Source organism: Parasteatoda tepidariorum, chromosome 2, assembly GCF_043381705.1.
Source record: "Parasteatoda tepidariorum isolate YZ-2023 chromosome 2, CAS_Ptep_4.0, whole genome shotgun sequence".
Classification (NCBI taxonomy): domain Eukaryota; kingdom Metazoa; phylum Arthropoda; class Arachnida; order Araneae; family Theridiidae; genus Parasteatoda; species Parasteatoda tepidariorum.
Window position 1 is genome coordinate 28,678,082 of NC_092205.1, and position 72,089 is coordinate 28,750,170.

The 72,089-nt window shown below is 28.8% G+C and overlaps 4 protein-coding genes and 1 long non-coding RNA gene across 7 annotated transcripts; 3 read left to right on the plus strand and 2 right to left on the minus strand.

Annotated features, from left to right (window-relative positions):
• Positions 1 to 13,627: 13,627 nt before the first annotated feature.
• LOC107449616 (innexin shaking-B-like) lies at positions 13,628 to 22,300 on the minus strand. Of its 2 annotated transcripts, none has more exons than XM_071178118.1 (3): positions 22,257 to 22,300; positions 20,163 to 20,432; positions 13,628 to 15,050 (listed from the first exon to the last, which is right to left on the minus strand). In XM_071178118.1, the coding sequence occupies exons 2-3, from the start codon at positions 20,415 to 20,417 to the stop codon at positions 14,229 to 14,231; spliced, it is 1,077 nt and encodes a 358-aa protein (XP_071034219.1). In that variant the 5' UTR covers positions 20,418 to 20,432; positions 22,257 to 22,300; the 3' UTR covers positions 13,628 to 14,228. The 2 variants fall into 2 exon arrangements, with proteins under 2 accessions (XP_071034219.1, XP_042899979.1); XM_043044045.2 differs by lacking the exon at positions 22,257 to 22,300 and adding an exon at positions 21,450 to 21,528.
• A 6,391-nt stretch (positions 22,301 to 28,691) lies between these two features.
• Positions 28,692 to 34,697, plus strand: LOC107449628 (uncharacterized). Its single transcript, XM_043044031.2, has 5 exons — positions 28,692 to 28,774; positions 30,358 to 30,474; positions 32,758 to 32,884; positions 34,426 to 34,483; positions 34,558 to 34,697. The coding sequence occupies exons 1-5, from the start codon at positions 28,709 to 28,711 to the stop codon at positions 34,634 to 34,636; spliced, it is 447 nt and encodes a 148-aa protein (XP_042899965.2). The 5' UTR covers positions 28,692 to 28,708; the 3' UTR covers positions 34,637 to 34,697.
• A 1,464-nt stretch (positions 34,698 to 36,161) lies between these two features.
• On the minus strand, positions 36,162 to 51,214 carry LOC107449627 (Phosphoseryl tRNA kinase). Of its 2 annotated transcripts, none has more exons than XM_016065213.3 (6): positions 51,033 to 51,214; positions 48,625 to 48,874; positions 47,201 to 47,402; positions 45,295 to 45,364; positions 40,449 to 40,542; positions 36,162 to 39,083 (listed from the first exon to the last, which is right to left on the minus strand). In XM_016065213.3, exons 1-6 carry the CDS (start codon positions 51,207 to 51,209, stop codon positions 38,782 to 38,784), a joined length of 1,095 nt encoding a protein of 364 aa, XP_015920699.2. In that variant the 5' UTR covers positions 51,210 to 51,214; the 3' UTR covers positions 36,162 to 38,781. The 2 variants fall into 2 exon arrangements, with proteins under 2 accessions (XP_015920699.2, XP_071033495.1); XM_071177394.1 differs by lacking the exon at positions 51,033 to 51,214 and adding an exon at positions 50,436 to 50,849.
• Positions 43,954 to 46,887, plus strand: LOC139424974 (uncharacterized). The gene is made up of 3 exons (XR_011636120.1): positions 43,954 to 44,617; positions 46,245 to 46,360; positions 46,785 to 46,887. It is a non-coding gene; the product is annotated as an uncharacterized lncRNA (long non-coding RNA).
• A 276-nt stretch (positions 51,215 to 51,490) lies between the features above and the next one.
• Positions 51,491 to 70,892, plus strand: LOC107449626 (Glycerol-3-phosphate acyltransferase 4). The gene is made up of 15 exons (XM_016065212.3): positions 51,491 to 51,771; positions 53,659 to 53,743; positions 55,406 to 55,545; positions 56,370 to 56,412; positions 56,525 to 56,579; positions 57,723 to 57,788; positions 57,863 to 57,937; positions 60,114 to 60,203; positions 60,285 to 60,378; positions 62,783 to 62,898; positions 64,390 to 64,445; positions 66,350 to 66,435; positions 67,368 to 67,496; positions 67,961 to 68,040; positions 70,549 to 70,892. Exons 1-15 carry the CDS (start codon positions 51,673 to 51,675, stop codon positions 70,634 to 70,636), a joined length of 1,302 nt encoding a protein of 433 aa, XP_015920698.1. The 5' UTR covers positions 51,491 to 51,672; the 3' UTR covers positions 70,637 to 70,892.
• Positions 70,893 to 72,089: the final 1,197 nt, after the last annotated feature.

Here is a 72,089-nt window from a genome sequence, read left to right on the forward strand (position 1 = left end):
AGTAATTCGTAAAAAGAGGAAACACCTCTTTAGCTTGTTTATTCTTTAAAATCAAAGAAAAATTGTTATTTCCATTGATATGTTAATTTTTTAATAAAGAATTGTACTTTGTCTTCCAACAAAATTATTTCGGAAGAATAAATAGTATTTAAATAACATAAAAAGTTGAGGGTCGTTTTTTGCACTTTAAAAAAACCTTTTTTTCCTGCAAGGACTGATGAGCTTACGAATTTTTTAAAAAAAATGCTGTTTTTTTTGCTTTAAATCCATATATTTAATGAGCTTTTAGCGATTTCATTTGCATTTCTAACAGAAAATTGATAATGTGGATTGAGATAAATTATGATAGTCATTTTATTACTACGTTTCTATATTCTTGCTTTTGAACCTGTGAGGCTGGAATCTTGTCATCAAAATGTTGACCACATTTTTAGAGTATTTAAATTATCGTAGTTTCGTGTGTCTGAGGAAGAATACAAGTAATGATCATTTCCTGACTACTCAGGAAAACTCCAACCACTTTCTGATTAGCTAGAGGGCTCACTTTCAAATTGGATATCTATGCCTCATGTCCATAATAATTTAAACGTTTTCACTGCTGGCAGCAGTTATTACTATTTTATCACCAAAAAGTTTTTATTATGAATCGTTATTCCGACACATTTCCGACGGAATGCTCACATTCCAGCTGGATCTTTGTGCCTGATGCCAATTCAAAATACTTTTGTTCCTTAAATGATATAAACGCTTATCAAAATTTCAATCTGTTTCTGATGATGATGAAGAAGAAAATGATAAAATGAAATAACTTTTCAATTAAGCTGAAAGAAATTATTTTTGTTATCTATAATAATAAAATGAAACGTTTGTGTAGTTGTGTTTGTGTGTAAATGTTGTTTGTTTATGTGACTTCTTTTAGATACTGCTAGTTAAATGGAAGAAAGTGTACTAACATCATGTACGAATATTTAATTACGACCTCAATGAGATATTAGACGGACGCATAGAACATATTCTAATACAAAGTTACAGTTGTCATAAATTAGTTAACAATGCCATAAATGTCTTAAATAACTCTAAAACCGTTTTTCCTAAGATCATAAGTTTGAACAACGGCTGTTAGGAGTAATTTTAGATCCTAAATATTGTTAAAAAATTGCTCTTACTTCATTCAGAAGTATACTGTTAAAATTTCCATTTTAAAATTATGGGAAAATAACTGGCAGCTGTCTGTCCATCCGATTAAACGTAAATTTTGCGGTAAAGAATATTTTTTTCCTTTATGGTTTTTTACCATTTACAACTAGCATTTTTCAAAAACGTAAAAAAAAAAAGATTAACTACACATAGGAGCTCGGCTTTTCGTAAGGTAATGGGCATTCGAGAATGCCGGACATCAAAAATTCTTCATGTTTTGAAGGGAATGGAGGATATATTGTGGTGTCAATGCATAGGACTCGAACTCCAATTCTGTCGATTACGAGATTGACAGGCAAGCCCGCTCGGCTATGATATGTACGCAGTTGCAAAGAACTAAGTAGCTTCATTAGGTGGTTCGAATTGGTGCGATAAAATTCTGGTTGTTTAACTGTATAAGGTGAAAGCAGTTAATAAACAGTTTTTCTCAAACTTAACAGTTTGATTACCATTTTACTTATGGTTATTTGACTGTATTGATTAAATATGGTAAAATAACCGTTCAATAAATTGTTATTTAACCATTTTTTCCAAGAAATTTCTAACTGTGTGGTTTGAAAAATAAAATGTTTCTAATTGGTTTAATATTAGGCATTCTTATAAATTAAGCTGCTTATAATTCTGCTTTACCAACTATTTAATTGATAACATCATTGATGTTTACTAATAAAGAAAAATTTATTCCCCATTCTTCAACATTTAATTATTTTTTTATTCGTTATGTAAGCTCAATCGATGCTGATGGCATGTGAGGGCTACGTTACTAAATTAATATTTCAAATTTATTTATTCAGATTTATTTGATAATAATTATAAGTTTTGTTCCTAACATTCAAAAAAAATGCTTGCAAAAAATAACAAAAACACACAATTTTATATAATTAAATTATACAAAAAAAACACGTTAATACAAGAGTATGAAGCAAAATAAAAACAAGAAGAATCTAGATTTGTACAGAAAAAGAGTATTCTCATACATGCAGGTATAAAAATTTAAATTTAAACATTCAGCATAAAGAAAAAAATTGAATTTTTATGATATTATATGGCAAAAAACTTAGAAGTGATGAGCTCATTTACTTCATAAAAGAATTTTATGAGTTAAGAAGTAGTAGTAAAATTTTCTATGTCATCGAATGTAGAAATAAATAATTTTAATAATTTCTTGTAGTTTAAAATAGAGGTAGGTTTTTGATTTTATTAGTAGAAGTATTTTATTGTACAATTTAGGTCCTAAATATGAGTGTTTTTCTGCAGAATTTGTTTATGAACAAAATGATTAGACACACCATTGGTTAATCTAAGACTGTAATACTCTTTTATCATAAATAACAGAAATTGTTTTTAAATAAATTAATATCTTATAAACAAATAGATGTCTGAATAAAAAATTTTTTGGACTATTATATTTAAACTGAGATTAAAAAATCTGAACTGCACTTTAAAAGAATTTGGTGCGTATCTAAACAATTTTGGTAATATTATCTGTAAAGCTACACTGTGAAAGATTTCCATGTATAGCTGTCACCATTTTTAGTAATCAGGTAAACTAAATGCATATTTAAGCACATAACTGTAACTAACGTGCAAAAAAATTCTATTAAATTTACAAAATAACAATTGCTTGAAAGAATTAGATCAAATATATTACAAAAAATGCTTTTTTAATAAAATGTTTTTGTAATGAAGATTTAAATTGATTCTATTGCTTAAGAAAATATCCGTTGTCTATAAAATAATGAATAATTAAATAAAAATACAGCAGTGAAAAAGTAAATAAAAAATTAGACTGAATGCACTGCAAAAATTACAATTACTTCAATTTTATACTGCATAAGAAAAATTATAATATACTGCAATTTTAGTTTATGTCAACTATTAAAAAGGTAGCAACTATGCATCAAAATTTTTTAAGACGTTCGTGTTTATTTTATTCATGGTTATGCTTTTGAAAAGTGTTTCGATAAAACTGAATAATTTAAAAACAGCTGATCAAAAAATAAAAAAATCAGTTCTGCGCAAAAACCAAATTGATAGAGAGAAAAATGCCTCTTGTTTTGGGAGTCCAAAAAGATCTCCAACGATGCTTAATTAATTTTGGTAATCAGTACTACCGGTATTATTAGTAAGCGTATGCTTTCGAAACGTGTTTCTATAAAAACAAATAACTTAAAATATACTATAATAAAAATAAAAAAAGTTATCAACTTAAAAGTACAATTAATGAAGAAAGGGTACTTATTCGTTTCGAGGGACCGTAAGAAATCGCATACTATAATCGATGCGAATGAAACTTAATTAGTTTAGGTAATATATTTATATTACTAGTATTCACAGGTAATAGATTTTGTTTTATTGGTTGGCATATATTGTCTGTAGATATTGTGGTAATAGACTTTTTATGGACATTTTAAAGTGATATATCGTAGAGAATTGCTTCAAAGTGATAAATTTTAACTTTCATGAGATGGCCTCTAACAATAACTTTATGTCAAATGACACTAAATACAAATAACTTATATTAATGAGATGAACATTGAAAAACGCGTTTTGCCCATCATAATAACGTTATATTAAGGGAAGTCCAAAGAAGTAATATAAATTTAAAAATATTGGAATTCTTTTAGCTTAATTAATTGTACTGATTTATGTCTTTCAGGTTCGGATACGATTTTGAAGAGTAGAGGGCGCAAAATAAAAAAACGGACAACCCTGAATAACTTTTGATCTAATGATCGGATCTTCACTTTTTAAGACTCAATCGTAATGGTTCAAAGGGGTGATCCCCAATATGCTAAGTAGTTAATGCCAGCGATACTCTAAATTACGAAATCAGACACAAAAACATACTTTGGCTGAATAAACATACCTTTAGTTTTTTTACCCCTGAAATATACGGGGATGAAATATGATCAGGAGAGCGATCCCAAGTTTGGAACCGTTCATATTAAATTTATTTTTTGCATATTTCCAGAACTTTTTAATCGAACTAAAGAATTTCTACCAACAATTCTTAAATTCGCTTACCCAAACATAATTTTATGCAAAAAAAATAACTTTTAGTAAATATTTATAGGTTTTTTATTTAATAATAGACAAAAAATACTTGAATCGTAAGTTATTAAATTTTAACGTCATTTTACAAAATGCAATTTTACGTGTCAAAATACGAAATCTATCGAATAGTTCCAGAGAATTTGAATTTTAAAAAAAGTTTATGTATGAAACCCATGTCTTTTAAAAAGAAATCATTTCTTGACTCTTTAAGAATGATCCTTATTTGAACATTTGGAAGAATGGAGTGGGAGAAACGAAAAAGATGAGAGAAGCAAAGATAGCCGTAGGGGGTGCTTTACCATAATTGCAGACGAAAACAAATAAACAGTTCAAGGTAAGAAGGGCGTTTGCATCTTAACTACTCCTCCACACTGAAAAGAGAGAGACCGGTTGCACTCAGGATGACCTCTCTCCTGACCGGATGAGACGACCCTCTCTTGCGCAACAATTTTTTTATTTTTTTTTATTGTATAGTAGCTGTTTTTAAGCTGTAAGTTTTGTTTGTGGCAGAGATGTGAAAGAAACAATGTATTGCTTAAATTAATTATTAAGGAATTATTGTTACAAAATGTGCATCAAAGCAAAAAATGCTATTGGATGCGGTTACTAATAACCAGTATATCTAATTTTTTTTACTGCTTCTAAACGCGCAATTACCAACTTCGTGAGAGTTCATAACAAAACAGAAACAACTAAGCTCATAAATTCGAAACAAAGACACCTTTGCAACAGTTTTTCTTTCCTTTGTTATCATTATTCATGTATTTATTTTCTTCTTTTTCATTAATTATATTTTTCTTCCTTTATTTTGCATCATTTTAAATGGTAGTCTTTTCTTGATGATATTTGGTTTGTTCAATGAAGAAATTTTAACTAAACACCGTTATGTAAATACGCTATGACTAAATAATTTGCCTTTCTAATGTTCTAGAAACAAAATATATAATTTTATAAGTAATTTTATGAAAACTGATAAAAATGCATTTACGAAACAACAAAGTCTAATCTCTAATCCATTCCTTATATTGTTTTTTACTTCTACTTTCATGTGTGCAAGATATCCCTGATTGCTCAAGTAATCTTCGTTGTTTTAATCATGATTTTATAATAAAATGAATGTATTTCAATAAGTGAAATAAAAATTCCCATGCATTGTTGGCCCACCTAATATGATGCCCCTGAAAGAGAGGCCAATAAATCTGAACTGTAAAATGCCTGAATTGACGAATGTTAACACAGGTGGGCATTGGAAAAAGAAGAAAAAATTCTTTGTACTAAATTATAAAATCTAAAAAAAAGCAGTTTAAATTTTTTTTCCATGATGAATATTTGTTTCTCTTAGATTTAAACAACTGCAAGCAAGTGCAAATTTGAAAATAATTGCTGCTTCGAAGTGATGAACGATTCATGTTTGGAAGATTTCACTATTAGCGCAGAAAAAGACACTGATGTATTTCATAATCATATTTTATTAATACGCTAAATAGATTTTTTTTTCACTTATTTTGACCTAAATTAAAGTAAAATAATGAAAAAGGGATGAAAAATATGTTTAATAAAAATTCTCCCTGAAAAGGTCAAAGTCAATTCATTAAGAAAAAGAAGCTGAGGTAAAACACTTTGGAATGGTTAACTTCTACTTAAAAAAAACATGTTTTTTAAAGTAGCTGTTATGATTCATCTTTACCTCCCACCGGATTCGCATCGAAATGGCCCTGATGTTGAATGACTAAGCGATTCGATTTTCTAAAAATTATTTAAAAAAAAAAAAAAAAAAAAAAAAAAAAAAAAAAAAAAAAAANTAAAAAAAAAAAAAAAAAAAAAAAACAGGAAGTGAGTTTATTATTAAAGGAATTAAAAAAAATTTTTTTAATATTCGTCAAGTGAAGGTTAATATAACACCATCTTTAAGAAAAAGATAAAAAGTTTTATGGGTGAATGATTTTTATCATTGCTTTCCATTATATTTCTTCCTCATTTTATTCCTATGATTGACTAACGACAAAATTTAACTTACAGTTAAACTTCTTAGTTTTATAATAATTTAAAGAAACAGATTTTTTTCTTAATACTTTGACTTGGATCTCGTTTTTATTTTTATCTCTTTCAAACAACAATCATGCATATAATCACAGAACTTAAACATTTAATAAAAACTCACTTTAATGGAAATTTTCGAAATAATTTGTAATATTTTTGAGACTAAATTCTATGAATAATATTGAGAAATTTCGACATAAAGAGATAGGTAATTCTTTCATTAAATATCAATTTTATTACTTTTTTGCGAAAAAATTAACATTTTTGTCCTATTTAAAGATTAAAATAATATCCGATTTCATAAGTTTCATCAGGGTCACCTACATTTTAAAATAAAAGAGTACAAATTTCATTTAAGTAAAATCTGATAATAAATGAAATAGCACAATTCGAATATTTTTTTATTAGCCGAAGACCAGGTTTTGATTTCTTTAGATAAACATAAAAAAAAACCAACTAATGTTTTAAAAAAATTTGTTTCGTGTCATTCAAGAGCATATAGAGGAGGGGGAGAAGGGGACAATGGCTCCAGGCACCCAATCAAAGGAGTTCAATCCAACAACGATTCATTACACTGAAGCTTAAAATGTGCTACTAGATTACTAATATCATTTTTATAAGGAAATTAAACTTTTAATTAGTAAATATTAGGCTAACATTAAATATTTTGTCCTGAAAAAAAATATGACTTCAGAACAAATCTAATCTTGAACGTCATTAATAATTTCCATAATTTTATTATAATAATTCCATAATTTTAAAAAGTTAAGAAATTTGAAGAATATTTTAATTGAAATAGCCAAGTTTTACAAAATAACTTACGCATGCATTTATGAAAACTATTAAAAATCGGGATTTAAATTACTTTAATGAATACATATTGTTCTACTATTTCTTCTTTTCAATTTAATTAAGTTTTTTTTTCCTTTCCAGAGATTACATTATACCACTCCTCTTTTAAGTGGCATCTAATCGAGGAGTTCGCGTCTACATACCTTTGCACGTCACAGCTGGAATATCTTACGAAATTCCTTAAAATATCTTTTGAAAATTATCCTGCCAATGAATCCTAATAAAATTTATTTTCAAATTTTTTTTTTGCATTTTAGTAAATTTTGATGCTTAAAGTTATCAAATGCATGTGGCAATGTCGAATAAAGTTCAAAATTAGCATAGAAAATTTACTATTTTTTATACGTCATTTTCCCCCTTTCCCCTTCTTTTTTCTGTCTTGTTATTGATGTCTGCAAAATTAATTATTTATCTCAATTGAAGAATAATGATTTTGTCATTTATGAAATATTTTTCAAATAAAATTATACGACAAAAGAATTACTTTTAGAAAAAAAAAACATAACATTTATTTAATTATCTCTGAAACAGTCTTTTAATAAGCCCTATTTTATTAAAACCTTATTAGTTATAAGTAAATTATTCCAAAAACGAACTATTTATAAGATCGCTGGCTATAAAAAAAATATTATTCTGCAAGCGCAACAGGCAGAAAAAAGGAAACGGAACATCCTAAATAACTTTTGTTTAATTATCGAATTGTCATCTACTAGGATCATGAATGGAAAGATCTTTGGGAAAACAAATTTTATAATTGCATGTGTTACCGGCAAAGTATGAAATCCGGCATTGTATAGAATGACTAGGCATTGTATAGAATGCCTAAAATTAGCCGGCAAAGTATGAAATGATTTATATTTCACACATTTCCTAGGCATTCTATAGATTGCCAAATGAGAAACCGGCAAAGTATAAAATACATCTCCGATTCGTTTCAAATATTACTTGGCAAGACTCATGACTTTTAACGCGTGGCTCGTGACATTTTGACTAATAACAAAAATTATTTTTTTTACTGTGCTACATGAAAATGGGGGAATTTATTGAAATTTTCATGTAAAATTTTAATGAAATGTAATTCAAAATGTCATTCAAGCCTGCCATGCTGCAACAAGTAGGTTAATTTTATATTTTTTATATGAAAATTTTGTTTCCCTTAATAAGAAAGGCTTAATTTTTGTTTTGCATAACTTTTTGATTTTCTTTCCACATTTTGAATAAATGTTGTTCAATGGCACTCTCAGTATTTTTTCAGAATAACATTCTTATTTTTGAGAAATGCATGTTACTGTGAATGACCGATATCGGTNTTTCTTCCTCATTTTGTTCCTATGATTGACTAACGACAAAATTTAGCTTACAGTTAAACTTCTTAGTTTTATAATAATTTAAAGAAACAGATTTTTTTCTTAATACTTTGACTTGGGTCTCGTTTTTATTTTTATCTCTTTCAAACAACAATCATGCATATAATCACAGAGAACCTAAACATTTTATAAACACTTACTTTAATAGAAATTTTGAAATAAATTTGTTATATTTTTAAGACAAAACTCTATGAATAATATTGAGAAATTTCCACTTAAAGAGATTGGTAATTCGTTCATTAAAAATCAATTTTTGTCCTATTTAAAGATTAAAATAATATCTGATCTCTTAAGTTTAATCGGGATCACCTACATTTTAAAATAAAAGAGTACAAATTTCATTTAAGTAAAATCTGATAATAAATGAAATAGCACAATTCGAATATTTTTTCTGTTAGCCGAAGACCAGGTTTTTATTTCCTTAGATAAACATTAAAAAAAAAACACTTAATATTTAAAAAAATTTTGTTTCGTGCCATTCAAGGGCATACAGAGGAGGGGGGAAGGGGACAATGGCTCCAGGTACCCAATCAAAGGGGTTCAATCCAACAACGATTCATCACACTGAAACTTAAAACGTGCTACTAGATTACTAATATCATTTCTAGAAGGTAATTAAACTTTTAATTTGTAAATATTAGGCAAATACGAAATGTTTTGTACAGAAACCAAAATTATGACTTCAAAACAAATCTATTCTTGAACGTTATTAAAATTTCCATAATTTTAAACAGTTAAGAAATTTCAAGAATATTTTAATGGAAATAACAAAGTTTTACAAAATAACCTATGCATACATTTATAAAAACTATTAAAAATCGGAATTAAAATTACTTTAATGAATACATATCGTTCTACGATTTCTTCGTCTTAATTTAATAAAGTTTTTTTTTCCCTTTCCAGAGATTACATTATACCACTCCTCTTTTAAGTGGCATCTAATCGAGGAGTTTGCGTCTACATACCTTTGCACGCCACAGCTGGAATATCTTACGAAATTCCTTAAAATATATTTTGAAAATTATCTTCCTAATGAATCCTCATAAAATTAATTTTTAAATTTTTTTTACATTTTAATAAATTTTGATGCTTAAAGTTATCAACAATGCATGTAGCAATGTCTAATGAAGTTCAAAATTAGCATAGAAAATTTACTGTTTTTTATACGTCACTTTCTCCCTTTCCCCTTCTTTTTTTTGTTGTCTTGTTATTGATGTCTGCAAAATTAATTATTTATCTCAATTAAAAAATAATGATTTTGTCATTTATGAATTTTTTTTCAAATAAAATTACACGACAAAAGAATCACTTTTAGGGAAAAAAACATAATATTTACTTAATAATCGCTGAAACAGTCTTTTAATATGCCCTATTTTATTCAAAAACGTTATTAGTTATAAAAAAAATAATTCTAAAATCGAACTATTTATAAGATAGCTGGCTATAAAAAAAATATTAATCTGTAAGTGCTGCAGGCAGAAAAAAGGAAACGGAGCATACTAAATAGCTTTTGTTTAATTATCGAATTGTCACCTACTAGTATCACAAATGAAAATATCTTTGGGAAAACAAATTTTATAATTGTATGCAAAAAAATTTCAATTCGCTAAAAAGTTCTCGGGAAATAGCGAAATAAGCAAAAAGTAAAATCAATATTAAGTTGTCTGAACTTCGGACCGCTCACTTGACAAAACTACTGAGATCGTATATCCCAAATTGTGGCTACCCTCCATATTATGTGGATCAGAAATTCGAATCCGTCGAAATAAAGATATGTTTATTCAGAGAAAGTACGTTTTTGTGTGTGATTTCGTAGCTTGAAATGCCGTCTGTACTGTCATTGAGAGAGAATACGAACAGAGAGACTCTTGATACAGTGTAACGTGCGGGATCTCTGTTTTATCCATATTACCAGACAATAGACGCGTACTCAAATAGTTCAGGTGAACTAATTGATATGAGTATGAGAACAGAATCCCAAAACTGTTGCTCTACAAAGCAATGCGCGTAATGTTTATGAGTTGAAGTTGATCACTCAGCCAGGAAACACTAAATTGCTCATAATATATAATATCTTTTCTTATAAATAATCGTCAACGTCTAACAAATTAAAAATGTATTAAATTTGAGTGAGGACAGTCACTTATTGTCACGTCAAAAACACTATTTTGGCAAGAAGACGCACTTCTTTGTGATCGATTTTTCTTCCTGTCTTTTTTTAACAATTTTTTTGCAAAGCTCTTTATAGTCCAGGAAAATAAAAGTCCTGATAATACAGAGTTAGTCATTTTTTAAGCATTAAATTCTTCGTAGGGACATTTTGTTCCATTTTTAAAGTGAGCATCAAGGGCTCTGGCTAAAGATAGGTTAACTTAATTAGCAAACAAAAATAACCTGTTAGTCATAAAAAAGAATGCATTATTTCATACGATCACACTTTGAAAAAAAGCCTAAGTTATCAAGTGTGTATTTGTTGCAGAAAAATGATAAAAAAGGAGATTTGATCTAATCCCAAGGTAGATCAATTCACGGAAGATGTTAAAAAAACTCTGTGAAGATATTTTCCCAAAGAAAGTGAGTGATTTAATCGAATTCCTGGAAAGATGAAATAAAGAAATCGGATGAATGTAGCTAAAAAATGAACAAAAAATGAAGTAAACATACTAATTTTTGAGTATGTTTTAATTTAAAATATAAGTTTAAGAGTTCAGTTTTTCTTGAATATCATTATACCCATCGATAAATGTTAATTTTTTAAATCTTCAATTCATGCATTTTAATATTGTTACAAAAAATTAAAGAAAACATTTGTGTATATTGATAATAATCGCGTTTTATAATTTTTAATAATCGAATTAATCAAGGAAAGTGAGTGCCATTACATTGATGTTTTTAAGCGCAAGTGCCAATGCTCGATACACATTTGCCCGGTAAACCATACTGATAATTTTTTAAAGTTAAATGCCTTATTCGGTTTACATTTTTTGGAAAACCCACACTGTATCCATCCACACTGAAGTATCTTTAAAAAACAAAAACGTATGAAAGATTAAAAAAAAAAAGAATCAAATCTTTCAAGCTCAAAGTATTCGCACAAGAGATGAACAACGCATATAAAGTGCCGGCATCTGCATCCAAAGTAAACAAACAACTGATATTGTCTAGTTATTTGTGCGATATTCTTGAAATCACCATTACTCGAAAGGATGTTTGAAATCTTAAGGCAAATAACATGAAAATTATTACATTCACCGAACTTCATTGATAATTATTAATAATAACAGATAAATGTGATAAATTCTGGCAAATTATACACTTTAACCGACATACTTCTTTATAATTAGTAATATCTGGCGATTGTTAGTTTTAACCGGTTAATTACATCTAAACGATATTATTTCATCTTTCAACTAAAATAGTAAAGCAATTTGATCAAGTCTCTTACTTTCTTTAGGGAAATCGCCTCAGTTGTTATTTTAATATTTTCCTTGAATTGATGATCTACCGTAGAAATTTGATCAAATCTTCGTGTTTATATTCTCTCTGCGACATATATCCTAGGATCATTAAAATAAAAAAGCAGTATGCTCAAAAAATGCTTGGGAATAAACAGTCCACTGTTTCCGAAAGTAGAACTATCAGTCCAGTTTCCCGAATTCCATGGTTTTGCACCACAGAGATATTTCTAAGAACAGAATTTACAACCTAAACTGTAACTTTTTTAACTTTAATTTTTTTAAATTCATGGTTTTGCAACACAGGGAGATTTCTTAGAACAGAATTTACAACCTAAATTGTAATTTTTTTAACTTTAATTTTGATTAATTCTATGGTTTTAAACCCCAGAAATATTCATAAGAACAGAATTTACAACCTAAACTGTAATTTTTTTTAACTTCCCTTGTCGACAGCTTCCTTCGTGGAATATGTTCCCTCTCTGTGGAATCCAGTAGCTCAATTTCCTGAAGCTCGCATTTTTCATAACCGTTCTCTCAGATACAAACTTTATCCCACAAAATAACTTATATACAGGAAGCATTTCATTCTTGCTGTTCTAGTTCACGACAACTTCACGAAAAATAAATGGACAGTTTTCTTACTCCTTTGATGCTTTATATCCCACATTTTTCCAAAATTTAGAGTAGGTTTGAAAAAATTACTCACTCGATGAAAGATAAGCAAAATTAAAAGTATAAAAATAAAATGGTATTGCATTTCTAATACAAATATTCGATTATATCTTTCTTGTAAATAATTACTACTTCCTATTAAAACCAAGAATGGCAGTTTTCATCGAATAGTTTTCATAAAAACAAAGTTTTTTAAAAATTTCATTCAACTATATACTTATGAATAAATGGCGATAAAATGGATACCTTGTTTTCGAAGTCTCAGCTTCATTATTTTTCTTTCTTTAACCATTTTTTAGCAAATAAAAGTTTTTTTAAAGGAAAAATATCCCAAAGAAAGAAGAGTGCTTGTAATGTTTTTATTCCTTCCTTTTTTTTAAAAAAAAAAGATGATTAAAAATACACAAAAGAAGAAGTCGTGATTTTACCAAGGAAAAAGATCTCTTCAAACTTATAACGCTAAAAAAAATTCTTTAAAAAAAAGGAAAAGAATTTTTTTGCTTTTATGTGGGATTTTTATGCTTAAAGCCATGCAACAATATTTTTTCAGTAAGAGCATAATAACAGACAGGAAATGTTTAATGAAGCATTAAAATGTTGTTACACAACAGAAAGTATTTTTTCAACTAAGCAATTTTCATATATATAATACTTAATAAAATGGTATTTCCATAAGTTGTGGAAAATCACTTCTTATTCTCAAGGTCTTCAATTTGAGGTTGGAGTCCGTATGTCTTGTTTAAATCCAAATTTTTGGAAGTAAAATAGTTTTTTAAAAAAGAATAATAATAGATGTTTTAAAAAGGTTTTATTTATCCAACAAAAACATCTTCTATATCTTTGCTATATTTGAATGAAATTATTGGGAAAGAGAAACTTTTAAGTATACTGGGTAGTATAATAAAGTTATAAAAAGGTTGACTTCTTTTTCTATAATTCCCATATAAATTGTTCTGAATGAACTCTTGCCATCTGTACTAGAAGTAGACGCCATCCTAGTAGAATAAACGATTTTAGAAAGAATTATGTTTCCAAATAAATTAAGAAATTAATTAAAAAATATAATTTTAGGCTTTATGAATGCGAGATAATTATATTTTTTATTTAAATTTTATTGAGCTGATTTCAAATTTGAATTAAAAAAATTCACTGATGAAACTAAACATCAAAGAACAATTCTTGCAACTTTCTCTTTCTTTCTGGAGGAAAGAAAAAGTGATCTTAATTTTACTTTCGCGACCCATAGTGGGTTGAATAAATTGATTTGAATGGTCGCACCAGAGCTACCACAATGGACAGATGATCTTCTTTATTAATGATCCTAAGACAATCTTGGTTCGTGCTTTCAACAATTTCGATTGCATTAGATATGGTGATCGAGTTCATCAGATCTCCATACCACACTCAGCAACATTCTAACCATCTCATTGGTAATAAGACGAAATGTAAAGGAAAAGTTTTGAAACGACATCATTAGGGTTGTTGAAATGCTCAAAACGTTTTCCTTTTTAAAACACAGTTATCTCGACTAAATTAACTTTAAATAAACTTTGTTTATTACGTATACATAAAACTTCAGAAAAAATTATGAATGTTTTCCCTGTATTTTAGCAGAAAAATCCACTATTACATCTTTCATTAAAATATCATTCATGTTTTGTCCCAGGAGAGTGATGAACAAAAAATCTCCCATATTACCTGTCTCCATGACAGCTTTCACATCGTTCTCGGGGATATTCCGGTATGTTGTTCGAAGCATCGTCACCCTCAGGGATGGAAAAGAGAACACAATAAGCCTGAACAGAATGGTGAAGAACGTCAGAACTCCCAGAGAAACGAACCAGAACCACAAAAAGAGGAAGATCTTTTCGTTGATGACGTTGACGGCTAGCAAGCAGATGACAGACGTGCTTCTGACCATTCCGGATTCTCCTAGATACCGGTAAGTGCAGCTAGTCACTCTCGGAAACATGCGAGAAAACGGATCAGTCTGCGAATCCCACCTCAAGTAGTTGACCGCCTCGATACCGTAATAATAAAACTGTCGGTCAAACAACTGGTCCAGCAGTTCCATCTGAAGTAAAATGTTGACGAAACAAGCGACTTCGCAGCCGAAGTATTTTACACTATAAGTGTTGTCGACACTCCAGCGTGAATGAAGATGCTCGACGATCAAGTCCTTTTTACTGTATTGTTGGTTGTTGTAGTAAACCTTGGTCTCTCCCCTGTCCTGTAGCAACCACGAGATCTTTCCCTTCTCAAACTCCAGCCATGCCCAGTGAGGAAGGTAGAACGCTATAGACTGGATGAACAGGATGAATCCCACCCATTGATAGTACCTGTGGTACTGGTATTGGGTTTCATCCTGAGTTGGAAATATGCCTGGATGTGGAGCTCCTTCTGCTGGCTGTAAAGAAAATTATGAAGAATTGAAAGAGATTTTAATTCAAATATTCTCCGAATAGAGAAGAATTCCATATCCTGATCTGTAATCGCCAATTCTTGGCAAATTTCGGGCAGTGGCCCACTGGAAACTGACAAAAAAATCTTCGCAGAAGAGGGTCAACTCAAAAGCTATAACTCGTACCCAGCTCCGATTAAACCTCTATTTTTTTCGTAAAAAAATTGCTAGATTAAAATCTATTTGGCGCATTCGCGATTGTAGTTGGCACGACAGATCACGATACGGAAATATCTTCTCAAAGTATTATTCAAACAAATTCACTTAGAATTTTGTTCAATTAAATTCATATTACTTTTAATTTGATATACAGGTAAAAAAATTAAACTACGAAATAATTTTAAAAAATGCAAAATACACTGATGGCTATTAAAATTTTTACACCAGTCGTTGTTAGTGGAAAATTAAGGAGTATATATCCTCAGAAACCAAACCAGCAACAAAAGTTAACCCACCAAACAGCAAAAACAACATTTGCCCGCTCCGATTATTAGTCACACTGTCATTTTAGGGGATCTCGATCAATACAGCTTCAGGACAATGACATAGTTCATTGACAATATTAATTGGGGAGTTGAGGTGAGTCAGTTATTTGGTAACCATTAATTATAAATTTTCAATTGTTCAAAAATCTAGAGTACATGCTGACGACGATTACTTTTGGACATTTTTTGTATAAAGGAAGATCAGTTCAGTTCGGAAAACATTAGTAGTGTATTATCCTGCTTAAAAATAACATTAGCGAGGTCGAAAATAAAACAGAGCCACGAGTAACGGTTGGTGTTCAAAGAGCCAGAAATGCAAACAAGACGGATATTGACTCGTGTATTCATTAACACTCAATATAATCACTGCGAGTGATGGACCAGTATGACGATGTCGAATGACAATTTGAAATGTGCGCCCTCCATGGTGCTATCAAACACCGGTGGGGCCAGCTTTATTTTTAGTACAGAACCGCTGTGCCGCCATTCATGGCGTATGACGCAGCGTCAAAAGTAACAGAAGACTTGGTTAACACGTAAGTGGTTCATACTGCTGCAAACGTTGTTGACCTGTTTGATCACAAACATATTGTCTTGTAAACGACTTCAATTCCATTCTCAAGGTTCGTGTTGTGGTTATGTGACTCCTTGAAGATATGCGGATAAAATGTCAGCTTTCTTGACTGTTAGTAGTAAGGGATCGATGAAATCTACCATAACGTTCCGTATGATCACCCTGATCCTATCTATTCCATATTGTGTGAACAGTTAGTTAAGGGGTCTTAGTCAGCGAGAGCAGCAATAATAATGTACTATAAACCGCCACCCTGTTAGGCTATAATCATTCCTTTTTCAAAGTCAGGCACGTTATTCTAGACATTTTGTAAAGGTACACATTTTTCTTACGCAAGGTATGACAACAGCTTTTTAAGACTCAAATAACATTTAAATGCAAATTGAGTATGATAAAATTGCTATCGAACCTTTACCGTGAATGCTCTAAAAATCTAATTGCTTACATATCACGCCATCACGTTCTATCTGCCACGCAAATTTCACTCGTGTGGCTTGCCATCTTCTTGGCTTAGATTTTTTAAAGATCAGTAGTGTATATGTTACTGTGAAAGCCTGGAGTCTGGTAAATCCGAAGTCTCACTAGTAAGACCTAAGATTTACCAAAATGGCTTGGTAAAAGTTCGAAGTATGGTTTAATATGATACCGTTTCGGACTTTTACCAAGCCTTTGTGGTAAAATCTAGGAGTTCTCATCGCCTTCTTTTAAAATACGAAACGAGGGTTTACATGTGATGGGATTTTTCATTTTTCATTATCAGATATATTGGGTATTGTTCTGTTAAAGCGAAAAACTCACAAAATCTCAACATCTCGGCGGGTGAATTTGGGATCGCAAAGACAATCCTTCCCCTCAACTGTCGTACCGTGAGCAGTGAATACTGGGAGATTTGGTATTTAGCCTTTAAAAAATCAATGCTGGATATACCGGGTAAACGTTTACCAAGCAGAGACACTTAATCTTATAAAAACATCAGCGTAGGGTATATCGGGTAAATGTACATCGGACAGTTGCATTTAACCTTTAAAGGATATCAGTGTAGGGTATGCAAGAGTAATAGCACTTTGCCTTAAAAAAATTAGATTAAAGTATACCGGGAAGGGGCATTTAACTTTATTGAAGGCCCCATGCACATGATTAATATTTGAGGTAGAAAAAAAACCAAAACGCTAAAGAAGAGTGGCATATCCCTATTAGAATTAAAATTAATACATATTAATGGAATTTAAATATCAAAACCTGATTGATTATCGGAAAAAACTTAAAGGTGCTTCTTATAAACACTTTTCGTTTCTTCTCTGTCAATTTCCGTCATGTCTTGCCTGACTCAAACTAGCATTTTGATGCTGTAAAAAATTTTGTCTGCTTATTTAGTTAAATACCGGTTAGTTTACGCATAGTGAAACGTTATGTTCTTTATGTTTTTAACAAAAGTATTTCTTAAATTAGCACCTTGAAAAGAATCATTCTGAGAGCTTTTGTTACCCTCCTAAGACTTCATTAAAGAATTTATTTTATTTTTTGGTAAATTTAAAAGGAAACGTTTTAAGGAGCATTTATTATACATAAAATGAAGAAAGAACAGAATTTCGAAAAATAACAGTAGAAAATATTGAAAGAGAGCTATATAATAAATCCTTATAAGTGGAAAATAAGTTTGTGATACTGTTATATTCTACTTCAAAATTGTTATCAAAATATTGCATTAACGTCCTTTAGAACGGAAGATGAGAAAAAATTGAAAGGGAAAGAAGATTGAAAAAAAAAGTTATCAAAGAAAATCAATATCCGAGCAAAAGCTATATTTAAATCAACCCATAAAGGAAAATATAAATTTCTGTAAATGGATGCAACAAGAAAAATAGAAAATATCTAAAACCTCAAAATAATTTTTAGGAAGATAAATCTAAGAAACTACTCTGACTTTATTATATAGTTTAAATATTTACTTAGTCACTTGTACAAAAACATAATATATGTATGTATAATTGAAACAAAAGTTAAACAAATTAAAATTGTTAATGAATTTTAAACAAAGTTTCTGAGGTCCTTTCGTTTTATTGAATTATGTATTAAATACTTATTTACGAAGGATGTGAACAAAATGGTGGTAACGGAGCCCAGAAAGTTTCAGAATACCGAGCATGCGCAAATTGACATCGGAGTAGTAAGGTGTTGATGCGTAGAGTTCCATCGATCTAGTTGAAAAGACGGGTTGACTTAGCGTATCTATTTTAAATTATGTTTACAAAAGCTGATAAGTGGTCGTGGAATAAAATCATCGCTGTCCATCGTACAAATGTATTCCCCATGTTATCAAGGATTATCTGAAACCTATGGCAAGAATACGTTGGCTTAGAGGACTGTCGCATGATGGGTCAAAGTATCAAAGAGAGCACTATCACATTGACATCATGATTGATCTGCTTTTCATACACCTGTCAAATACATTAAAGATTGGTCCGATTTCCTAACGTCCCATCAGTGATCTAAGCAGTTGGGCAACATAAAATAATTAATGACTAACGGCATCCTATGGCTCTGTGGCATACAACAAAAGTAGTTTTGTTTGTACTGTGCCCATAACAAAGAGATCATCATGAATAAATTTTGGCCTGATTACCAGATTTTCACATACTGGAACTTAATAGTTCTAGGGTTTAACTTTTTTTAGTTTAGGTAATATTTTAAGTCACGAAATCAAACACTAAAACTTGTTTTTCTATAAATAAGTAAGTTTTTTTTCTAATGGACTCGGAATCTTGATCCTCAAAAGAGGAGAAAGGAGGCCGCAATCTAGAAATGGTGTGGACAGGAGAACGATGGTAAGCTTTGATCCTTTAGTGTAAATTTCACTTAACACGCATTTTGCCCCATCTCCGAATTAATGAAGTGATTCACAAATTTTTTGCAGATGATTATAAAACTTGCTTATTCAAAGATAATTCCATGCAAAAAATAATTATTTATACTTATTTTTTTTAATATTTATTTTAATAATAAGCTTTAAAAGTTGAATTTTCAGGAAAAAAAAAACATTTTAATTTATTGTTGTTCGTTTTAAATTACAAAATCCAGAATTAAAAGGGACCAGATCTTGAGAAATAAAAATTTAAAAATACAACTTCTTTTTTGCAAAAGGGACTTCTTCGTCAATAAGGGGTTCTAAAATCAATTTCTGTTCTGATCAAATTATTAGGACTTTATTTTCCAGATGGTGGTTATCCCTTATATTTAAAAAATTAAAATTCCAAATTGGTCGGAAAAAGAATATGTTTATTCAGAGAAGTAAAAAAATGTTTGATCGGTATCACGAGGGTCTTAAGGCGAGTAACATGGATAGATTTATCAAAAACAAAAGTTTTTGACGCCATCAAGAGAATTAAAGCCCTGCGCGAACTGATCATAAAATTCAAAAAGCAGACTGTCTTTGGAAATATAACATCATGCCTGGTATCCTCGTAACATGATGAAAACCTGTGTAGTTCCATATTTCGGTAGATCGTAAACCGAATAGGATATTTTGGACAAACGGTTTCTTCCTACTCTCTGTTATCTGCATAAAACTGACAAAAGTCACTTCCAGAACTTCAACGTTCTATATGAAGACTCAACCTCTGTTAAGCAATGGGCGTAAAGCGTCTTTTCTGCTCTATTTAGAGTCCTAAACTAAACAGCGTAGTTAGCGACACCTTCGGAAGACTGTGCCTGGTACACGCTTTACCGACAAAATCCACTGGGTCATTTATTTAAATGACTTGCAAATAAATTTTGATTAATTAATCTAATTACCATACAATTGCAAATACTACAAAATACTTCGGTCATTGAAATGGATTTAACTTTTAGCCCATGAAAATCGATTTCTTTAAACCTAGTTCTAGATGCGATGCAGCCATAACTGGCTTTTGCGCCAGTAACTCTCAAATAACTAAACAAATCATTGAAATGGAGAGAAAACCGTTTCGCAGACAAAGGATGATTATATTAAATACTCACGCTCATATTCAAAGCTAAAGTCACAGTGTATGTGGTGGTTATGTAACAATATATTTCCACGATGGAGTAGTGGTCTTGAGTGTTTTTAGAACACCTGATGGGCTCTCCCGCATACTGCTTTGTACTCACTAGAAAACAGAACATCAGTAGGATATAAACTGTGGCACGATAATGAAGGCGAAACATCCAGTGATCCAGTTTGAATTGCTCTGTCTCAGAGAATATATTCTTCCAAGCACTAATGATGTGGAGCATATTCTTTTATATATCCTGAAAGGAATAATAATAATAGATTAGTTATTTCAACAAGTTTAAAGTTGTGCAAGTTTTAGTTGCAAAGTTGTGCAAGTTTTAGTTGCAAAGTTGCGCAAGCGGATAAATCCAATTTGCATTCATGTGTTTATGTAACAATGTTCTCTTATATAAATGCATTAAAATATTTAAATGTTTGTAATCTTACTTTAAATTAAAACTGTTCCAATACAAATTACGTAACCGATACAAATTATTTTTAAAATATTTATGACATGTAAACATTTATAATATTTTTAGTCAGCATTCTTACAAAAATAACAATAATTTTAGATATTCAATTTCGGTTAAACAAATTTTGATATTATGTTTAAATATTTTTGCAAAAAATACTTATACTTCAATAATTATAATATCATGCTTCTGTTCATATTTAAAAGTAAAAACTTTTGTATAGGTATTAAAAAATTTTATTCAATGAACTAATTATATATATATATATATTTTAAAGCGTTTTACTGTGCAATACAGACACAGATTTTACAAATGTTTTATATGTTTATAAGAAACAAGAAAAGAATACTTCCTAAATACCATCCCTAAAAGAGTATTTTTACCTCAAACACTATAAAGTTTTCTGTAAACTAAATCATAATATTTTATATAAATTAAATTTTATCATATTATTTTATATATTATGATAAAATATGACGTATCTTACATAATATATTTTACACAATATAGTGATTATCATATTAAATAATGAAATCTATTTTTTTCTCTATTTTTATTTCTTATTGCATTAAGTAATATGTTTTAAAAATAATAAATAAAACTTAAAAAGCTGCAAAAGTTGGAATTTAGAATAAATCAACGTTAGCATATTTGAATATGAAAATATACAAAGAATAAATTCTATAGACAATTTATGTGACATTGAAACTTGAAATATTTTGTAATGGCAATGTAAAGAATCATTGGCGCATTCACATTTCATTTAATTAACTACTGTAGCTCAAATTATAAACACATTACCTTTGTTATATTAGTACCATCAATAATTACACTTCATCGAAAACAACAAAACATACATCAACTCATTCATATGTAAAATGTTTTTCTACTTACGAATGTATGGAAACCTAAAAAATGACAAACGATTTTGAAGCGATTTGATGTTTGTATCGAAATTTTTAATATTACTATGCAAATGCGATTCGAGTAATTAGATAGCTTTAGTAATTAATTTTAAATTAGAGTATTCAATATAAGGACGATACATATCCACAATACTAAAACTGCAATATGAAAATAAAACAAAAATTAAATTTCTTAAAAGTTCTAATCAAAGTCCAAACGATTTTTTAAATATGCTTTTATTATTTTTAAGCGATTTAATTTCCAAAAAAAATCGTTTGAAATATGTACTTTTACGCCTACTTTTTTTAATGAATAAAAATAATTTTATAATATTTAATGCTTTGTATTTAATAAGACTTGAAACTAATTTAAAAATGAATAAAAGTAATGAGTCGTTAGATAGAATATTTAATACAATTATTCTATCAGAACAAGAATCCAAAGCTCATCAAGAATATTTAGCTACATGTAAGTTTATTTCTACAATTTATTCTTAAAAATTTTTTTTCTCTGTCTGAAAATATGTACTAGTCTTAATTATTTTCATAACATCCGAAAACTTAATGGTATTGGTAAAATGAACCTATACATTTAATAAAATAAATATCGAATTAGTATGTGTATGTATGCCTGAAAAAGAAGAAGGATAGCAAATATACTGAAGGCAGTAAAAGTAAACTAAAAGTAAAAGTATTCACAAACCTAAATGCATACAATGGGATGCCTGCAAGGAACATAGTGTGGGTATTTCGATCCTGATTATTTGTTGAAACGTAGCTTGTGTTTACGTTAGCAACTGTTCTTTCCATTCTATTTCGAGTAAGCCAAAACCATCAAGTATCGATTCTTTCAAGTAACTCATTTTATATTCCTTCACAAAGATTCCAATCCTTTCAATATATATATATATTTCATCTAACACAAAAATAGGCAAGAAGTCATGTAACACATAAACAAGCTAATTATGCATCGAAGTTGCCAGGTACACAAAACAAAAATATATCACGGTTACAATAAAATACATAAACAAATAGTAAATCTAAGTTAAATAAAAAAACGTAGACGAGAAAGAATTATATTTCAATAAATTCGACGCGTGATACGGCACTGTATTTAATTAGCTTCACGTTAATTAACATTCTATCTTATGAACTTAGCTCAATTTAAACAAGCTATTTCGCTTACAAACGATCAGCTGGCTGACGTTATAGGTCACATGTGTGGGTATCCGTGATCTTCTTCTTCTTGAAGTGAAAATACCCTATTAAAAACATATTATGAAGCCCATTTACGATTTCTCAATTATATTTTTAGTTTAAAGACATGCAAAAACTGGAATTTTTTCAATTGTTTAGCGGAAGACGATTCAATTTTGCCAAATATTTTGAATTTTTTCATGTAACATCAGTGCTTAAGTATATTTTTAGTTTAGAGACATTTAAAAACTGTAATTTTTTCATTTGTTTAACAGAGGACGATTCAGTTTTGCCAAATATTTTTAATTATTTAAGATAACATCAGTGATGCTTGCTAGTTTATAACTCTATTCAAAAACTTGTTTATGGCGCATTTTATAATACTAAATTTTCTTTTAATCCATTATGCCAGATTATTTGAATGATCAACGTAATAATGGTAGTAAAATCGTATTACGTCACCATATTAGTATTTCGAGTTATCTGAAATCACGTGTTTATTTTAGTTTTTAGTTATGCTCTTAGAACGTTAAACTATAAAATTAATAAATTAAAATAAACTGTAATTTAAAGAAAATAATACGTAAGTTATGTACTGAAAAACAAAATTAATGGAGAAATGGTACAAATTTGTTAAGGAAAAACTTTAAAAAAAATTTCAACATTATTACTGACCCCAATGATAAGTAATTTTAGTAGTAGTTACTAATTGAAATTTTGAAAAAAAAAACGAGTTATGTACTAATTAATTGCAAAGATGATGGGAATATGGAACTAATTTGTTCAAGAAAGTGCAAAAAAATCGATAAACTGTTATTGACGTCAATGATGCCTTATCAATTTTGGCAATAGGTACTAATTGAAATAAAAATATAATCTTTGTACTAAAAAGCAAAATTAATTGAGAGAATGAATTTATTCTTTATGGAGAACCGTTAAAAGTCGTCATACTAATATTTTAAACAAGGATGCTTAATGTTGGTATAATTATAGTACATGGTGCACGATTATCTGTGTAGAAAACGCGATTTTCCCTTCTATTAAATTAAATCCAGTTTCCACTCTGTGGAGTTTAAGTATTTATACTTTGATTTTTTTAATCTCAGTATATAATCTTCATCTGACTTGCTTTTGTTTTCTATCTTTATCTATCTTGCGGCAGTCAGGAGTATGGTTGTTCGCGGTATTTTAACGCATAAAGCAGAAACTGCTCTCACACTGATAACATAAGAATGTGGGGCCTCCCTGGTTGAGCGGTATCGCCCGTCAAACACAGTGTGAAGCGTGGGGGAGGCGGGTACGAATCCCGTCGTAAGCCTGGATGTATTCTTGGTGATTTCTTCGCGATGTCCTTCTCCAAATTGTTCTATCTGTATTGTACTTGACAAAGATTTATAAGCCTAAATTGAGCAAACAAGCCTGCAAATGTATGTAATGTCAATAAAGCATAATAAAACATAAAAATGCCACCCTGATGACGCTGCCATGTCTGTTAGTGCTGCACGTGATAGGGATTGCTTGTAAATGCTTTATATTGTTTCTTTGCTCCAACAAACGTTGCGAGTTACTGCGTTGCGCTTCTTGTCGCCAAGCTTTCGGCCGCTGCAGGGAAAGTTCGTGATGTGCCTGGTGTGTTTCAGAATGTTCGCCTATCTTTTCTTCGCCGTTGTACTGCGTGCATAGCCGCTGCCGGCCACTGTTTTGAACACTTATTGTAATCACATGCCATTAAATTTGCTTTTATAACTTAACTTCATCGTTCTTTGTGTGTTTTTGCCTCATATAAGAACATAAACTTTGACGCCCTCTAGCGGTTTTGNATATATATATATATATATATATATATATATATATATATATATATATATATATATATATATATATATATATATATATATATATATATATATATATATATATATATATATATATATATATATATATATATATATATATATATATATATATATATATATATATATATATATATATATATATATATATAACCGTATATATATATATATATATATATATATATATATATAAATTTCTTTGTTAATTTTTGAAAGTCATATTAAAAATAATTGTTTAATTTTTCCATAAAATATGCAACATTACATTTCCTCTTTTCAGTAGTTTTCCAATTTTAACTGATTTATTTTCGTGAAATATGCATTTAGTTTTTAAAATTCTTTTGGTTCTTACAGAGTAGAAAGCTTTCTTTATCAACGATATCCATTTCTTATTTTAAAAGCAAATTGAATGTTTATTTAGCATTCTTTAAGGAATAGTTTCGAATTTATTTTATAGTGCAAATAAAGGGTGGCGCTTTTTGTTTTCACGTTATCAATATAAATATAAAATAATGTTCGTTGTTTTCAAAATTCAAAGGTTCTTTGGGTTTTATTTTCGAATAAATTTTGAGAATAATGCTAAAAGACTTAGTATAGCATGATATAGTTGAAAGAATTTTCTGTAAATAATGAAAACGTTTAAAGATGAATTTAAATATTATTTTAAAGGGAAAATTTTTGAGCTAGAACGCTAAGCACTGGCGCGTCTATTAGAATGCTCTCTAATTATTTTATATCGAATCACTAGGTTAAATAAAAATTTCCAAAACCACTTCAATGCTATCAACTATCTAATAAACAGTATTTACCATCCATTCACGGCTAGGAGTATTACTTTAAACTTAAGCTTTGAAACCGTTTTCAACTGGCATGGTTAAAAAAAGACCGAGAACACAAAAGTTTACGGTTTTGTAACCTTTGCAATTAGCATAGTTTCAAAACCGTAAAAATGAAGTTTAACTGAATATCGGAGTTGGGTTATGTTAGGCTAAAGATTAGTCAGATTGAGTCCCTTAGCCCTCGAGTCTCTTAGAGTTTGGAACTAGTCCAATAAAGTATTTTCCATGGCTGATACTCACTGCGGAGCAGTGGCTAAGAGTCTATTCCCCTTGCCAAACTCTTAAAAAAATCTACCAAAGAACATCTATTGAATAAGGCAAATCCCTGCTCTGCACCTCATCGTGGTTCGAGGGTGAAACGTCTTTGGACGGCTAGCGCAGACGGAAGGGATGGTAGACCGAAGACTGCCAAGCTGATAAAAAGCCTCCCTTTGTTGCTCATATAGCTTAATTAGTTATAATATAGCTTAATTGGTTTATCTAGTGGGATCATCTGTCATGAAAGAAGGGAAACATTAGACATTTTTGTGTTAAGCATTTCTGTGGTGCTGCCATTCAAGTGTGGATGAGAGTTTCGTTTACCAATAGTCCAGGATAACAAATTGAGGAGTACATGACACTGGTAACTCCTCTTGCATTGGAGGTTTGAAGAAAACATTTTAAAGTGAAGGCTGAAATTTGAACCCCCATTCTGCCGGTCATGAGATTGACTATTTAGCTCTCTCAGCTGAAGCATGGACGCATCTGCAAGGAACTCAGTGGTTTCATACGGCTAAGTGGCTTAACCACCACTTATTGCAACAAGTTTAGAAGGCATCTATTGTTGTGTTAGGCATCTGATTGTGGAAAATAAAAATATGAATTCGTAATTCTTATCACATGGCTTAACTTCCAGTTATCGAGGAACGGCGCTCGATTCTTATTGGCTGGAAGCCTAGTTGACGCGGATAAAACTCTAGTTGTTTAACCTTATTAGGTAAAGAGGACAATATACGATTTTTCTCACAGTTAACAGTTTGAATGCCATCCTATTTATGGTTATTTGACTGTTTATGTTGAATATGATAAAATTATTGTTCTACTTAGTTGTTAAAATTAATATGATAAAATTAATTCTTATTTAATGATTTTTGTCGAAACATTTTTAACAGTGTATTTAAGAAACTAATACTAAATTATCAATACCATCTAATTTTAATAAACATGCAATAATGATATTCATAGATTCAAATAAAAATGACCATTCAGTGTACATCGTACTCATTTTAAATTAAAGTAAGTCATTCTACAACAAACAATTCGCAATCAAAATAGAGTGCAATTCTTAGCATTTATTTTACTTCAAAATATCGAAAAAAATTTAATCAATAGAAAATTATTGTGTTCTTCATTTTTACACTAGCTTTAGAACTTCTAATAAATCTTCTTTGATAATTGTTAAAATTGAAATATCGTAAACTCATTTAAATAAAGACAACGTTTCCACGAAAACATTTCAGATAAATCTGCATAAATTTTTATAGCAATCATTGTAATAGCCAGAAAATGTTAACGTGAAACGAAAAATTGATTTACAGAGACACTTAGTGGGAAGGAATATCTTCACTTTTGCCTTTAATATATATTTGACTTTAATTTTTGATTATTTTCACCAGTTAGGGAAACCACAACATCGTAATGCAGTAGATAAATTTAATTTTAAAGATTTTATGTAAGGAAAAATCTATTTTACAGCATCAAAAGTAAACAATTACTATAATTTTTTAATGCAAGCTTTTTTGTGCAAGATTATTTTATTGCAAGATTGCTATAAAATAATTACTTTTAATGTTTTAAAAACTCAATACGATAACATTTGTGCATCAGCAATTAAGTGTTAAATCAAAAGGTTACCTGGTTTTTAGAATATATTTTGTTTAAAAAAAAGTTACGTAAAGGGAGGGCAAGGGCACATCATTTATACATCAGAAGTGGCTTGACAGATAAACAAATATCCTTTTTTTAAAGTTTATTTGCATTAAATCCTACTTCACCCCGAAATTGTCCTAATCAGGTAATAAAAAATCAGATAAAGAAAGTCGGGAGAAAATAAAATGAACGATTAACTGCGTTCTGCGAAAGGAACCATATTTTATTTCTCATTAGTAAGAAATCTTTTAAAGATATTATCAAGAGAATTATTGTTTGCCACAGAAAATACAAACTCGTGAGAAAATATTTGAGCTGAAAACAGTTGACATGAGAATGGCGGCTTTTTTGTAGTTTATTTTTCAGTCAGTAGCGCCACTTGTTAAAGAATTTAGTAACTAACTGTGAAATTAGCTGATAATAAAGTCTCAGTTTCTAAAGTAGAACGCAGCAAACCACACTTATCGTTTTTCTTATACTGATTTTTCAAATCACCAGGTCCTTTAAAAACACTCGAAATAACTACATAAGTGATCCCAGCTTTCTCTCGTGCAGGAAAGTAAAAGATATTTTTTCTTGCCATTGTAAATTACTTACAAAATTTAATGGTTTAATATTTTCTGAGGCTTTAGACTTTTTAAAGAATGCTGAATGTTTCAAAATATTATTCAGGGCTTTGAACTTGTACGAGGGTTGCTATTTATATTTCTGGCCTAATAATGAAAAAACAAACATGTTGGATGAAATTGGTTTTATTGTTTTTCAAAATATTTTCCATGATGATCAANTCAAAATATTATTCAGGGCTTTGAACTTGTAGTAATATAATTATGTAACAAAAGTGTCCTATCCATCTCTATTTACACCCTTACTTGTTTAACATAAAATCCAAAACCAATGTTGTGAAAGGTACACCACCTTTCAAAATCGGAACATAAATTTCATAATAGGCACATGAAAGCAAAATGACTGTCACAATAACAAATGGAAAAAAATATTTTGAAAATACGTACAGAGAACGAGAAAAAAAAGCATAAAAACAACCGCAGCGTTGTTGTATTTTAATATAAATAGGTTTTTTTTTATTTATGACAATTGTTTGCTTTTTGTATGTTCACACTTAATATTTATTTCACATTTTGCTTAGAAATTGTATCACAATTTGGAATGTTTCATATTAGATCTCATTAAATCTATGCTAAAAAATAGCGCTTCTGGTGTACGAATTACAATAATAAGCCCGTCCAATTTTTTTTTTAAATGTTTATACTCAAATGATATTATGCAGATATTCAGGGATAAACATTCCCAAAAGATTTAACCAGTTTCAAATTTCAGTGAAGCAGAAAAAAGCTGATATGGAAGCAGAAATCCGAGACATTGAAGTTAAATACGAAAACATGCAAGAAAGTATTGCAAAAAAGGTATCGCACCCCCCTCTTTAAAATGGGACATTGTGTATTTAAATATTCTAAATCATGTTTCACAAATATCAGAAGAGTAAATTATTTAATACATGAGAGCTCACCCCCTAAACAATGTAATACCGAAGTTTCCTAAATGGGGGCTCCAACCTAGAAGGCTTTTGTCGAACGAACCATACTAATTACTCAGTACTTCCTCGTAAGAGGACCTATAATGATAGCCTTCAAGAATAAATTCTTTTATAAAATGAGATAAATTTTTAAAAAATTTTTTGATTATCCAGTTAGCTCCTAAAACAATCCAACTATACAAAGAAAAAATCATTCTAAATAACTTTTAATTTAATAATCAGCTCTTCATTTATTAAATTTTAAGTTAAACGGTTCGAAAGGTAGAACTAAATATGTTAATTACTTAGTGCTATTTCTGAATAAATTTAGTTATACTTTCTGAGAACAAATAAATTTTTTTTATTAATTATTTTTTAGATGAATGCCGTTCTCTAAGCATGGGGAGCTGCCACAATTTAGAAAATATGGTCTTGATTCGATAAAATATGGTTTATTTGAATGAGAGGACGAAAATTTATTTTATCCTATCTCTAAAACTATCTACGCGAATCAAAACAATTTTTGCGTTCATCTTAAGTTAATCCTATGCAAAAAATATTTTTTAACTATTATTTAATGTTTTTTAACATTTTATTTGATAATAAAAAAAATTAATCATAAATTATGATTAGTTTTACGTCGTATTAGTTTATTAATTAATTTAAATTAATATTAAAAAAACTGTAATTTTTATGAAAATACAAAACCGTATATTTAACGAAATCGACCGAATTGCTCAAAAGAAATTAAAATTCATATATGCTACTCTTTAAAATTTTATTGTTTAAAATAATTTAAAATAAACACTCTTTGCCTAAAAATAACTTTTCGGATATTTTTTTTCGAATATATTATTTTTGTAACAAATACTTTATATATTACATTATTGTGTCACATGTTTTGGTTCGCAATATGACAAAATAAAATCTATATAAAGTGAAAAAAAATTTTCTCCTTAATTTTAATAATTTGCTTAAAGCCTCATGTCTCTTAGTTAAATTTTTGAGTCATATTTTAAGTGTCATAATCTTAATACGCTGTAGAAAAAAAGTGCAGTGGGTATAAATGTAAATAAAGAGGCAAATCACGAACCTAAGTAGCCTCTCTTAACTTCCACGGTTCTTCTAGATTTTTTTTCTTCTTTTCTACCTTTATTTTATATTCCTTTTCTCAAATCAGTGCTGTTTTTCTGGTTAGTCTTGATTATGAGTGTCAATTTTCGAGCTCTCAAAACCCATCTATTTTTTAACCTAAAGCTAAAGAAGGTTTTACATTATCGAGCATATCTTTTCGTTTCAGTTTCTTGATATTATTCATTATATATATATTTATTAACAGCAAAGAGAGTTATAAATAAAATATTCCCTGGTGATCCATTAAAATTCCTATTACTTTAAAATTAATCAAAAATAGTTGTTACTATTTAATTTTAATTTATTTTATTATGCTTTAAATCATTATATGACACGCAGAGGAAAAGACTCGTCGAAAGAGAAGTGCATTTAAGAGCAACTCACTTACGGCAGGAGATATTGCAGGAGAGAATTAGAGAACTAAAAGGTGAAAAGAAAATGCTACAAAAACAGCAGGTAAGTTTTAATAATTGTTCTCTTCTTGATTAAATACAAATACATTCTGAGGGAAGAAACATTTTCCTTAAATTCGAGGCAATTCTTCTTTATTTATTTATTTTCGTTATCAAACTGAATCAATTTTGCATTCTAGATCAGCTGTTCCCAAATGGTATTCCACGGAACCCCAGAGTTCAGTGGAAGGATCATATGGGTTTCGAAAGTTAAGAATTGTTTTCAAACAGTTTTGATTTTTGAAATTTGTAATTAAATTTATATCCATTTATAAATCCATTATTTATTTAGTATTTCCATTATTTTTATGAAAGCATTTAATTGAAACGCTGCCGACCGGCCTGTGTATGGGGCAGGGAACTGTCCTTGCATCAGAAAGGTCCTGGGTTCGAATCCCGGCAAGGGATGGATATTTCTTTCTCTCTGTGTGTGTGTTCTATGTCCTTTCTCCTTTGTGCGTGAATGTGACCCGCCCTATAAACGGGTTGTGGTTGTGTGAATGGCATGGCAGAAGTCGATCCTGCCCATAGATCGCACCCCCACTGGAAAGAAATACGCCAAAGGAAAATTATTTGAAATGCTTGTACAGAAAGAAATTTCAAAACAATGTTTTTCTATTAACAATATAATTAATGAATTATGAAAAGGATATGCATTAGTTAAAAACTTTAAAAATAACCAAGTTCAACAAAGAAGAAGTACGTTTCTCTGATAGCCATTCTCAATGTTTATTTTCTTTCGTTTCCGTTTCAATGGAAACCATTTTCTAGCACATTCATGTTCAATTAATGCATGCAGACTTGAAATATTTGTGAAAGAATATAGAATGTGTCACTTAAGAGAATTGATACTTGACAGGCTTGGTTTACTCGAAATAGAATGGAAAAAAGCAGTTGCAAACGTAAACAAATGCTACGTTTCAAAAATCTATCAGGATCAAGATACCCACATTGCGTCATTTGCAGGTATCCCATAGAGTCCTGGAATAAGAGGAGCCTTATCCCATTGAGAATCCCGAGACTTTGCAAATCAAATAATCGGGACATAGCGGAGGAGGAAAACAATCATATTATTCCATATTTGGCTGGTGAATTAAAGAAAGAGACTAATAAGATTCATGCTTATTAACCTATTTTTACAGACTGATAAAATGTTAGACTAATAAAAAAGAGACTAATAAAATTCTTGAAACTAGTTTTTATTCAGAGTTTTTAATTTTATTATTATGTATTGAAGTATCCTCCAATTTGATTTATTTATATATTTATTTTGAATGTAAATTTTGTGGTTTAGAAAAAATGCTTTATCGGAATTTAGAATCATTCTCCATTTGTGATGAACACTAGTGCCGTAGGAAGAAATATTAAAACAGGCTAACATAAACTAGAATGAACGAAATCTCGCTTTGCAATAGTATTCCTGCAAGTGACGTCATCTTAAGTAAATTTTAATAAACATTTGTCGATTCAGCAACCAATCAGGTTCCACACACACGCGACCGTCGCCAATAGCCCATTGTGCAGCTCTAGTGCGACGTAAATTAACAACAATAATCCACACACACGCGTGACGTAGCTTATCGGTATCCAATTAAATCTAATTTAAATAATATGGTTATACCTAATCACTTCACTTCTTCTCGCGTTGCAAGTACCCAATTAATAATTTTTAATAATTGAAATAAGAAAAATATTTACATTGACGTACTATGTGTTTTCAATGATAAATAATATATATTGTATGTTTTATATAAAAAGATCTTTCACATATGCATTAAAAGGATTGTTTCGATTTCAGCAAATTAAGAATGTTAAGGAGCTCAGTTATTTGCGTTGCAGTGCATTTCAGAAAATCTGAAATTGTACTTGTCACTGAATTAATCCTTTTCGAAGTAGAAATGTTCCGCAATGTTGGCCAGGGGTCCCCATTAGGGGGGAAGGTGGGCAAACGATGCGCCCACTTAAGGCTTGGGGGGGATTTTTACACTAAATAAAACGAATAGTTTGGAGTTTGGGGGGGGGGAATTTGGTCGAGAGAATTTTTTGTTTTTAAGTACATAAATAAAAGAAGCATTGTCATGTTATGAGTAGAATGCAAGCAAAGTAGCACTATTTCGAACAAGCTAACATGGAAGGGGAAGTTAGCAAATTTTTTTTTTTGGGGGGGGGATGAATGCGCCCAAGAGCTTGGGGGCCACTGATGGTGGCTTACAAAGATGATGCATTCTTCATTAGAATTACAAAAATCTATGTATTGAAATCTAATATTTCTTATTCATATGTACAGGCAAAAATGAAAGTCCAGCTGAGTTCCATTAGGAAGGAGATTTGTTCTAAAGCATCGAACTTCAACGAAGAGTATTTGCTGGCCAAAAGAAGTGCAGCTCCAAAACCACTACATACATGCACTTATGGTAAGTACCCAATTGGGCGCAAAGTATATATATATATAACCAATGTTTTGTGTGTCCAACTTAATGTAACACTTTGGTTTGGAAAACCTAGAAGACTTAGAAACGTGTACTTCCTAAAGAAAATAGAAAAATATACAAGGGCTACTACGAAATAAAAAAAATTGTAACATTTGATAATTAAGTCGAGAATTATTATTAACCGTTAAAATTGAAGGAAATAATACCATACGAGCCAGTGCCCCCCTCCCCAAGCTCTTGGGCAAATTCTAAATCCCCCCCCCCAAACTATTCGTTTTATTTAGTGTAAAAATTCCTCCCAAGCTTTAAGTGGGCGCATCGTGCGCCCACCTCCCCCCTCCTGGTGGGGGTCCCTGATAGGAGCAGCTCTTCAGGTCACAGAAATGCAACTACAGAGCATGCTGAAAGGGCTATATTTGTTTAAGAACTTAACATAAAGTTGTTTTTTTTTCTTTGAAATTCTAACATTTTTGAAAGTTATTGCAATTTATGCTCATTTTTGGGAATTTTTTCTCATTTTTTTTAAATTTTAAGTTTTGTTTAATTTCACCTCTCAAAAACTAAGAAACGTGAAAAAACGGAGGCGTGTTGTAAAGAAATAAAAGGATTTCGATGGAATGAAAAATTTTATTCGAAAAATAAATAAAAATACGTAGAATTGAAATTTAACTTAACTGTTAAAACCATTTTTAACGAGTTATTATTTTTTCTTCTTCCAAATTATAATCTGTTTGAAAGTGATCGCAATTTCAATTTTTTTTCTTCAAATAATTATTTACCCATTGTTGTAGAAAAATTTATCTCTTTAGTGATTTTAATTTTATAAGTTTGACTTCAAAAGTAATAAAAAAATGAGAAAATGAAAAGTAAGAGAGAGATTAGATGTTGCAAGATATCATTTTTAAAAATGTATTGAAATTTTTCAAAATAATAATATTGAAGAGTGATAAAAGTTTCCAATGCGAACTGTTATGATATACCGTTATCGTTACAGATTGTTAACAAGTAAAATTACTTTTCGTTTATTACTTCGTATTGCGTCACACATTCTGAATTCCTAAGTTTATTATTATTTTTTTTATAAGTACAGCTGATGATTTTTCAAATCTAAGTACCAATCTAAGTAAGTACATTTCGTTACGTTTAGCATACTAATAAAATAAGACATAAAATTATAATAATTAGATATTTTACAAACAAAATTATCTTTATTATCAACTTAAAAAAAATATTGTATGAAAAACAACAACTGGGTCTGATTAGCATAACGAACAAGGGAGGAGTCAGCTAGAGATTATAAAAAGTTGTGATTTTGAATGATGGGAAATTCTTATTACACTTTTTTATTGTTCTTTTCATGAAATTTTTTTTAAGATCTTTTTTTTTTGTCACATCTGGCACACTTATTTTCCTACTTTTACAAAAAAAAAGAACAAAAAAAATATTTTAAATTTTTTAAATTATAATATTTTTATAAGCAATATATACTTTGGGGAATCGTCTGCCATTTATTTATTTTTCAGGTTCAGCGTTCAAGATAACAACTGCCCATCAAAATGCAGAAGCGGACAATTTTTTACCGTAAGTAGACAAAAAAAAATTCACAAGTTCATAAAGCCTCAAAACACATTTTGAACATTATCTCTCACTTTCAGCTTAATTGAGAAACCAGAACTAGAATCAATGGAAGCTTTGCTATTCGATGTCGACTTTAGCAGCAGCCCAGCCGAGTAGACATAGCGATACATTTGTAATATGAAAAGAATTTAGTAAAATAAAAGTTTGCTGCATTGGAGTTATTCTAGGTGTATAACTGATGATGTATGTATGGAAATGATTTATTATAGTCCTGTTACAACTCATTAATGGCTATTAAACACTTTAGGTTATCCAGTAAGTTTATCAACTAAGTACAAGTGAACCACAGCTATACTAAGCATTCAACCATACAAAATAAAAATTATTTATAAACAAATTTATCATAACTCAATTTATTATTGGAAACTTATTTCGTTTATTCTAAACAAATTACTTTTCACTGCCAACTTAACCATTATACATTGATACAGCTGATATTGCAAGGCTTGGTAGTGATTATACTCAGTAGTTTTTAGTTGATGCCCTTTCAAGTACGAAAAACAGCATTTTGGCATAATTTCCTCTTTAAAATTATTGAAAACAAATTTATCATAAACTCGAAGTCGGTTTACCTATTGGGCTGTTTGCAAAGTAATTTCGTTTAGTCCAAACAGAGGACTTTTCTTAGCTAACTTAACCTTAATCTGCATTATCATTCTATATTTTGACAGCTGATATAGCAAGGTTTGTTTGAGAATCAACTCAGTAGTTTTTGGCTTGTGCCCTTTCATATATTTCCATACTTGATAGGGCAAGAGAAAAACAACATTGTGGCATAATTTCCTTTTTTTCTAATTGAAAAGGTAAAAATGCCTTTCAAGCGAGAGAAAAAATTATCTGAAGTGCATTAAGAAAATGCATTGACAGTAAGTCGAGTAAGGAAAAAAGTATTTAAACCAAAATTTTGAAATATTTTAAATAAATGTATGCGTTTATTCTTATTTTTTTGTATGGAAAATAATTTTTTAAAAGTTTTTATACTTATCGTAAAATAATTACTTTCAAGTCCTTTACTTCTTAATTACTTTTCATACATTTTTAAGTTATATAATACTTTATGTTGACCCAAATTCATCGTTTTCCCCCTTATCTAGCAATCGTATGAACTGGCCCCATGAAAAACAATTAATCGATTTCCTATTGTGCATATAATTTACTGCATTTTAAATTTTATAACAGATCACTGTTATTTTTATTAAGCTATGAAATTAAGTTACTATTTGTAGATACAAAAATAGAATTCATTGAGGTCTGTTATCCCCCCCTCTTCAAAAAAGATTTCTCTCTATTTAGCAAAAGGAGATTTTTTTGTAATTTTGAATTTTTATTAATATTATCAATTCCTTAGAATAACAGACAAGAAAATAGTAATTTAAATAGCATACTAACATGTACTAAAAATGTAACTCCATTCTTTTATGAATTATAACAACTTTTTATGAATTATAAAATTGTTTAACAATGATCATAATATAAACAACATTCATATGAAGTATTTTCCTTCTACATCAGAAAAATATTTTCATGGAATTTTACAAATATTTCCATTCACTAAAATGACATTTTTAAATATGAAGTCATTTATTTGCAGGACAACATTTATTGCAAGACACATTAAAAATACGATACAATTTTTTTTATTTACCTTGAAAATAATTTAATAATTACAGTCAACACTGAAATTATATATTTTATTTAGATATAATTTTCAATAATAATATGTGATACACATTCATGTGAAAAAAAAAAAGAAGAAAAAAAAGACATCTCTTAAAGAGAATATCTTCATAAATATGACAAATAAATATATATTTTTTAACAGGAAATTAAAAATAGTAATTTTTAGATTTGGGGTACATTACAGTACTGAACTTAATAGTTTCTGATGATGTTGTCACTATACACTGTCTCTATTTAAATCATATTGAAACTAGATACAAAAAATTTCTGTAAGCTCATATATTTTCAAAAAATAGATCATTATTTTTTAAAATTATTATATTATACGTTTGTATTAAATTCAATAATAAAAACGAAATAAAGTAACAATGACATACATTAATTCAACAAGGAAAGAAGTAATTTTAATAACATTCTAAAAAAAAAAGGGGGCAACTCCTATTATTTACTTAAAAAAAATATGTTATCATCAGCCCACCTTTCTACAGTTACAAGTATTTATGAGTATTGTCTAACTCTATTTCTATATAACTGAACAGTGAAATATTTAAATACATAAGATGAGATACGTCAAAAATAAAGGAAATAAAACAAAACAAATTGGAAAAAAACAGAACAGAATGAGAGACAGAAGAGCTTACCCATGTACAGAAAAAGGCTAGATAGTAAAAACTTTATCCCCAATCGAAATTCCAAAAACTTTCTGATTAGCTAGAAAACTCACATTTCAACTGGAGCTCTGTGATTGGTGCAGAAGTAAGTTAAAATTGCTTCCTAAATAGTACCAAATTTTTAACTTCGTAAAAAAAATTTGTAAAAAATTATACACTAATTAAAGTAACAGTTTTAAAAGATACAACAGCAGTATGAACTGTGAGAATTTTGAAAAGATGGTATTTCCAGAATTTTCAGGAAATATATATATACTTTAAGCAAATAGTAAGTACAAGTTCAATCAATTAAAATGATTTCTTTTTCTCAACTTGCTGATGCATTTTTTTTTTCATTCAGCACGTAACAAGTTGCGCATGTTTAGCAGAACTACAAATTTGAGCAGTTTTGACAAATATCTGTTAAAATTTCTTTGTAGGTCAAAGCATGATCTTTTCTACAGCTACATTATTGATTGCAGACATGTGTGTTTTATTAACATATAAAATTATAATTAGTAATTTAAAAGTAAAAAATAACCCTCTAAGTATAGTTTTAATTCATAAAACTAAATGATTGAAGATAGAGTTTGATAATACAAGAAACGTTAAATGTTATGCTGTTCTAAATCTAAACAACATTACTCATTTACATTTCATGTAAACTTTATTAAATAGGGTTTGAATTAAATTTGATGGGGGGAAAAACAAAGAACTATCTATTGGGTAGCCTAAAAGAGGACAAACTGCTTGAAAAATTACTTGCAATTGTAAATGCAATTTTTACTGGTTTAATAAAATACAATTCAGTCTTTTGTAGTTGAGGCACAAATTCCTAGAGCTTTGATGATTAATTTACTCAACACATTGTTCACACAACATTAAATCCACAAGTCTGCCTATTTGTCACAGAGCTGAGGCTATTGTTTGCTTCAAACATATGTCAGTGTTCTCCCTAAGTGTTGTTTGAAGGGCTTCCTGCACTGCCTGCCCTTTAATCCTATAAATGTGCCCTCTTTGTAAAAAAAGGCACCATTATTTTTTCAATGAATATTTATTCATAATCCATTTAAAAAAATTAATTCACTTCTTTAATAATTACACACTGGTAAAATTAGCTATGTTCATAGGTTTAATTTTGATAAATGTTACAAATATTTACTTTGCTAGGATTATTCTCAACAAGTTAAATTTTTATAAGTTTCACTTTTTTCAGAAGAGGGATGTATGAATAAATTTTGCAAGAGTTTTTAAATTTTAAAATAATTTTTAAATAAATACCTTTTCTAAAAAAAAATCGCCTTTAAATGTTCAGTATGTTATAATTTTCTGATATAGAAAAAAGTTGCTTATTAATTAATCATTCTTTGTTTACTTTTTTTAAAAAAATCTTTAGACACAGAGATTGTCTTATAGCATGTATTCAATTATTTTTTAAAAACTACAAATATTTCTCTTAATGAATGCGGTTTACATTTTGAAATATATACATAAAACAGTATAAGATGGTTATTAAAAAATTGTTGAGGATCAAATTCAATTATTGCATAGTATTACACATTTTGATAAATTTTACGGTGGTTAAGTGAGTGCCTTTTCAAAATTTAAACTGCCTTTTTCTGTGAGAAGCACCCTGCCCTTATTAATACCTAGAGAGAACTCTGTGTATGCAAAGATATTTATTTATATGTAAGCATTTTTTTAATGAAATACTACATAGCTTTAAATTTAACCAAGTCAACACATTGTTCACATCATTTCAAAAACATGCATCTGTCTATTTGCACTTTTGTCATATTCATGCTTTTGATACGGCCCAGAGGATTGTAGTTTTTTTAAAGGTTGACAAGATATATATATATATGTATAAACATAATTTTTTTTCTAGATATATATAAGAAGAATATTCTATCATCTGTTGGATGAATCATCAAGATTTAATGCTTTTAGACTCCACAAAATATGGGATTCCTTGTCCTTGGGTGGAAAAAGAACCCCACAATCGAACAACTTTTCATTCATCACTTCTTCAAACTTTTCAGTGACAGTTTTCTCAAACTCTTCTTGAACCTTCTCTATTCCGTGTGATTTCAAATTGTCCAAAAGTGCTCCAGAAAATTCTATCTCACCATTTTTAATTAACGACAGCACAGTGTGGCGAACACCAGCAATGAAAGATGTGAAATTGGCCAGGTTTTCTTCTGGTATTTGGCCTACGAAAGAGAAGTTATATTTTTATATTTAAGAGTAAACTATCATATTAAGAAATTATACAAATAGGAAAAAATAGTCATTTTACGAAGTTTAGTAGTAGGCAAACACAATTTCAGTGATAAAAATAAATGAAATGAAAAGATACAAATAGGCTAAAGAAAAGATAAGATATAAATATGTTTATATTACCTCTATTTAATATGAAGTATTTTGTATCAAGACACAGATCCCATGCAAATTATTTTCATTTTTAAATAGTTCATTATATGATAAAATTCTATAGATAATGCAAGGTTTCATAACACCAGGCTCTATTTACTTTCAGATGAGAATTCCACAAAAGTTAAAAATGTAAAATAAGCAGAATTAAAAAAAAAAACTTTTTAAGGATCTTAATAACATTTCAAAAATTAAAAATTATTTAATGCTTTTTAGAGGGAACTATAAAATTGTTCGGTATTATTAGTCGAGCAACAATGACACAGTGATTAAAGCACTAAGCTGTCATTGTGAAAGAATAAGGCTCTATTACCAGAGATGGTTCGAAGCCCAAACTTTTTACATAAATGGACACTAATTAGTCTGGGAAATAAAAGCGACCAGTTAGCAATGTTGAACCCATTACCACCAATGTCTTTGGTCTTTAAATTCTGGAGATTTAATTTCCTATGAATATTATGAGAATTTGGAAAACCAAGGACTATTACAGGAGTGCTATACTTATTGTATTGATAATATACTTAATTAGATCTGTTCACAATATTTTACAACAAATTACATTTCATCACTATTTTTTAAAGGGAGAATTAATTGGAGAAAACAAAATATTCCTAATAAAAGTTTTTAATATCATTACAGCAGCTTCACTCTTAAAGTAATGTTGAAATAAATTATTAGCGAAATATAAGTATATTTAAAGGCATCAAAACTATTGTAAAAAAAAATTAAACGATTTTTTTACATATCTAATTCTTTTGTTAACAAAAAAGCTACTAAAGAGTTAATGAAATCGTTGTAAAACCTTTGCATTAATTTAATAAACACTGTGTAATTAATAACTATTGAAAATTTCTTTTTTTAACTAAACAAATTGTTTTTTTTTCTAAACTAATATATAGAGTAATAGGTAGAGGATAAAGAACAATAACTTTTTATGTTTTAAATCTTTAAAAACTTACAGATATTTTAAATTGTATTTAAAGCAATTCTATCAGGATATGGGAGTCAAAGAAAAAAAAAACTTTAAGTCAGAGGAAAAAAATAATCCATTGAAGTAAAACTCTATCAAAATTGTAATACAAAACCATTCAATACTGTTTAAATTTACAAAAAATAATTTACAAATAAATAAATAAAGGAATGACCTCGTTTTGAAAACACTACGTTCGAAACAGACTTTCGAAGAACTTTATCAGCTTGGTGAATCACATTTTTTGAACAAATGGATCGGGCTTCAATCTAAACACAATAAAATAACTTATATTCATTAAAATTATTAAGTAACATGGTAATAAATTTCACATTCTTAAAAATTTAAAAACATGAAAAATAAAACTTCTAAAAAAGTTTAGAAGAAAATCCATAATAGACATGTAAAAAAAAGTTGGATTTACCATTACAAAAAAAATTAATGCCAACAAATTTAAATTCTCAATTTATATTACACATGGCAAGGTTTTATCTAGCAGTTTGCAAAAACATTGCAACAAAATTATGGTCTCCAATTTAAATTTCGAGAGCAAAATATTTGAATGGAAAATAATAAGTTCAATATAAACTAAACATATGATAAACAAATTGACAAAGTTTAAATCATTTGAATCTGACGGGGGGAAAAAATTAAAAGAAAGAAATCAAAATATAAGATATTTGTCCTTTTAATTTTTGAACCAATCTTTATAAATAGATTTTAAATCTTCCCAAGTTTTTTTACTGCACCTTACTATATCACATATTATGACACATTACTTTTTTATGTTACTTGCAAAACAAATAAAAATTTCTAATTTCTAAGAAATTAGATTTTTTACCTTCAGAAAAAAAAAAATCTTATTAGATTTTCTATTAACTCATTGAAATCTGAATGATAAGTTCCTAGAGTTCTGAGAATTCTTACGCATAGCCAAGAGAATTATTGAGAAACCACTTTTAGATTTTTTAATCCAAAAAAAGTCTAATACTATCAGAAAAAAATATTTGATTGCCCAAAAGAGTTTTGTCTAAAATTTGCACATCAATAAAGAATAAAAAGAAATTATATTCATGTGTCTTGAATCTCAAAAATAATGGCAATTCTAACACATGTTGCTAGGCAAACAATTGAAAAAATTCTGTACCAAATTTAGCTCAGTGAGCATGTCATTGCCCAAATGATTACAATATGTAGAAACTGATGGAAATGGGAAAAAAAAACAATTAAACCACCTCCATCTACATAAGCAACATGAAGTTCTCGGGGATATAACAAATATTTTGGAATTAATAAACATTTGTGATAACCTATTTCGTACAATGCACGTCATATGTTAATTGATGCATGTCAATTGACTAAAAATAAAAGAAAAGAAAATTACTTCCATCAGTTTAGTTAAAAGTTAGGTATTTTTAAACATTTTCTACTTTATTTTTGAACACAATAACTTGCATTTGTGATAACTTCACCCAACTATGATTTAATGAGCATCCTGACTTAACACAATAAAACTTACATTCCTGCTATAAATGTTTTCGACTGTATCAATTTTGCCAATTTACAATGATTTTTGTGAACTTTTGCAATTGTTGTTTAGTACTGCATATTCTTTACATTTACTATGATTTACATTCTTTTAGATTAGTATTTTTAAATCTATTTTAAAAAATGTATATGAATTTAAAGAACCAATTCAATACATTATTGCATAAAACTATAAAAATAACTATAGAAATTGAAAACTTATTTAGATTCTGAAATAAAAGCTAAATAATATTAAATTTTAAACTGAAATGATGATTCAAAATTTTAAAGAATGATAAATATTATTTTTAAACAAAAGTAATCCAAACATATTCTGATTTAAGAGAAACTTTTAAAAAATACTCAACCTTTTGATAATTTTTTTCTTATTGGATCAAAAATGATGACTTCATCTGATAAAAAAATATATGATGCCAGCTTTAAAACACATTATCAGATGGCAATATACATACTGTGTCTAAAGAGACAAAACATGAATATGAGAATTAATATAGGTCCAAATGAAGAACAGGTAAGCTATTTTGTTATGTATGTGCAAAAGAACAAGAAAAAAGCACAACCTTCTTTTTTGCCCTATTCATATTGTTTTGCATTAGTCCATTAACATATACTTCACCTATGCATTGTATACAATGACAAATACTTTTCAGGAAAGAAAAGAGTGGCCACCGCGAAAAATCCCTCACGTTTCCAAACTAATTTTATCATATTTCCGTTTTCTATCACCAGTGATATAAATTTTATTAATTTTCAGCAATGCCTCAGTCTTATACATAATATGTATTACAAAACATTTATATTTGTTATTAAAATAAAAAATAAAAAAAAACATTCAAAAAAAAATTATTTTTGAATAAAATATTAGACAATTTAAATGAATTAAATTTCTCTCACTTTTGGGATAGTATAAAGTGTCACTTATAGTCAGGATAAGATACGATCAATCAATAAAGTGTTACTTATAGTCAGGAAATATTATTAAATATTTCCTGATATTTCCCTAATTTTTTTAGATTGATAAAGTTTTTAATTTTACTAATGAACCTGGTAGTATGACTTAACCCGGTTCTGCTCGTTCTGTGACCACCTTAAATGAAGAATGAAAATCAAAGAGAACAGAACAGTGTACTACTTATTTATTTGCTTTCTTGCATTGAAAAAAACATTACTGATTGATGTCCAAAAAAAGATTTGCTGTTAGCATTTTGTGGAAAGAGTGCTTGCGGCTAAAGAGTTTTTACTCAAAATGAAAAACATTTAAATTAGAAGATCAAATTAATTTACTAATGATCATCACAGCAGAATTTTGGGAGTTGATTCTAAGCACCATCAATTTTCATAAATCCAAATTTGTCTGCAACATGAGACAAAGGTTATTAATGTAACTATACAGATTAATCTAAATAGTACCCAAGAACTTATGAGTGGGGTGTTGTTTGGGAAATTTTAAACAAAAACTGCCATTAGACAGGGATGTGTCATTTCTGTGCTTCTATTTATCATAACTTTAGACTGGGTTTCAAAGACCACAATGAATTCTGGAAAAAGAGGTAAACGATAGGATTTCAATAATTGCTTTGAAGACTTGGAGTTCACTGACAACATTGTTCCAATGTCGTCAAGATTTAAGGACCTTCAAGAAGAAACTAAAGATCTTGAAACAATTGCTAAGAAGATTGGTCTAAACATAAATGAACAAAAAAAAACAAACTAAGTTATGAAAATAAACAGTAAGACAAATGGTAAATTATTGGTCAATTCAAAGGAAATTGAAGAGACAAATACAATATTTTTAGATACCTTGGCACAATTGTTAGTACTCTTGGTAGCACTGAGGAGGGAATATTAAGGGATTAATAGATTAAAGATAGGACTAAAAGAAGGATTAAAAAGGCACTGGACCCATTCAGATAGCTTTTTTAAGTATAGAAATCACAATGTACACAAATATAAAATTAAAAATGCAAATATTCAACACAATAGTGAATTCTGTTCTGCTATATGGCAGTGAAACTTGGATGCCAAAAAGAATGCGAGAATAACATTGACCTGGTCACCAGTTGGAAAGAGGAGGAGAGGTCGACTAATTGGTCAATGAGAGAAAGCAATTTTTCAAGTTGGAATGTTGCTAGAGTGACTGGATAGGAGCGGATGAAGGGCCTTATGCACCTTTCAGGCTAAAGGTAATGCTTATTAATCTAACATGTAGCAAAATTTGCAAGTTTGAGGTCCTTATAGATGTTTAAATTTAAGTTTAATATTATACAATGACACTAAAAAAATTGAATAAATCCTTAAACAATTAAGCCTGTAATCAAGTAACAAAAAAAAAATCTTTACTTTTTGTTCTTGGCTAAGTTCTTCCAATTGAACTTTTAAAATTTTTATTAGAAACGTTTAATAAAGGAGTCACAGTTGTTTTTCACCATTTCTTTGTTTACTTTAAAAAAAAGATAAAAAATAACTTGCAGATGCTATAATAATCTGCAGTGCCTACTGTCATGCTGTAGGGTTTCTGCAGCTGAGCTAAAAAAGTCTCAAGAAAGTCACAGTCGTATCCAATCATGAGAAAGAGAGATAACATTGAAATATGGTTCTCACTCCAAATTCTCTTTTCAGAAAAGTAAGAGAGAAAATATTTTTAACCCTCCCAAACATTGAGCCTTTGGGTCAAATTGTATGGAAATTTCTTTGCTACGCACTACTCTTCCATTGAATTACAGGGAGGAAACTGTACTTTTGATGCAGGAAAGTTTGATGCTAAAAGTTCGGAAAAGCCAGAAGTAACGTTCAGAGGTATGAATGCCTAAACCTGTTGTACAATTTTTACTATTTTTAAGTCATAAACTGAATTTAAATGCTTAAGATTTTTGTTGGTCCAATAATATTTCAATATTGAGAATGTGAGTTAGAGTCCCCTTGCTGGCAGGCTAACCGTGGGAGGTTCTCGTGGTCTTCCTCTCCATGTAACACAAATGCAGATTAGTTCTATCAAAAAGTCCTCCACAAAGGCAAATTTCTCCCAATGCTTGATCCAGGAGTTCCCTTGTCTTCTGCATTGTGTTCAAAATTACAAGGCTACGGAGTTGAACATTAGTAGACGTAAACCTAAAAATTGGGTCGGCTGTTCAACAATGGTTATAAAATAAAATATTGAGAATTGACAGAATGTATGTAAAAATTACATACTTGTTATTTGCTTTTTCAAAAACGGTGAAAAACTTTAATTTTGATACAAAAAATACTTGCCAGAAATTTTATGATTTATAATACAGGCTTTGATAAATGCATTGGAGAGAGATTTTTACTGAAAGATGAGAGATTATTGAATATAGATAATTTTAGCTACACATTTATAATTTCAAAAATTATATTTCTCAAAAATAAATAAAATATTTTCTATATATTTCAATGTATGTTAAAAAAAATGCAGTAACTAAAATAACAGTAAGCAATGGAAAATTTTTATTAACCTTATCAGACATTATCAGCATTTCAGCAGGATTTTTAGAAGCTTCCTCCATTATGGAAATTATTGGTTTCCTGCAAACATAAAATAAATAACATAAATACCTTAGAAAAAATTTATAAATATAACAGAAAAATTATCTTTCAATGACGAAAATCTTTTAGTTAAGTTTTATAAATTGTTTTTAGTTTGTGAATGTAGATCTTAGTGAATAAAATTAAAGCAAAGCAGACACAATAGGAATGATGTCACGGAAAACAGACAGGCTATTGTTTTAGTGCTATAACGATGAATCTTCTTTAGTGTGAAAACAAAAAATAAAAGAGCAACTCAGAAAAAATTACAAATAAGTTACAATTAAAAAGAGAGAGAGAGAGAGAGAGAAGAGATACAGAAGAAAATGGTTTTTCCAAATGTGATAGGTATCAACTAAATAATTAGAATTTCAAAGGATTTCCAGAAATCCTTAAGTGTTAATTAAATTCAGCAGAAAAAAAACTCAAAACTATAAACAGTAAAGCATCATAATTTTAAAACAGGTAATTTGAGTGAAAATTTAAGAGTACTACTTTTAGTTTATTCAGAATATGCAAGATCACACTAATACAAATTCTATAATTGAGGTATTTACCGAATTTCTCACCAGAGTGATCAGGCATACCATGCCTCTTGAATTTGTACTATAAGAAATATTCTCAGTGAAAAGCTCCTTTATGTTAAAGCTATAACTGTTGACCGTGAGTCTAACATTATAGATTATATCTGCAGAATATTAATCATGTAACTCAATACTCTCTTATTTGAATTTTAAATAATTTGATTGTGATACTATATTATCACAAAATAAGTCACAACAGTTTAAATAAATTTGACTAAATAAAAATAAACTAAATTTCAATGTAATTGAATATGATCTCCCACCTGCTAATCAAATTCTTTAACTACATAATACAGTGCATTCCTGAATTCATGGACCAAACTTCGAGGGGACAAAAGACAGAAAAATGTTACCATACGCTGCCAAAGGCACCTTCTAATTGTTAACTGGCAGTTCATGTTCACTTGACCTGGTACTTTTATTTATTTAAACTATTTAATTTTATATCTTCGAATGATTTGTTTCAAAATACAAAAATCCCTGCGTCTCATTATCATTTAATGATTGGGTGGCCAACTTAGAAAATTGGTTGGTACAACAGGCAGAGAATAGGCCATGGCCATCTCTAAAACATTTCTCTATGTCATTATTCTTTTGGACGGTTCAATACCCTGGTTGCTTTAAAATCTGATTTAACATAGTCCAGTCACTGAAAATTTGCACGTCCTTTAGCTCTACTACCAATTCGCCTGTGTTTGAATATTTAATGTGTGAGGGCTAATTACATTTAAACAGCAAATGTGTTTAACAAATTTCGTTCTGTTTAACTTTAGAAATTACATTATGTCAATGTCCTTATAAATTTTCTAATTTCTGTGTTTATTCTTTTTCTCAAGAGATTGTCCTCGTTGATTCAGTCAAAAATGGTTAGCAATGGTTTCTCAGACAGCAATATTAGCTCCTTCTTCTTTTGGCAGAGTCTAAGTTTCAGGTGCTTGGACCAACATAAATAGTTTTGTAAAGTAGTTAAACATTAATAAAACGAACTATTTTTATGGCTATTTAATTAAAATTCTTAAGTATAATCATTAGAAAGAAAAAAAACATAAAATGAAGAATCACATAAAATAAAGATAATTTACAAAAATATAAATATATATCAAATGAAAGTGAACGCCAGTCCATAATAGGAAGGCATCTCTAACTGCATTCAATAAAACTTCAGGTCTCTCTAATCTATCTGTTATGTGCTAAAATAAAATTAAATCAATAAAATTCATTAAACTGTTATACACAAAAGGGAAATATTTACAAAGATTCATTTTCTAGCTTGCCTGAAGAGTTGAAAGTTAAGGAAAATTTCTCCCATTTATATTTCTCAGGTTCAGGATATTCCATAAATGTCAGCATTCTCTTTATTTTTTCCTCAGGAATACTATATCCTCGACTGGCATTCCTTGAAATTGCCACATCAAGAGGACAATCCAGAAATATCTGGCAGAATCCTACGTTGGCTGAAAGGAAAAATTTCACATGTTTTATTGCACATGTTAATATATAAATCAATGTTTGGGAAAATTAGATAATGCAATATTTATTTTATATCTTTTTAAACTTTTATAAAACAAACAATGAATTTTCAAAACAGGATAAAAGACATTTTACAATTAAGCATTTTTATATGGATGAAATTTAATGCAATGAACATGCATGACATAGAAATTAGATTTTTAATTTAGAAGTTGTCCAAAACTATAATTTAAATTTTCAAGAAAATGATGAGCTTTTTTGCATGCATAAATGGTTGCAATTTTTTTCTGATACAGTAAATGGACATTTTAGTTTCAGAAAGTTGAAAAGATATATTTCAGTTGAGCGCCCTAATAAACGCAGGTGACCTATGTAAGGCTCTTTAAAGTATGTACATTGTCACAAACAGTCACATACATTGTTAAACTTTTAAATTGATCAAATGCCAAGCTATCAAGGCCAAGGGTGGGCTTCTTGGTGAATGCAAACTTCCTCAATGATTCTGTAAATAAAGACCAAGTAAGTATTCTTGCTTCCAATGTTGATTACTTTGTTAACAGACTAATAAACTTGATTTTAGATTCATACAGACTTCTAAAATTTCTATAAAACCAGGGGTGTGCTCAGACTTTTAACAAGGATGCTATATATGTTAGGGCCACAAGTCAATTTTTATAGAATAACAAAAAAGCATGACATAAAATAGAAATAAATAACATATGATTTAAAACAAAAAGAATCAGTTTTTAATAACAAAAAAGTCCTCATCTTATTTCCCAAAGATTAATTAGCAAAACTCTGGAAGAAATTTCAAACACATTTTTAGATATACATGGTATTACACCATGTCACATATTAAAAAATAATTAAAAAAAATTGATTCAATCAATTTAAGAGTTTTCAACCACCTCTAACTGTCCTTTAAAATATAAGTTTTGTACTTTATTTTTAAAAACCAATTTTTGCAATTTGTTTTTTCAATAAAAATGAACAAAAAGATTATCTGTAAAACTTAAACTGAAATGTGTGGTTAAATTCAATTTAAAACTTAATCTAAATTGGTAGAAATTAAAAATTTCATTAAACGTGCAACATTTTCAACCAAAGCTATGGGCAAATCATCCTCATATATATCCTAAAATTAAAATAATCACTTAAAAATGAATTTCATCAAATCTCAGAAGTAATTAAGAAATGCAAATAAACCTCTCCTGGATAGCTGGAACCATTCATACCGCATACTTCTGTAGTAAAAATTATCTTCCACAAGAAAAACAAAATTGCTATTTTTTGCTAAATTTTTATTCAAATTATTCAGCTTTTCAAGCAAAAGGTGGCTCCTTTCAGTCAAAGGCCCATGTATGATGAATTTTGAATTGAGTAATGAACTGATGAAATGTTCTGCTGCCATCAGGAGATCAGCTCTAAAGTACTTCCAACCTTTCAAAGATTTCATCTAAAATAAAAAAAAAATATCTTAAACATTTTTCATTTAATACAAAGCCTGTATTATAACAAAAAAGAGGAGAAAATCAACAGTCAAAATTCCCACATCCTATCCTGTGGTAAATTTCACAAAATTCGGATACAGCAGAAAATTTGGTAAATTAATAACTAATTTTATAGCTTCAAATGTAAAGAAATATATGCTGATATATTTAATACAGTGTTCTCCCTAAGCATTTTTAGAAGGGCGGTAGGCCCTGTCTGCCCGTTGATCCCCACAAATGCACCCTCTCTGTCTTTTCTGTAAAAACAAGCTGGTAAAGCTTTAAAAAATGTTAACTTTTTTCCCTTTTAAAAAATTTAGTGATTTATGAGCAAATTTTGTCAGAATTAGGTGATTAGCGAGTTGAAACTAGCTATAATAGTCATTAAATTGCACGAAGAAAGTTTCTCAATTTATCTAAGTCTGCTGTTCATGTAAACTAAAGCCGCCAAAGCGTTGAAGCGTTTTTTAAGTTGTAAATTTTTTTTAAAAAAAACATGTAGAAGTCTGTCTAGAGTTGTCTAAAAGTTTTACCTTCTCAGTTAGTCCCCTTTCATGATTTTTTGTTCTTTTTAGCTTTTCGCACATCAGATGCTGAGAAAACATCAATTCGTAGCAATATTTTGACACAGGTACCAATTTGGAAATCTTAACATTAATTTAATTCTTGTTTCACTTCAAACAAACATTTTAAAAACTTTTACATGGTTATGCAAGTGTATAGCAATGGTGATTATCAAGTAACAAGGTTAAAAAAAAATAAAAAAAACAGTTAAGGATAGCTATGTATGTATATATATACATATAATATATTTTAAGGGTTCTTGCAACAATAATCAAAGGGGTTCACTTGTCTGTTTCTCTGGAACCCAAAAAAGATAAAAATTATAATTTGCTTTTAAATGTTATCATCGAATTTTTTAATGATGGACATTTCCATATAAATGCATACTCGCAACAAATGTAGCTGATTAATTGTCATTAATCAATAACAATATTGACACAAATTGAATAATTAAATTTTTGTTTAACATATACAGAGGTGATTGTGAGCCCAAGTCAAAATTCCGGAAAATTTCCAAGTTAAAAAAGAAAAAAATTTAAAGTGAAAAATTAGAAAAAAATTTAATCTAGGTTTTTCTAGGAGNAAGGGTTCTTGCAACAATAATCAAAGGGGTTCACTTGTCTGTTTCTCTGGAACCCAAAAAAGATAAAAATTATAATTTGCTTTTAAATGTTATCATCGAATTTTTTAATGATGGACATTTCCATATAAATACATACTCGTAACAAATGTAGCTGATTAATTATCATTAATCAATAACAATATTGTCACAAATTAAATTTTTGTTTAACACATAAGAAATTAACGAAAAACTAGTTTACTACATTTTCAATTTTCATAAAAATTGAAATTTTGCATCAGTTCCTAAGCTCATATAATCACTAATTTTTGGCTTCTTCTGGGTAATGACCTACAAGCAGAATCTAAAATAAAACAACAATAGAGATGTTTGCAAATCCGTACCTGTTTGTGGAATTTAAAACTGCTATGGTGAAAAAATTTGGCAGAGGTAGTGATATGAAAATCTTGCACACGTGAAGGGTACCTTAACACTCCTTAAGAAAATTTTTGTAAGTTAAAAATTCTTTAGTTTTTTTGGCAATTGTATTTGGTCTGATTAGGTAGTGGATACTTAAGTATTGTGCCAATTGCCACTGAGCCATATGCATTTTAAACTGGCAACTTTTTACAGAATAATAGTTTCTCATTTTTGGCGATTTGAAATAAACAAATATAAATAAATCAAGAACCAATCTCATAAAGGTAAGGTCATAACTCCAAGGTGATGTCACTGAAAGCAAAGACTGCAATCATGGTAACCAGAAATCGGATTTCAGCAAAACTGAACAAAAACTATCGCCAAATCAAGGGGCAAACGATTACACACTAGAGGCACTTACAACTTTTTTTTCCCCGAAATACTCTGAAGTTTAAACCAATTCTGGTATAAAGTAAGAAAAATCTATTTCGGAGGGTATAAGCCTTCAATTCTTTTTAACCTAATATGTCACTCTAACTGTAATTCAAAGTATCTTTCTATTAATGTCAAATAAATCTCACCATTTCTGCCTGTTCTTCAATCGGGCAAAGTTCATCCAGTATTATTCTACATAGTGATTTATTAACAGAAGCTATCGAATTCGATGTGTAAAGAGCATTTTTATTTTTCTCTATAAAAGAAATTAAAGTGCTTTTACCAAAGCCTATGCCTCCAGCTATTAACGTAACACAAGACATGACAAATATTTTTATTTAACTATCTCTAATGATTTTATTGACAGCATATAGATATTTATGTTTGACCGGGGATTACTTCTGCCCAACTAAATAATGATTTTTTATTGGAACAACAAATTTAAAAGTGCAAGCTTAGAGCTTTTTAAGAGGGCTTATGTCATCCATGTTGGTATTTAATCGAAAGTATCGATATATAACTTTAATATAAATCGTAATTGTAACATTCATGTCTGATGTATCTAAATAACAATACGAAAACTGCATTTTGAATATTAATTAATATACGACGTAATGATTCCATTTGAATTTTCGTATCCAAGATTGAATTTCACAAACCTTGATATCACTTGCCTTTTGCTGAGTTTTCTACATTTTCAGACGATAAACGTATAAATTTCAATGATATTAAGGAGATGATATGCAATAGTTTCCCAACTTGACAGACTTGATAAATAATCATACGATGGTAGTCGTTGTTATTTTCGCGTTATTCATCGCATCCCTTGGGAGATCTTTAGGTTTACATGACAGTTATGCTAAACTGTTGCTGAAATTATTTGAAGTATGTCTTATTATTTCCCCCCAAAAATAATAGTATTGTGTTTGTGTGCATAACAGTATCCGCGTACTTTATCCTCCAGTATTTTTTTAAAGTGTTGATTTTATTTTCATTTTACAGCATACTAAATAAATTTGCGAACCTTTTTTTTGGATGACATTGCTTTAATTGCACGAATACCACACTTACAGAGTGACAGACCGGCTAACTTGTTACGAGTTTATTTTTGTGTTTAGCAAAATTGAGAATATATTCAATGTAACACTAGGAATAAATTTCATTATTTTAATTACAATACCTTTTTGAATTTTGTGAAAAATAAAAACTAATGTTTTACGTACGCCTTTTTCTCGCCAATACTCACAGCCATAAAAATTTATCGCGATCTTATAATGTATCAAAAAAAATTCAGTAGGAACTTTTTTTTATTCAAAAATTTAGCTTTTATAAAAATAGCGGAACAAAATATCATTTAAAATAAATCTTATGGATGGTTTTAAACTTTAAATATGGAGTGCTTTTATGTTGTCACTTAACATTTTTAGCCTGAAAGCACTATAAATATATTATTACGCAGGGTTGGCATTTCGTGTAGAAGAAACCTATTTCTTCCAGGTCACTAAAAAGGTGACGGAAAAAAAAACTGAAATGAAATGATAGAAACTGAAATAATTGTTTGCTTACCAGTATTAATTGTTGATCAATATTGTTTAAAAATAACTAACAAATGAATAGTTTAAATTTAAAACAAATTAAATGAATGGTTCAAAAGATAGAAAATTTTTTGCATTTAAGTTTTTTAACAATAAATTATTTGTATTTTATTGAGAATATTTGAAATCTTAAGCTTATATTTTGATTTATGTAATTTTATTTTTCGGAATATATATTCAATTCTAAATATGTACTTGTGTTAATGAATATTCTAAGTAAAGGGAAGAATTTTGTATCGCTATCTACGCTGAAATAATTGCCAAGTCTTTGCAACTTCTATACAGTGGCCAGTAAGAAACTAAAATAAACATCATAGAAGGGGACCAACTCAAAGTTTTTTTTTTAAATTTGCAAGATTAAAGTCTATTTGGAACCTTTGTGATTGTAGTTGATGTGACAGATCACTATACAGAAATATCCAAATGGATAGAATTATTATATATATATATACTTAATAAAATATTAATTCAAAAGTTATTTTGTTGAAATAGTTTTCAATTTATTGAATTGGTATTGCAAATTTTTTAAGACCTATATATTTTTTAGTAATTTCAGATATCAATTTTGTTTTTATTTATATATTATTTTTCAAAAAAAAAGTGGTTTGTTTAATAATAAAGTTAAGCTTAATTTTTCTCCCTAAATTTATAATTTTAGTAAATCCTGAAGAGACTTCAGTAGTTATCAAATTGTTAAAAAAAGAAGTCTTATGTTTGATAATGTGTTGTGTAATATTGAGTTGTATACTAATGTTTGTGTTATGTTGTAATGTTATGTGTTATGTTGTATAACGTTTGTATTTAATTAAAAATTTGCCAGTATTATTCTTAAAATAAGGCTAGTTAATAAAAAGTAACATATTTATGCAAAAAACAACTATAGGAATTTAATTTGCACTTTTTCTTTGTTTTTGTTATTTAAGATTTAAAATATGTTAAATCATCAAAATCTGAAAAAAGAGGAATGGGTCAAGATAAGTAGAGAACCCTTGATCTAGTACTTTCAACAAAGTTATTCTTCTATTGTAATTTGATGTAGTTAATGTTTTGTAATTTGATTACCTTTTCTTAATCATGACCTTAAATTTTGCATCTTTTCCATTAATGTATTTTTTTTTCTGCAGCAAATGAATTAGTTGCAGATTATCTGTTCATTATCTATTTTATATTTTAACAGTTTTGTCAAAAGAAAATTGAAAAAGCTGAGAAAAGAAATTTGGATGATTCAGATGAAGAAGAGGATTCATCCAACGGCAATTCAGGTATCAATTATGTTGTGTCTTCTTTTCTCACTAAAATCCAGTAACTGATTATAGTATTTATTTAAATCCTTAAATTTCTAATCATGCTAATTCTTTGACCTTAATAGCCTTTTTTCCTATTCTCTGTCTGTTTACTTTTCTTTCTATCTTTGCATCAGATTTCTAGCATCCATTTGATTATATTGCAAGTGAATTCTGATTATTCTCTGAACTTTGAAGAAAAAATACAAATATATACATTTTTGTTGTATTCTGTTTGTTTTGAAACAATTAAAGAGAATCTGTCAAATTTAAATCTATGTTCCATAATGTCAAAATTTTCTATGCTAATAGTGAACTTTATATTCAAGTTACTAAAGAAACTGTGTACATATTAATGCAACTTTGTTATAAATATATTTTACTCTAATTATTTGTAATTAAATGGTAGCATATTAAAATCAGAATTTAATATTAATTTATCAAAATAAATAAATGAAGGCTATAAAAGAAATCATTACTAATGTAACTGCTATGTACTTATAATATAATTAAGTTATTATGTCCACTTATGAAAGCTCATAATTTTAACTGTGTTTATGTGCAAGTATGCACTTTTATAAATATATATGGTAAATTGTTTTGAAAATGCAGATTTGAAGCTACAAATAATTTACTTTACAATTTTCCCTTTTATGCTCAATTTAGTCAGTTACCAAAGTAAAAATTATTCTTAAAGTAAATGCCTGGAAGAATATGTATGGGTTCCTCTATCCTTAAACAGCTCAGTGATTTTTATTTTACTCTTATTTTTTGTCTTCTTTAATTTGTTAATTTTGTTATTCAAAGATAAGTTACTTAAAGCTAGCACTTTTGTGATTAAATTCCATATTCAATCTAATCCTTTAAAGTTAAATTTTAAATATGTACCTATATAAAATAAAAAATGGAAGGAAGTAATTGGTAACGCAAAAATTATTAGCCTTCACTCTCAAGCATCTCGTCTCTTTTTGTTATAAATCTCCTAAAGCTTTTTGAATATAAATAATTTAAAACAACATTCTTGAAGTAGCTGCAAATTTAGTAATAAGTATAATTGATAAATTAAGGTAGCTTTTCTACTCTTGAAGTAGCTACAAATGTTAAGAAGGGAGAAAATCATCTAAGTTGTTGTTTCTAATCTTCCTTTATGTGATTTGTCTTGACCTTTTAAATGTTCGTTCCTGATTATTCATCTAAATTTTGAGCTTTTTCTTTCCCCTGAGTAAAAAGTTTTTTCCTTATGCTATCAAATGAAAATTGATCATGTGCCAAAAAAAATTGTGTACTTTACCATGTCAACCATACAAGTAAATTGTAAAAAAAAATAGTCAGCTCTTTAAAAAGTTTAAAAAAAAAAATGTTTAAGAATGTTTTTAAAAAAATGAATGAATTACTTGATGAATTATATAAAAATTTTACCTGAGTTATGATGCTCAAAAGATTGTAAAATAACGAGACTGTAATATTCTAATTTCTTACTTGGATTTATGTTTTAAGAGGGAAATGGTTGCAATTTTTCTCTCAGAAATAAATTTTATTTTCCTGGTTATGAAAGTGTTATTTCTCTTAGCGTGACATCTGAATTAAGAGAAATCTCTCTCATTTTGGTGTTTGAAAAAACTTATATGATATATTATTTAGTGATATCGAGAGAAGTTAAGTTAGTGCCGGAGCCTCACCCAGAAGGTAACAATGGTCATTTGGAGGATTCTAAGCTTCCGCTGAACAGGACGGAATTTCATCTTGAGCACATTTTCAATTTTATTAAAGCTGGTGTTGAGGTGAGGGATTTTTTTTTTTTAGTAAAGAAAGCATGTGTATTTATGTTTGTTATTTCATTATATTTTATCTAATGTGGATATTAAAATGTATTCTGCTTATTTTATTACTATTCATCTATTTAAACGATCTGATAAAAGAAATTTGAGTAAAAAGAAATCTGCCCTTCTTAAATGACACATTTCAGTTTGAAACAGTTAATAAAATAACTATTCTTTCAATGAGAGTATTTGAATAAGTAATGCCATCATTAGAGGCAATTAGAATTGTATCATATTTCGGATCCATCTCCCTTATCAGCAAAATTCCGAAACACAACACTCCAAAACGATATACCAAAAACACAATATAACAAAAACACAAACAATGTACCAAAAACGCAATATTCGTCTTTGTTTTTTTGTACTATTACTGCAGTAATCTTATTTCAGGATGCAATTTGAATAAAAGATAAAGCTTTGCAGAAAACAAATATTATGCTCTAATTTGTTTTACAAAACTTTGAATAAAATATTCTTAAGGAATATTTATATTTTCTGTTTGGTATACTAGCTTTTGAACCTTGAAACTACTGGATAAAATTTTCTTTCCCTTCATTTTAAAAATAAAGGGATTTTACTATCTTGCTTTACCCTTTCTCTCACGACTCAGATGTTTCAGTAATAAATAAATGGTTAGTTAAGCAAAAGATGGAAAGATTTAATGTCAGATTCAACTATCTTTCCTACCCTGTTTCATTATAAATTTAAAATTAGATCCTGTCATCTACTTCAATTTTAACAATAGATTAGTCTTACTAATTAATTTTTTTTCTTTTTCCTATTAGTCTGTTATTGAAGATGAAGTCACTAGCAGATTTGCTGCAGAAGGTATTGAAATATTTTGTTTTAACATTATGAAATGTATCCTAGTTATAGTATAATAAATAATCTGCTTTGAATAATAAAATTTTGTTATTCATTAGTTCTTTTTAAATTTTAGAGCTACCTGTTTGGAACCTTTTAACTAGGACTAACAAAAACTATCAATATATAAGGTAAAGTTATATCATTGGTCTCTTATTCATTTAAATTCAGCTTTTTCAAAATTCAATTTTTGTTTATTACTAATTTATTATAAAGCATGGACTGTAGACTCTTGAGTTTGTATAAATTTTTTCTAGAATATACATACGTATATACAGTAGAATCCTGATTATCCGAGTTACTGTGAACCACAACTAACTTGAATAACAGAAAAACTCTATTAAAGCAAAGAGTATAGCAAAAAGGAGGGGGGGAAAAGTAGTTATAAATGTAATATTTTTAACAAATACAAATTTATACGAGTACAACCACATACAGTTCATATTATAATTAAGAAGCTTACTTGAAAATACTTAAAGAGCATTTTTTACTTAATAAAGTCCTTAATCGATTTTTGTTTTAAATTACTTTGGCACTTTTCTGCAGCAAAATTTGGCCATTTTTTTAGGGATAAAAAAAAGTCTGTCTCTTCTTGTTCTATATATTCAATAGTACTTTCGATAGCTTTTAGTCCAATCTGTATGAGATAATTTTATATGTTGATTTTCATTGTCTTCATCATCTTCGCTAGATTCATTTTCATTATTGACGATATTAACGATCATTTCATTGGATCAAGTTGTTCAATTTCATTTTCCTGAGATAAATTCAGGAAATAATTCTCTGGAAGATAAATTCAGTTTTTTTTTCACTGTCCGTAGTTTTAAAAATAAAAAATAAACAAGATCAAAAAAATCCTTGAAATATTTTATAGCTATCGGATGAAGCTGAAACTCGGATAATCGGGACTCTGTATATATGTATGTGTTAGTGTATCTTTATATGAATTTCTTTAAATCCTATTAAAGGCAAAATATGACTAATCCCCATGTTTTATGTACCCAGTGTTTACTCATCAGACCTTAAAAAAAGTTTAAAAAAATTTTTTCTTTACTTATTTAAGAAGTAGAATGACTATCAAATGCTGAATATTTTTTATAGCTTTGAAGTCTTTTATACAATAAATTTTTAAAATCATAATTTATACACATAGGTTTGTTTGTAGTTATGTAATTTTGTAATTATTAATAATTTATTTATGACATTATTTCTGATGTTTTTAACTGTGAAAAAATAGAATTTACCTAAAACTTTATTTACATTTTAATTTTTAGTGTTCGACTAACATGCATTTGGGGCATAGGATTCTTTTTGAGATATTGTATACTTTTTCCATTACGGTAAGTGTAGATAATGGATTAATATGTTTCAATAGATATGTTTTTTGTTTTTAAACTTAGTTTTTCATTTTCAGGTGTCTCATAACACTTTTTGGTGTTTGCTGGCTTCTCACTTGTACAGCCATCATAGGGTCACTTCCAGAAGGAAGGTAGAGAGCATTTTGGGATAAAAAAAATTTTCCAAATATATTAAATTTTCATTCTGCCTATGTGTTTAAATTCATTTATATTTTATACTTAAGTGCAACATATTTTATTTTGTATTTTTAATTATTTCTTGTTTCATACAAATTAATCTATTTTATGTTATTTTGTCTATTGATTTAAATATTTTTAATGTTCTCAATAGTTTTTTTTTTTTAATTAAAAAAAGTTAACATTTCTTTCTTTCTGGACTTCTAATTAATTCGGTAACATAAGTAATAGAGAAATTAACAACCAAGAAAATTCAGTTTCAGTTCAAGAAGTCAGAATATGTAAGAAATTAACATAGTTAAATTCAAATGAGGTATTATAGACATTAAAGTTTCATTCTTCTTCTTAGGCACTACAGCCGGTTATCGGCTAAACCCATCTTTACCTCGTCTCAATCTATTCAGTGCTATATTTCTTAATTTGTTAACTCCGAAGTCCTTTAATCAAAGAATGAAACTGATTTAAGCAAATTCAGAATAAGACAAAATAAGAAAATAACATTTAAAATAATAAGTCAAAATGGAAAGACGCTAAAAGCAGCTAAAACCAATTTTGTCTTATTTTAACAATTTAGAAAGTTAGAAACACAAATCAAGCAAAATAAGAATTTCTATAGATATGTATGTTAGCAAAAACAGCACTTCATCTGGGGACACACTGTTGTCAGTGGTTATACCAAAAACTGACTGTGCCGGCCCCATAATAGATAAAATAAATAAGAAAAAGCAATTAAAAATTCGAAAATTGAAATGTAAATGCAGTGAAAAATTTATGCTACACAAACACAAGTCAAAAGTACACAGACTTTAACTTTAACAACTTCTCTACTCTACTCTAACCATCCTTTTCTTTTTCCCTCTGACGTTTAAGTGGTTATTTTGTTTTTTTAACTGGATTTTCATCTCCATATCAAAATACATGTCCTTGCCAACTTATCGAAAAAACCTTGATCATTTTTACTATGTTAGGTTTGTATTTCTATTGTAATTCATGGTTGTAACGAATTCTCTAGGTTCTGTTTCCTCTTACTGCACCAAATTCTTTTCTTAACATATTTCTCTTGTGAGTCTTCCGTTTCTCTTCATCTGCTTTGTGATTTGCCAAGCAATCGCTGCCATATAAAACTATTGGTCTCTCTAGTGTCTTATACAACTGTATTTTTGTTTCACAACTTGTGTTTTTAGACTTGAACTGGTTTTTCAATCCAATCCATGATAACATTTGTTAGCCAAGTTGATTCTATTTTTTATTTCAATTTTTTTTCATTGTTTACTATTGTACCTAATGATTTAAATTGAGCCACTTGTTTAAACTCACATTCATAAATTTTCTGTTGTTGCAAATTTGTGATTCTATTTATTATTGCAATGAATTTAGTTTTTTCATTTTTGACTGACAATCCAATGTTTTTTGCTGCTGCCTCAAGTGCACAGAAAGACTCTAGTTCTTTCCAGGATATCGATATCGCCTGCTGTTGTACATATTTAACATTTTTGACAACTCAACAGAAATAATTTGTACAATAATTATAACAGAGTGGAAAAAATTTGGGGACAACATTAAAATGCTTGATTTTTACTCAGAAATAATTTTAAAACTGTGTGTTAGGTAAAATGTTCTGTATATTACATATAACATAACCTTTTCAACTAGATAAGTTAAAATTATTTTCGATGAACAGTTTGTTTAATTGCAATAAGATAAAAAGCAAAAAAACACTAGGATATAGCAATTTTTATATAGTATCTAATGTATGAGAACGATATTACACAGGCTATCTACATTTATTAAAAACATGCACTAAATTAATGTGAATGTTTAAAGATGTTATTTGCAATTTTATTTCAATTATTAAATTACTTGAAGTCCATCTGCAAGTAATTAATTTTTTCATTAAAAAAAATTCTTACTCTTTTTATCCTGTTTTATAGTTAGGGCTGAATATTTTATTAGAAAAAAATTCTTCCTGCAAAATCAAGCAAACTTTTAATACTTTCCTTCATCTATCAAAAGAGAAAATGGTGCTATTGCAATGACATCCTTTTTCAAAAAGAGCAGATTTCCATAATTCCTTTTTTAAAACAAAAATGGTTTGAAAATTCTCATCTTATAATAAATTTAATTTTACAGGTTCAAACGATGGATCTATTATCATACGAGCATTTTGTGCTTCAGAGTTTTTTCTTGCGCTTGTTCAGCTGTTGTTACTTATCATGATAGGTATAAAGCATCTAAAAACAATTTTTTTTTCTTTTTAAATTGTAATGTTTCTTTAATGAATCTCTTATGTTTATTTTACAGAGAAAATAGAGCTGTAAATGGAGGTATATGCGTTGCTAACCATACTTCTCCAATCGATGTTGTAATTCTGCATAGTGATAATAGCTACGCATTGGTAAGTTGACCATATATTCCAGTGTATATGTATACTGCTGAAAATTCAAATATGAAAATTTCTAACATTAAAAAAAAACATACACAAAATTAAGGCTGCAAATTTTCTTAAGTTAAAAATATTTCACATTTTTTCTCTGGATATCATATATTTGTCCTCAGGTAAAAATACTATGAAGAATTTCAAATAAAGATAGCACCAAAGATACTAGACTTTTGGCAAAATGTGAATCAAATGTTTAAAATCTTTCAAAAAGAGTGGAATTTTGAATTCTCTAGATGTGGGAAAAGGATTTTTTGTAGGACTCGGCAGATGAAGAGGAAATAGAATCCATTGCTGAGTCCATTGCGGATACTTATGTCAACACTGCTAACATTTTTGAATCCGACACAGATGTTCTGGAATCGTAAAGTTTGTACAAAGAGAGAGAAAAAAAACTCTGGTAAAATTACCATACAGTGTGGTAAAAATATTTCTGATTAAAAAAAAGGATAATTCTGGTATAAAAATCAAAATATATGATATTTAAACTGTTCATATGGTAGAGGTTTCCTGGAGACTCTGGTTTTAAAAATTATAATTCTTACTACCACACTTTCAATAAAAATACAGATCATGTAAAAATTACCTAGTTTTAACACATGTAAATAAATATTTTATTAATCTACCGAAATCATTAACAAAGGGCTGCAGTCAAAATTAACATGCTTTTTTTCTGTTCCATTAGTGCCAGAAACTTTGTAAATTTTACAATATTCTGGACCATACTTTCTTTCTAAGTGTAGCTTGATGGTATGTTTTAAAAGTTTTCAATGTGTTAAAGGTTTTGAAATATCTTTGAATAAATTATCTTAACTTTTTTATTCTTAATTTTTTGTTGAATATAATTTAGAATATTGCTTCTAAACAAACTTTTCTATGCAAAGGAAATATGAGAGAAAATAAAAAATTAATTATATATAACATATTAAAAATAATTTTAGAATCTGGTAAATTGATACAGAATTATTCATATCTATTTTGTTCATAGCACATTGATATTTTATATTCAAGGAATGTCCAATTTTATTATCAGTCTATAAGTGGATCTCATCTTTTTTTAACTTTGGAAGTTTGAAAAGTCTTACACCAGTATATACAGTAGGGAACCGATTATCCGGAACGATCGGGACCATCGCTATTCCGGATAACTGATTTTTCCGGTTTTCTGAATCGCTACAAAAAGCCGTTTTTTTATTGTTAAACCCAACTAAAAAAAAATTTGAAAATCTTAAAAAGAACAAAAAACGATGAAATAATACACTAATGATTATTTTTAAAATGATGGTGTGGTAAACATCTTTCAAAAAAAGAAAGAAAAATCCTAAAATCTTATGGGGAAAAAAACATTTTTTTTTTAAATGGCGGGAAAATTTATCGAACTTCGTTCCGGTTATTTGGTTTTCCGGTTTTCTGATTTCCGGATAACGGGTTCTGTACTGTATAATAGTAAAAATATGTGTTTCTTCTAAGTCTATGTTTAATGCTAAGATATATTTGGACAACTGCTAAAATCTTTGTCCATATAGTTTTATTGCACATGATATAAGTAGAAAAGCATGACTATTTGTATTAGATATAGTTTTTTATCTCTGTGCTCGATAATTTATACTTATTACAGTAAACGTTCTACTCTTCTGAGTGCTCAAAAATGAGCCAACTCTAGATTCTTGTGTACTAAAAATCTTTATTTTCTGTATAACCTTGTTTTCAGGGAAAAAAATTCCACATCTTAATTATAAAAATTTTATCGGAATAGACATTTATTAAAATAAATAATGATAATAAAAGGGATAAAAAAAGCTGTTGTCCATAATATTAGCAAAATTAAAATTTTATTTTGTAAGATGTAGAAACAGAAAATGTTAATTGTTTATCCTGCTGAAATTACCATCCATAAAAATCTTCATTAAGCACATTTAATATCAGTTGATTAAAATAAAATTTTGCATGATTAATTTAAATTTTTTTTTTGTGTAAAACCTTTAAATAGCTGGGCCATCAATTAAATTATTTTTTCTTATTTTGGTGTAAAGTATGCCTTATGCGTTATATAAATCCAGCAAAATAAGTTATCAATATCAGATGCAGTAATCACTTTAAAAGAGAGGTTTTCTCCATTAATTTCTAAATATTTTAATGAAAATTTTGAGGCATTTTTACTTCAGTCATATTTATTTCATGTAATAACTGTTTAAGTTAATTTATTTATCCAGCTTAAGGAAAAAATATGAAGGCTCTAAAATTATGTGAACCATAAAAAAAAGGTCATAGTTTGTGAATGACTTTTTGTTAAAAATTTTTTTATTATTTTTCAATAAGTTCTTATATATGATCTGTAGAAGTGATGCTTTAATTTTTCTAGGTTGGTCAAAGTCATGGTGGTTTTCTGGGAGTTCTGCAGAGTGGATTGGGAAGAGCCACATCACACATATGGTTTGAACGGGGAGAAGTGAAAGACAGAGAACTTGTACAAAGAAGGTTTGTACACCTTTTATATTTAAAAAAAACACTTGTTCAGTTTCTGATGACAAAAGAAGGTTATACTTTTATATTGTCTGGAGTGCAATACTTTCAAAATTATATACATTATTTATTGAATATAACGAATAACAGTTTCAAGTCTTGTGGCAAATTGTAATGCATTATATTAATTGTAAAAAAAAATCTAATTTTTTTATAAACTTTAAACTTGACTTCGTTTATCATAAGTTTGTGTATGGATTATATTTGGGTTTGAGGACAGGAATATTTAGGTGAGGTAATAATATTATATTCAAATAAATTGATTTTAAGAACCATGTTGTAATCTGCAACCATAACTGCTGAAAAAGCAAGTGATAATACCACAAGGATTTACAATGAATACTAATTCAGCCTGTTGAAAGGAGATTACTCTAATGTGTTTGTTGTAATACTATTTTAGTATTAAAATCATCAAGACTTTAAAGGGGGGGGGGAGAAAAAATCTGTAGATCAATTCATCAAAATCACTTGGATTTAAGATGAAATTGTTGTGAATGGAGCACCATGTTGAAAAGTAAGTACTCAAGTGAATAATTTGATTTCACAAGTTCTAATAATAAAGTATTAAAAAATCGTAATTTTAAAAAATGTGTTAAAAACCATTAAAATTTACCATAAAATCAAATTTATAACTTCATGGGTCTAAAACTTTCACATCTTTATTGGCTTAAGTAACATCAGACATCTTGACTTTACAGGTTAAACTGTATGCTGGGTATTTATTTTTCATTTGTAGTAGTCAGGAATGTGTGCCATTTCAAAACATCCAAGTATCCATGCAACTTTACAAAATTTCAGGAACCTTTATTATCAGGAATGTCAGGACTTATTTTTATCAGTTAGTCATTACAATGAATTCATATTTTCCATCCTAATGTGTGTGATTCATTCCCTTACAACTTCCCTATCTTGTTAGGATTATATTTCTAACCATAAAATGCTATGTGATTCTAAGTTGTCCAGATGTAACCAACTTGTCATTAAAAGTTCTGAGACACCTTGTGTTTTAATGTTTTTGCAGCTTAAAAAGCATTTCGTTATTTCTTAGTAGCAAAATAACTTAGATCCTCATTGGATTTATGAATGTGAATATTCATGAATCTTCACTCAATGTGGGTAAGAAGAGCCAATATTTTTCCATTGGCTTTATATAAAATTGTTAGATTAACCTAATATTTCACATCCATTATTCGGACAATGTCATTCCTAGATTAAATTGTCAATTTTCTCCTAGTTTTCATGCATTATCGACCCTATATAGAATTGTTATTGCCCAATATTAAAAGCCATTTCAGGACCAATATTAAAAAATCTAGACATCACAATATTGGTCTCCCAGTGTATGCTCTTATAGCAAATTTTGAGGCTCAAGGTAAATTTGTTGCTAGGGTTGTTTTGTGAAATATTTAATTTAATATTGACATTGTTTAATTATAATTTTTTTAGGTTACGAGAGCACGTCGAAGATGAAACTAAACTTCCTATTCTGATCTTCCCTGAAGGTTTGTAAGATTGATTAACATTATTTTCATTTACTGTGCTTATTTTTAATGTTCTTTTTTTGTATTTATTTAAAACCTATTTCTTTATCTTATCAATTATGTGAACTACTGGATGTGAAAGTTATTTTTATATTTTTAATAGGTCTTTTTTAATAATTTTTTATTTTTATATTTTTGGTTTTAATAATTAGAAAACAAATCATAATAATTGCTGATTTTCTTTACATTTTTATAAAAGTACTTTATATTTATTTTTTTAATTTTTATAGCAATGTTGTAGTCCTAAATAAACAAGAAGTTTTGAAAATAGGAAATATTTTTCCTATCATTTTTTTTGTTGTTGCTCTTCCACAAAGTCAAGCAGGGCTATATTAGGTCCATGACTTCATACACCCTTAAAAAAAAATCAAAAACCAACAATGGATTGCTAATGAAGTCTTTGTCTGAAGAGCCCTAGGCTTGCAAGAATGTGATCAGGTGAAACCTACCTGGTGCATGATTCAAAGAACTCAGTATGTATGTAAGATTTCAAAAACTCACAGAAGAAGCAGGTGAAGGTGGTTTGATCCTAAGTTCCAAAGAGCATCAGAGGTTGTTTACTTTGATGGCAGCTGTATGTTGATGGAACAAGCCAGTTGGTCTTATTCTTGAGTTAACTTTTGGTGATGTGCATTACTTTTGGTACGTGAGAAGTGCAGAAGGTGCGAGTCCTCACCTGCACCTGCCTGAACCAAGCTGTCTTTAATCTCATCGCCTACAATGTCATAGTGATGAATCAACTAAAAGTGGATAAAATAGGATGAAAGGCATTTCAGTTTATTGAGAATATTTAACAACATTCTCTCTGTTGGGTCAACTGGACTGGTGCTTAAATAACACTTCTACTCTGACTGCATCCAGCTTTAATTTATTTCAGGACTGACATAATTGTGTCTAGGCCTTCATGTATGGGAATAAGCTCACTTCTTGTCGATGTGACCTGATGCAAATTCCATTGCCAGATTGATCATTATAGTTTTTCCCTAGTATTCTAAATGATGCAACTATTTTATTTAGTTATTTTAAAAATTCATTAGAATAGGTGTTGCTGCTTTGTCAGTGAATCTATTTTTTCTCTCTCTACAAATATTAGTTGAATAGCCCATGAATAGCTTTGATAAAGCTACAAAAGCTTTGATAGTGATGTGCAACCATGAAAAAATGATTTCTTTCCCTGCAATTCAGTATCCATGCCGCATTATTTCCTTTCATCACTTTTTTGTAAGAGTGCAGTACATAAAAATGTAAAGGGGGGCTAAGTGTCAATCTAAGTTTATCATCCACACGGTTTCAAAGTTTAATTATTGTTTTTCTTTGAGTACTATTTTGAGAACAGAAGACTAAATGTTAAAGTAAAAAAAAAATTCTATAAATCAGACATAGTTTAACATTAAATAAGTTTTACTTTACACTTGAATGTAAGTAAGAATTTTTAATGAATCTATGTTTTAATTATCATTTTCTCCCTTACTCATTGCACAATAAAAACCAAGGTGGTAAATAGACTTGAGTGTACCCTTCCCCACAAGATTTATAAGTGTGCCTCATCTTAGAGTTACTACAAAAAATTTACAATTATAATATGACGCAAAAAAACCTTGGTTACATTAAGTTATTTATAATCATTAACTTTAAGTTTAAATAGCAAAAATTGTAAATGCAATGGAAAGGCGGAATTTAGATAAGGTACTGAAATGAAGCATTGTATGTATTTACTACATTTAAATGAACCTCATGTCTTTCTACCCGCAATGCTGGAGTGTTATTTTCGCTGCTGAGTAACACATTGCTTTAATCTGTTTTATGAAACTGTCTCTTTTGCTCATTTCATATAAGTTAATTTTAGGTTATTCATTTGTATGTAGGCACATGTATAAATAACACATCTGTGATGATGTTTAAAAAGGGGAGTTTTGAAGTTGGAGGAATTATCTACCCTGTTGCCATAAAGGTAAGAAAAAAAACTTGCTTTTTATCCAATAGTTTTTCCTTACCAGATATATTTAATTTCTTGTTAAATATTTGCTATTTAGTATAATGAAATCATTTTTCTGTCTATTTTTTCACCTTCAAAAAAGTATCTTTTTTAAGGATGAACAATTTAAGGAAATTTTTTCTATGTATTATATTTAGACGTGAATAAGTAGATATAATGCTTATGGAAGTTTTCATAATTATTTGAGCTTTATTTTCTAGAATACATTAGTTTGTATTATTTAATGTTGTAATTAACTAAAAATGCATTATTTTTAAATAAAAAAAATTAACTTCATTGAGAGAAAGTACATTGATAGCCAAAAATCAAATCTAATTTTCCAATTTTTTAATGAAAATGTTTTTTGAGATAGAATTTCGGCAAGTTATGTAGAATTTAAGAGGTAATCAGTGAGCTTTCGTGCTTAAAAATCTGAATTTGAACGCTGTGAATTAGTGACCAATATTATAAATTTAGAGGACAAATAACAGCCTTGTTAAAATTACTATTGCCTCTAAAAGTCTTTTTTAAAAAGTAATTTAAAATATTTATTCAGTGATTTAGGCAAATGGATGACGTCACATTATGAATTTATTTTCGTTCATTAATTTTTCTCTTAAGAAAAAAATATTATAAAGAAGATTAAAAAAACAAAATTAAAATTGTCTAATTTCTTAAGTAGTTATGTCTTTTTCATATATACGTATTTTTTGCCTTGCTCATTTTGAACTATGTCCATTACTTAAACACTCTTTTTTAGGTGCGTCAGGATAAAAAGCTCACTGACGTGCTTTATAGAACCAAATATGAAGAAAATCTCTTTTTTTGGGGGGGGGGGAGTTAAATTCATGTTTTAAAAGAAATGAGAACTAATAATTCGTGCATAAATGAATGAATGTCTGTTACAGTATGATGCAAGGTTTGGTGATGCTTTCTGGAACAGCAGTAAACAGAGTTACATGCAGTATTTGGTGATGATGCTCACAAGTTGGGCTGTTGTCTGTGATGTCTGGTATCTCCCTCCTATGATTAGACAGGTACTGTGCAAACACATTTTTATGTATGAGTGCCAACTTCTCCAGTTTTTACTTATCATTTTATGTTTGATTTTGTAAATTTGTTTTACAATAATTTTGGTCATGAAATTTAAACAAATATCTAATACAGCACTAAAGTCCCTTGTGAGCCTTACAAGGGTGATTGTATTTTGGATGTACCCCAGAATTCTGGGTTTTTCTTATTATCCTTCTAAGTCTTGAAACTTGGAACATGGCATGTGATTTTTTTTTTGTGGAATTCCGCCTATCTCAAGACCATTGGTTTAATGACTGCCAGTGAGAGAAAGTTAGTTTGTAAGATGACAAGAATTAAAACAATTTTCTCGTCAAATAAAATAAAATAAAAAAATTTAAATTTTTACTTCCATGTATCATATAATAAAAATTTCTTTGCTATGTATTATTTATCTTTATAAAAATTAATTGTGAATATTTATTTTCAGAAAAATGAAAGTGCCGTTGAATTTGCAAATAGAGTTAAAGCAGAAATAGCTAGGAAAGGTGGATTAGTAGACCTAATGTGGTATGAATTTTCTTAATACTAACTATTAACAATCCAAATACAATAAAACCTCCTTTAAGCGGATATTCTAGGGACCGAAAAAATTGTCCGTTTAGAAGAGTTGTCCGCTTACGGGAAGGGTACCCAAATAATGAAGTTTAACAAAGTTAATTGTTTTTAGAATATTTTCAAAGATGTAGATATAATTAAATAATTTGCAATAAGTACAATTAAACAATTATCTACAAGGATATTTATTTAAACTTTAAGAAAGATAAAAAAGAATATATAAAGAAGTTAGGTATAAATACATAATTCTAGATGTAGCTATTGATAAATTAATATAATTTTCCTATTAGCATAGATACTCAAGTCAGACATATGATACTGAATAGGAGCTTTCAGTTCACAGTCGGTTTCAATTATTAGGTTTACATCCCCTTACACCTACCTATCATTTAATAAGGAACATGATTAATACCTTCTTGAAAGTAAACCTCCCATGATTAACAGTCATTCACTGTTCAGTCAGGAGGACCTATGGAGTTGATTATTCATAATTGATCAGCTATCAAGTGTCTGAATAAGTGTTGCATTTATATGAACACATCAAAGACTATATATTTCTGTTCTCTTTTTTACTCCAGCTGTGTTAAATACAGTCTTCAAATTGATAAGAAAATTAAAGAAATTTTCAATGGGGAAGAAACATTGAGAGCATTTAAGATGTCATTTCAACTCCAGGGGTCTCATAACCTGTGTGGTCCAGATCAAAAGATGCTGCTGTGCGAATTATTTCTGGAGAGCAGTATCATTTTCTCTCCTTTTTTTACAAGGATATAGGAAAGTGACAAGAGAAAGATTGATTCTTTAGTAGTGAAATAGCTTAATAATACTTTTAGTTATGGACAAGGCAAAAAATAAACCTGTTTCAAAAATGGCGAAAAGTCCTTTTTTCCTTGCAATTTATAGCAGAAATAGTTTTTTTCTTTAATTTAGAAAAAGTAGTGCCCAGTTTGAAGAGATAAAAAATAACGTTTCAAGGCCAAAATGACTGTCCGTGTCCGGTTACAGGAGTGTGCGCTTTGCGGAGAATGTACATAATGGTTTATTTATAGAGGATTACCGGGGAATTTAAAATATGTTCGTATTGAGAAGTGTCTGTTTTGCAGGAGTGTCCATAACAGGAGGTTTCACTGTATATCAAACATAAAAACGCTTGACAATCCTTCAAATGAAAGTACTAGGGATGCTAGGATTAAGCTATTAAAAAATATCCATTTCAATACCTAACAAATATTAGTTTGCTGAATTCTAATTATTTAGTGTTGAGTTATGGATTAAATAATTTTTGAAATTTGTGTAAAAAATCTAGTTATATGTATATTTTTATCTTCCAAGCATTGAGCCACTAGATATGCACCACTTTCCTTATGACTAAAAAACACTCAGAAAGTACCATAAATTATCACATTTTATATAAACTGCATTAAATAAAATTGATTTTTGTTATGTAGTTCATCAGCATAAATTATTTTATTTATGCTAATGAATTGTGAATATTTTGAATTGTGGAAAATAAAAGTTTTATCTTTCTCATAAATTTAGATATTTTAAAGGGCAACAATTATTGCCAAGTGAATTTATAAATGTTTTATTAATTAACTTAAATTTTACAAAAAGCTAAAAATTTAGATAAGTAGTAATAACTTGTTACTCAATTTAGGCATAAACTCTTGTGAATGTAGTATTTTGTGATGTTATATATTTTATTTATAATTATAATATTTTAAAAGATATCAATATTTAGAGTTAAAAGATAAAATCAATAATAATGCAGTATTACACACTAAGTAAAGTATTATGAAATTGGTGATTCAGATTTTATGAAGTTTTTTGTTTTTAGAATGAAGGATTTTTTTCTTTTCTATTGAAGATTAAGTTTTGGGGCAAACTTTTTATATTTAACATGCTATGTTTAGTAAAACTGCCAATTAGATATAGTACGTTAAATATAAACTAAAGCATAAAAATTATTAAATTTCCCAGATCGTTTCATACCTGCTTGATCAATATTTTAAAAAGTTTTTCCTTTGAATTCGCTCATAACTAACCTTAGAAAATATTTTAATTTATGTATAAGCAAACGACTGCTTAGATTTTTGGCAGTGATTATTATACTCATAACGAGAAAAAAAATTAAAAAATAACACTATTACAAAGTTTGAAATATTAAATATAAAGCTGTCTAAAGTTATTTTACTTTTCTTTGAAAAAAATTGCCCTGGAAGTATTTAAACACTATAGGATTTAGTTTTTAAGCATTTTTCAGTACTCAAGTTAAATTCTATTTGTAAATGTTGCATGTATAGTTAACAGCTTTTAGTATAGCTTAAGTATAAAAAATATTACCATGAATAAATTTTGACTTAAAACAAAATTTATGCGGAGTCCAAAATATGCCTTTTAATTATATATTGATACATATGAGTTCAAATTCTAATAGTGAATACTTGATTTCTATTCAAGGGATGGACAGTTGAAAAGAATAAAAGTGAAACAGGAGTGGATCGAGAAACAACAGGAAGAATACAGTCGGCGGCTTAAATTTGACTGAGGATCTCTCTCTTGCCATTCTTTTTCTAAAACTAGTCCCCTCCCCCCTTCCATCAAGAAACCAGCCATTTGTGTTCACGATTGTAATTTAACAACCTGATTCGTTTTGTGAATGCTGTTTATACATTGCATTTTTAACTTTAAAATGATGGACAATTTTCGTCTTTCCTGTTTAAATTATGTATGTGTGTGTTTGTAATAGTTATAACTTTTATATTTATTGCATGAAATAAATGTTTTCTGATTGGACTACAAAACACTTCCTTCATTTAATCTTTCCTGTGTGCACACTTTTTCGCCAAATATTTTTTGATTATGATGTGACAGTGTTATGAATGCACATGCCGTTTTAATGAATATCCAGCACTGGATCTGCAAACAAAACAATATACTACCGAAGTAGCAAAAATTCTTTTGCAGAAAACAACTCAGCGAGTCTTGTTTCAAATTATGTTTTCTTTTAAAGAACTCTGCTAATTTTAAATCTGTTAATCTGAGAAAACCTGCTAATTTTAAATCACATTGCTGTGAAAGGGCAGAATGTAATAAATTCGAACACAATTTATATGATATATTAAAGATTCTAAACTACTTGAAAAAAGGGTTACTACAATCGATTTGACTTTTGATAAAACTGAAGCTTCAAAAATTGAAAACAAGGAAAATTCATCTTCTACTAGAAGTGTTAATAAAATTTCAGTACACAAAATCTAAACAACTCAAACTTAATTTCTAGTGCTTCACCAAGTCGAAACTACAGATGTTAAATTTTAAAGAGCTTGGTCACTTTAAAGAAGCAGAACTGAAATGTGTTTTACTAGTAATCATATTTAAGTATCTTTCTGGCACTCATGGAACTAGTTTATCTATGTGGTGAAGTGGCAAGACAATAGAATGGTAGTATCTTTACGTCAACTTTAAAGCTGCACAATGGGCTATTGGCAATGGTTTGGGAAACATTCTTGAAAATTATCTGCAGGCATGCCATTATCTCTTCTGCAGAAGAAATGACACCCCTCCTTTAATAAGCCTAACAAACTGCAGGAAGTCTGGCACGTCACGGTAGAACATTTTAACGAGGACAGATATTGTACACCCTTAGTCCCTTCGCAGGCTGATTTTAGTGATCAGCCACCGGCCGGTGATACTCGACTTCGAAAATCTGTTGAGAACAGTGTCTTGTGATCTATTCACTGTAGGACTAATGAAAAGATTTTTTTAATGAAGTTATTTTTAATACTAATTTTTCTCTTCGTGAAAATTATTTATAGTCAATAATTTTCTTTTTTACATCACAGTTTAAGTGTTAATTTAACTATCCAAAAACATCCGTCAGCAGTTCATAAGAAGTCTGAATCTGGTTTTACTTGAAATTATACACTTCACTGGAATAGCTGGGGAAAAAATATTTTTATGGTTTATTACTTGTTATACTTTGACCCGACATATCTTGC

Coding starts and splice junctions, on each gene's coding strand:
- LOC107449616 (XM_071178118.1), bottom strand. CDS start 20,417: ATGCTCCACATCATTAGTGCTTGGAAGAATATATTCTCTGAGACAGAG. Junction 15,051..20,162: donor CTTTAGCTTTGAATATGAGC/GTGAGTATTTAA, acceptor TTTTCTTTACAG/CCAGCAGAAGGAGCTCCACA.
- LOC107449628 (XM_043044031.2), top strand. CDS start 28,709: ATGGAAGCAGAAATCCGAGACATTGAAGTTAAATACGAAAACATGCAA. Junction 28,775..30,357: donor AAGAAAGTATTGCAAAAAAG/GTATCGCACCCC, acceptor TATGACACGCAG/AGGAAAAGACTCGTCGAAAG. Junction 34,484..34,557: donor GAAGCGGACAATTTTTTACC/GTAAGTAGACAA, acceptor TCTCACTTTCAG/CTTAATTGAGAAACCAGAAC.
- LOC107449627 (XM_016065213.3), bottom strand. CDS start 51,209: ATGTCTTGTGTTACGTTAATAGCTGGAGGCATAGGCTTTGGTAAAAGC. Junction 48,875..51,032: donor TTGAAGAACAGGCAGAAATG/GTGAGATTTATT, acceptor TTTTTATTTTAG/ATGAAATCTTTGAAAGGTTG. Junction 40,543..45,294: donor TGCTGATAATGTCTGATAAG/GTTAATAAAAAT, acceptor TATTGTGTTTAG/ATTGAAGCCCGATCCATTTG.
- LOC107449626 (XM_016065212.3), top strand. CDS start 51,673: ATGGTAGTCGTTGTTATTTTCGCGTTATTCATCGCATCCCTTGGGAGA. Junction 51,772..53,658: donor TGTTGCTGAAATTATTTGAA/GTATGTCTTATT, acceptor ATATTTTAACAG/TTTTGTCAAAAGAAAATTGA. Junction 66,436..67,367: donor TCTACCCTGTTGCCATAAAG/GTAAGAAAAAAA, acceptor TGTCTGTTACAG/TATGATGCAAGGTTTGGTGA.